Here is a 72,089-nt window from a genome sequence, read left to right as displayed (position 1 = left end):
CTACTGGGCAATTTAAAATTGGGTCAGATTAATGATCATTAAAACTGGAGGAAAAACTGAGCAAGAGGAAGTTAATTCTTTTTTTCTAATTTCTTTTTATTTTTATGTTTTGGTACCAGGGATTGAAACAGGGTGTGAGAGGTGGTTAACCACTGAGCCATATCTGCAGCCCGTTTTCATATTTTATTTAGAGACAGAGTCTCGACAAGTTGCTGAGACTGGCTTTGAACTTGCAATCCTCCAGTCTCAGGCTCCCACACTGCTGGGATTACAGAAGTGCACCACCACACCCGGTCTAGGAGGAAGTCAACCCTATCAAGAAATCAAAATTAGATGGAGTATTCACTTCCTGAGCTTCTTAGCAGTCACGGCAAAATAAAAACACAGCGAAGAGAATTCACATTTCCAGGACCTCTGGGAGAGAAACTTGTCACTAACCCCAGGAGGGAAGTTTTGTCAAGGGAGTCCTAACACACAGTCCTTGAGTAACAGGATGGGTGATTTCAACAGTAGTCCCAGAGATGATGTTACCTGTGCCTCTTCTGTGTCCACCAGCAACAAGGCCTTATTTAAAGCCCCATAGCTCTGTAGCTCTGCTCTAGCAAAAATGCACTGGGTGGGGGCTTACCTAGCACACAGGAGGTTCTGTGTCCAATCCCTGGTACTTGGGGGGGGGGGGGACGGATATGCTTTAAAGAGGAGACTCCATCACCAAAAAACAACTTCCTTGAAAGTGCACACTCCTCTAGGAGAAAATCCAGGTTGGCAAAAGAAGCAGTCCCTCTTTCCTGCTTGTGGCTGACTGCAGGCACCACTCCCTGGACAAAGTTGGTCCCTGGTACATGATACTGCTAGCTCCCTGAACAGTCCTGATGCCTCTGCTCTCTGGCTGGGGTCCCTCAGTAAAGGGGGTCTAGGTGGGACTTGGTAGTAAGCAGCCTCTGGAGATGAACTCCCCTAGTGCTCCATTCTGATGGCTCTCTGAAGGCAGGAAGAGGCCAGCTCTGAGTGTGTGAAACAAAAGAAGTGACCACAGAGTGGAGGCTCAGAGTGACCCAAGGCAAAGGAAGGCAGTTGTCAGAACATGACGTGATGAGAGATCTTGCCCCCTTCACCTCACTGTGCCTCGGTTTCCTCATCTATAACATGGTGGCAACAAGGATCTCATGCAGTCGTTGAGTGAATTAAGAAAATTTTTATGTGAAGTGCTTAGGGCGACGCCTGGCATTCAGTAAAGGCTAACTGTTATTGTTACTTCTGCCCTCGGTGCTCTCTTGTATACATCTCAGACTCCAGTGATGCATCCCTTTGAGGGACTCTGAGTGTGGGGGCAGGTAGGAAATGGTTTCTAAATCTTTTAGTCACTGTGTACCCTCAGCCTAGACCCAAGCAAAGGGATCAAGCGTTAATTTTTGATATGTAGGAGGAGCCCTAAGCATGGGATACAAGTCCCAGCTCTGCCTCTAACGCTCTGCCTCTAACTGATGCCCTTGTCAGTGTGACCTTAGGCAAGTCCTTGCTGTCTTTGACCCTCAGTGTACTCTAAAATGAAGAGGCAAGTCAAAACAACTCCTCGGTTTAACAAAGTATACCTTATAACAAATTCCAAGACATCATAAAATACTGATTTCCTGACTCTGTCAATCAAATCCAATTCTCTGGAAATGAAGACCAAGAATTTGCCCTTTATTGAGTTCCCCAGAGGAATGTGATGTTCAGCCGGTGGTGTGTGCGTGTGTGTGTTGATGATGTTTTTTGCTTGTTTGCTTTGGGTGCTGGGGACTGAACCCAGGGCCTTTGGAAGGCTATGCATGCACTCAACCACTGAACCCTGTTCCATCGGGTTGGAAAGCCACCGATTAGATAGGTTCAAACTCCTAAGATAAATCAATACTTACCCAGCAGAAAGCAGGTTGGAGTGGTCCTGTGTCTTAGTGGTCCCGGGCAGATGGGCACTTGCCTATGAAAGAGCCTGGTCTCTTCCAGGGTTGGATCATCCCCAGTCCTGGGAAGATATGCTTTCTGTCTAATCAGCTGCTCCATCTCAGCAATTTGCCTCTCATTCTGGGGCCTTGGTTTTGGAGCTGTGGAGAAGAGTGGGTCAGAACCCCTTCAGTACAGCCCTCAGGCACCTGAGAGCTGCAGAAAGCCAGATGAGCCTTGGCTTTACTACCTACTGAGAAACGTCTCTTGACTTCGGCCCCTTTCTATTCCCATTGTAACTGCCCTACATGAATTTGTTCATAACTCTTGTTTGGACCACGTAACAGCTTCCTAACGAGATTTCTGGCCTCCAGCCTCTCCTCCCTTCCATCTTCTCTTCACAATATCAAGTGATTCCCCTCACCCCAGCCCTGATTTGGTCACTTCTGCCCATAGATCCTCCATGCCATCCACTAAAACCAAAATTCTCACCCTGTCATTCAAGGCCTTTCAGAGCCTGAACCAACCTACATTTTTGCTTTTGAAGCATATTACATTTCTCTTTCATAATTCCTTCAGGCCAAGAGCCATTCTGGATTCCAGTTAACTGTTGATTTTTTTTTGGACAGATTTTCCAAATTTGAAACCATGGAATTGCCTTCTCCATCACTGCCTAATTTTCATGGCAAAATATCTATAAGAGCTCATGGATACTGAGTGACTCATGGAGCTCAGTTTGGGAAACACTCTCAATGTTCTTCCATCTGGTTGCCAAACAATGGTTTGACTCTCTTCTATGATCTTCCCAGGTCTTAAACTTCAACTCAGAACAGAACAAGCATCCGATGTTGTCACCTTAATCTGGTTTTGTTTTGTTTTTTAAAGCTTTATGGTTATACATAGTACTTGAGTTCATCCCAACAAACTCATATATGATCCCCTCTCCCATTCTCCTTTTTCTACTCCCCTAGACTTCCTTTCACTCATCTGTGAATTTGTACTGGAATAGTTCTTTATGTAATCTTATTCTTCCCTCCCCCTTTCCTTTGTTTTACTCTAGCTTCCCTACATGAGAGAAAACATTTGATCTTTTGCACTCATATATTGCTAGTAGGATTGCAAATTGGTGCAACCACTCTGGAAAACAGTATGGAGATTCCTCAGAAAAATTGGAATGGACCCACCTTTTGACCCAGTTATCCCACTCCTCAGTTTATACCCAAAGGACTTAAAATCAGCATACTACAGAGACACAGTCACATCAATGTTTACAGCAGCTGAATTTACAATAGCTAAGCTATGGAACCAAACTAGGTGCCTTTCAACAGATAAATGGATAAAATGTGGTACATATCAATGGAATATTACTCAGTCATAAAAAAGAATGACTTTATGACTTTTGCCAGTAAATGAATGGATCTGTAAACTATCATGCTAAGTGAAATAAGCCAATCCCAAAAAAGCAAAGATCAAATGATATGAGGATGCTAACACACAATAAGTGGGAAGGGAGAATAGAAGTTTAGTGGATTAGACAAAGGGGAATGAAGGGGAGGGAGGTAGGATGAGAATAGGAAAGATAGTAGAATGAATCAGACAAAACTTTCCTATGTTTATATATAAATATATCACCAGTAAACTCCACACTATACAACCACAACAATGGGATCCTAATTGGAGTAAGTTATACTCCATGTATGTATAATATGTCAAAATACAATTGACTGTCATGTATATCTAAAAAGAACAAATAAAAAATTCAACTTTTGAGTTTCTGAGATTGGTTAATTTCATGTAGCATGGTAGGCTCCATTTCCATCCATTTATTGGCAAATGTCATAATTTCAGTTCTTTTTAATGGCTGAGTAGAACTCCATTGTATGTATGTATATGTATATACCACAATTTCTTAATCCATTCATTTATTGATGGGCCTCTGGGTTGATTCCATAATCTAGCTATTGTGAATTGTGCTGCTATAAACATTGTTGTGACTGTGTTGCTGTAGTATGCTGATTTTAGATCTTTTGGGAAAATATCCAGGAGTGGGATAGCAGGGTCCTCAGTCTGGTTTTGAATACTGACAAGGCTCTATAGAGACCTGAAACCAGAACACTCCTCTGTTCTATTTCCTTTTTGACTTCCTTCCTGAGCTGGTACCATGTTTTTTCCAAGAGCTGAACTACTCAGTGTTTAATTCTGATTTAATTAAATGAGCATAGCTGACCAGTCAGCCATCATTGTTTCCCCAACTTCCAAATAAACAGCCTCCTCTTCTCATTATCAGCTCAAGCAGGTAAATACCTTCCGCTGCTGGGGCTATCCCCATTCCTGCACCTGTGACAGACACTGATGGCTGATCACAGCATTTGCCCCTAAGCCCAAGATGTAATGGTGCAGACTCAGACTCCTTCTCAACACAACTCCCCAGGCAGGCTTTATCCGCTGATCAGAGTTGGCATGCAGCTAGACAGTCCTACTTACCATCAGTGACCTGGCTGATTAAATCGCTAATGTGTTACTAGAAAGGCACTGAGTTTCGATTTCGATTCCCTATGGAACCTTAAACTAGTCTCTGGTTGCATGCTGCCTACTCCAAGCCTTAGGATGGGATCCAGGTTGTGGGTGAGGATCTACTAGAAGTCTAATTTGGCATAAGAACTGAAATAAGAAAAGGCTTCTACTAAGGATAGGCCTAGTGCGTTGTCTACCACCCACTTCTCCCTCCTGCAGAAACCCACAAAAGTGCCAGGTGAGTCGTTGGTGTTTAGTCATAAAGAAGAGCATCTGAGAGGCTACAAACGAATGGCAAATGTCTGTAGAACAAATCTCCAGAGCGGGCAGCAATTGGAGATGCCTTTAATGTCCCAAGCAGCTGCAAGGTTTTCAACTTGACCTGAGCCACTGGAATCATGTGCAATGGAAAGACCCATGTATCTGGTCAGATAACAGACTGCTCCAGTTTGTTCTCTCTCCTCTGACCCCCTCCCTCTCCTCTGAGTTGATCACATTTCCTTGGTGATTTTCATGCTTAGTCAGTAGATCTTAGGGGACAAGTGTGTATTCCATAGGGATCTTGTCCATATAAAACACTCTGTACTAAGTAACATTATCCTCTGCAAGGTCTCTTCCTTTCTCTCGGCCATAAGCTTTTACTCAGTTCCTACTATGTGTGATGTGTTAAGCACAATTAGAGAAGAAATCCCTTGAACTCTATGTAGAGTCGCTGAGGAGGCTGTATATGAAATAAAGATGCCACTGTCCCCGTCATCAGAAAAATGCATTTCAGGTTGTTTCCTCTCCTCTTTAGATCTCAAGAAAGCTGTAACTGAGAGGGAAGTTGAGAGCCTAGCAGCCGAACCGAGAGAGTTCTACAAAATCACAAAGAGCTCCACAGCATGAACACAGACCAGTGCTCAAATCCAGGACATCTGAACACCTCCTGCTCCCTGCTTATTGCCAGGCATTTTCTAATTGTTTTCTGTATATCAACTCCCTAAAGCTTCACAACAATATTCTGAGTTACTCTACTATATTATCATTGAAAATAGGAGAAACAAAAGCACAAAGAGGTTTATCCAAGGACAGACAGCTAGGAAGTAGTAAAACTGGGATTTGGACCAATAAAGTCTCTCTCATTCCAGAGTCCTAAACTGCCTGAAACACATATCTTAAAAAAAAGAAGAAAATGCTGAATCATGAATTAGAATAGGGTGGGATACATAATAACTACATCAACTTTTCCCCTCAAGACATCCTATCAGTACAAACAGGAGGGTTTTAACAGATAGGAGATTGGGAGTGCCTACACACTCCCATACTTTCAAGGAACAACTCAGAAAGACCACCTGGCTCGGCTCTCCGACATCTCCTAGTGTCCCCTGACAGACAGCAGACCAGTGCCCTAGTGCCTGACCCAGAGTACAGTTGTGTTTTGTTTTGTTTTGTGTACCAGGGATTGAACTCAGGGGCACTCGACCACTGAGCCACATCCCTAGCCCTATTTTGTATTTTATTTATAAGCAACTCACTGAGTTGCTTAGCACCTTGTTTTTTCTGAGGCTGGCTTTGAACTTGTGATCCTCCTGGGATGGTGTAGTCACCACTCCCAGCTCCAGTTGTTCTTGAATGCCAGGCATGAAGACAGATCTGCATGGGTTCCTTTATGTACTTACACACTGTATTTCTGACCAGAAAAGCAAGTGATATAACTAGGACATAGTACAGCAATGTCATTGGTCCTAGGGATCGAACTCAGGGCCTTGTGCTTGCAAGGCAAGCACCCTACCAGCTGAGCTATCTCCCCAGCCCTGGTCCTAGAAATCTTAAGTCCTGACTTCTAGAATGGATTCCACCAGATTATGCCTTAATGCAGTTTTTCATCTACAAATATTTATTCATTTCATAAATAATTTTTTGCACCTCCTCCTTGCTGAGCCCTAAAACTGCTAAGTTGAATTCGAGAATTGCACCAAGGAGCTCACTCTTTGCTAGCCATGACAGACAGGTGAAGAGATCTTTTTGCAAGGAGGCACTGTTTCTTCAAAAGGAGAGCCCAACCTGTCTCTCCACCCTGGGAGTCTGAGCAGCAAATGAGATCACACTGGGAAAAGTGCTTTGTAAACAGCAGAAGGTGAGAATGCAGTGTGAGGAGGAGGGGAAGAAGGGAGGGCCTGGAGGGAAGGGAAGGAGGGCAAGGGGAGCTGTTGGCTTTATCGGGAGACTTTGGGTGGACAGCTGTCCAAGCTGTTTTCAATCAGGGTTTGTTAAGCAAGGCCTCTGGACACAAGGAGAGAAGCCTGAAGCTGTGGGCTCACTCTCCCAACAGGCCAAGCCCAAACCTTGCAGTGCTTGCCAAAGTGCTCTGCGCTCTGTCCTGGCAGGAACCTAAAGCTGTGTTTACATTGCTCAACACTAGGTGCTTTAGCAGCCCTCACACCTTAAGGGTCCCAGTTTGAATAGTGACAATTGCCAGGCCTTCCCTCCACCTAGGAAAACCTGATTTCCCATGAAGCCTCTTTTGAGGGTAGCCTGAGAAATGCAGGCCCGAGGAACGCCGGCCGCTGCCGTTCTCTGTGCTGAAGCGCCACCCAGAGGCCACTTCTAGTTCAAACCAATGTGTAGGTTTAATTTCCAAATCTACCTGGAGATAGGTAATGAGAAAGGTTTTTTGTTTGGTTGGTTTGGTTCTTTTGTTCTGGGGATTGAAACTAAGGGTTCAATGTGCCACTAAGGGTTCAGTGTGCCCAGCCCTTTCTATTTGGAGATAAGGTTATGACTAAAAGTGCCAGGCTGGGCTCTGCTTCACCCTCCCTAGTGGCTGGGGTTACAGGCATGAGTCATGCACCAGTCCCCTTAAGAGATGTATTTTAAAAATACAAAAATGCAATAATATGGTCCCTGACCCTTAAGAGGACCCCACCAGTTTCTTCCCTAGCCCATCTGTGGTTTGCTCTGAGATGTTCAAGGGCTTAAATATCTCATCTTCTCAATGGGCACAAGTCCTCCACAGCTTGGGACCAGTGTGAGAATGTGACTATTTCTCACATACCATAAAATCTAGATTTCAAGACACATATGTAGAGAAAACCTTCCAGCTAGCCCAGACCCCCAACCCATTTGTTTTCTTCTCTAATCCCAAAGTCCAGACCTCGGCTAGCTTGGGAAGATAGTCTGCAGTGGACAGGGCCTCCTTTGTCTGAAAGGTTGCTGATTCTGCTTACCTTTCTCCAATCAGCTGTCCTATACTGAGCATGAGCACACATTTGTCCTGTGCCATTTATTGAGAAGTAGCTGGATGGGTCTACAAAGGCACCAGAGATTAATAATTCAAAATGAGCATCAGGTTATTTTAACCTGAAGAAACTCTTAAATTAGATGGCCCCAGGGTCTTCAGAGTTCTAGTCTGATAGGGAGTACCCAGTACCAGGAAAAGTAAAGCAGGCTCCCAAAATGAACAAGATGTTTTTATCTTGTTTTCAAATTCTTTTTTAGGTTTTTCTGTTTATTCCTTTGTCAGGCCAATTATTTAGCTTCCTGCTACTCAACTTATTGAATATTTAAGATTGTAATTGGAAAACAAGATACATGAAATATTCAAGCTTTCATTACAGCATCCTAATTCACGCTGCTGGGGGGCAGCAGCTGTGTGCTGTGTCCAGGGAATGCCCACAGAGGCCTCTTCGCATGCAGCAGCTGCCGGTTCCTCTTCAGGCCAACAGTTCAAACAAGGGATCCCTGTAGAGGAAAACCCTCAGGAAAACTAGAGTGATGCTGGAATCTATTAAAAACCACAGCTGTTCCCCAGGGATAAAGTGCAGTCCAATGACTGGCCCATGGAACCTGAGGAAGTGGTCACCATTTCATTTTACCCATACTCCCAAGTAAGTTAGACTCATAAAACTGAACACTTTCTTTTTTAGAAAAAAAGAAACCTTCTCTCCAATAGAAGTGATTCCACTTGGTGCTCATAGAAATCTTGTGAATGAGTATTATCATTACTGTCTTGCAGAGAAGGAAACCGGTTAAAGTAATTTAGCCATTTGCCTGTACATATGAGTAGCATGATTTGAACTCAGTGTTCTGGTTCCAGAACATTTGCAGTTTTCCCAATGCAGTCATCCCTCTTGGTATGAAACCAACCAAGTACTGAAGAGAATATTCTGAGAAACAATTCAGTTTTCCAAATTGTTACGTGGATTCTTACGCAATCATTGTCACTACACTATAAGGTGGAATTTGTTGGCCTAGGATGCTGCTCCTCATTAAGGAATAATGCTCAGTGTTGGCTGATTCACATAATATACTTTTTAGGAGGTTCAAAACTTCCCAATTAAACAGAAATATTTCTCCTAACTTTTTTCCCTATTTCTTTCATTTAAACTAATCAGGCTTTGTTCTCTATAAAACCCCATGTGAGCATTTGAAACCATTGTTCTCTTGATAAATTTAGTGTTTCCTGGGAGTTAAGAACTACTGTAAAATAACCAGAAGAAACAAAGACTTATTGGGGGCATGGTGAAGATGGTTCGCTGTACCTGGAAGAACACAGTATTTCAGAGCTGATGACAGTGTACACGCACCCTTTGCACATGATGTAAAGACTCAGCACTCAGGCAATTTCCCAAGATCACAGTAATGAATGCAGATGGCCAGAATTCCTCCAAGTGACTCTCAGCTGAGTGCACTTTTTATTTAATCAGTTTCTTGTTCCTAAACAAAATCCAGCTAGGAGTGTCTTAGTGTGTAGCTTGGTAGTAAAGTGCTCACCTAGCATGCACAAGGCCCTAGATTCAATCCCCAGCATCACCACCAAAAAAAAAAAAAAAAAAAAAATTCCAGCTAGGAACCTAATTTCTCCAGGGCTATCCCTGCAATGACTCATTGGGAAACTCTGACATTCTTCATTCCCCAGCCTGGGGAGATGGGAATGTTCCATTTTCTGAGTGCCCATATAGTACCTTATAGCAGACAAAAAATTTATAAAACACTGTTAGGTTTTATGTTTAATACATTATATGCAATAGCTTATGATTCTCTCCACAAGTATATAAGGTAGGCATGATTATTTCCATTTTTTAGATAAAAGAGAATGAAACACAAAACACCTAAGAAACTGGTTTAAGGAAGAGATAAGATCAAAGTCCACCACCGACTTTTTAAAACCATGTGGTAAAAAGAGGGCCTGACTGGCCGCAAGGAGCCAGTTGTCTGCAGGAACTGGCAGCCTTGGCCCAACCATGGGAAAGCTTCCCCACCTCATCCGCCAATGGATGGCAAACTGGGGACTTAGTTGCTTGCTTCTTTTACCCAAACTCCTTTACTGGGAGATGGAGGAATGGGAGGAAGGGGAGGAAGAGTAATGAGGTTTCATGAGGAAAGAAAACAGGTTTATTTTCTTAACCAGAGATATTCCAAAGCCACGCCTTGCCTTCAAAAATTTCCAAAGAAATTCTAGGCTAATTCTTCCACCACTCTCTGTAACCCTTTCACTAACAAGTTTTGCATCATACAGAACTTAAAAGACACAAGAAAGAACTGGAAAGAAAGAGATGAACCAGTCATCTCTTGACAAAAAACCATTCCCGGACTGAGGAAAGTAATGAGCATGGCCAGCTTTTAAGAGCGTCTCCTAAATCAAGGCTGCCCAAAGGTAGAAATATGGACATATTCAACAGGGGAAGATACAGGTAGTTTTCAAACTTCTTACCTCCCTGGGTATTTGTCTTTGCCGTTCAAGGGAACTTCAGGGAATGGTACACATTTGGCAGACAAAACAGGGCAACTCAGGTCTGTCTAGAAAAGGTGAGAAAAAAGCTGAAGTTTCTGGTGGAGCAGGGCCTGGGAGGCAGCTCCTGCCAACATGATGCATTCCTCTTTCCACAGACCGGCAATTTATTATGATTTTATGCTTCTGCAAAAGTCAGAAGTTCTCAACATCACACACTTGAGCTTACCTTATAAGTTCCATTTTAGTAAGAGCATCCGTGTGGTCCCTGAGCCACCCCCAGGTTACAAATATAAAGAACAAGGCCACTGAGGCAGCAGTAATTCACTGTTGGAAGGCAATTGTATTTCTTCTCTGCACTAGTCATTTCTGGCATGGAACATATACTCATGTGCTTTGGGAGTTTGCCCCAAAGAATAAATAATTCAAGCTTGCCTCTATCAGTGCCGACCTGAATCATACAGCTATTGTTTTCAAGAGAGAGGCATTTACATTGGCGTTGATGGGACATTTAGAAAGAGAAAATTAAACCACTTGCTCTTGCATGTAACTCAAGAACAGTCATCATTCCACGTATGGAATTTTACCTATTGACTTAAAAATCTGGTTTCCCCTTGGATGAGAAGAATAAAATAGGAGCTTAAAAGCATTTATTCTTGAAAGCTCCAAGTACCTTGCTTCTTTGTTCCTAGATGCACTTTTTTTATGCCATAAAGACATGTCAGTTTCCTGCTTTCTGGCAAGCATGGCTCAGTACTTGCAGATGCTTTTGTCTAAACTTCTGTGAAACTGAGGATGCATTAGAACCTCAAGCATGCTAGTCAGTGTGTTCCCTGGCTTCATTTCCAGTTTCTCCTCAGGGGTCTGAGAATATTAAATTTCTACAAGGCATTTCAGAATACAAAAAAGCAATGAGAAGGACTGAGGATGTAACTCAGTGGTAGAGTGCTTGTCTAGCATGCACAAAGCCCCAAGTTCAATCACCAGTATGGGGAGACAGGGAGAGAATCAACTGGGATCAGAGAACAGTGCTGCTCAAAGGAAAGAACAGGAGCTTTGAGGCATGTGACTTTAGACAAATCTCATAATCTGACTCAATTTCCTTATTTGCAAAATTCAGAACTGGAAATGTAGCTCAGCGGGTGGGCCCTTGCCTGGCATGTGCGATTGAACCCCCTGGATTGGATCCCTGGGATTGGAAGAAAAAAAATTCTACCAACCTGGCTGTGTTGCTGAGAGACTATTTTCCAAGGCGCCATAATAAAATTTAGTAGGCTGGGTGGCTTAACTAATTTGTTTTCTCATAACTCTGGAAACTGGAAGTCCAAGATCACTCAACAGACTTGGTTTCTTGTAAGAGTTCTCTAATTTGGCTTGCAGATGGCCACCTTCTCTTTTTTTTGGTACTGTGATTGAACACAGAACCCTTTACCACTGAGGTATATCTCCATACCTTTCTGTTTTTTGAAACTGGCCTCAAACTTGTGATCTTTCTACCTCATCCTCCAGTTGCTGGGATTACAGGTCTGCATCTTCTTGTCCAGCTATGCCAACCTCTCCGTGAGTCCACATATGGCCTCTGATCTTCCCACTGTGCTTCCAACACGTCAGTGTCTAATTTCCTCTTCTAAGGAGGACACCAGTTACATCAGATTAAGGCCCATTCTAAAGATTTCATTTTAACTTAATGACCTCTTCTTTAAAGACCTCATCTTAAAATATTACATAGAGGAATGGGGGATAGGGATTCAATGTATGAATTTTGGGGGGACAAAATTCAGCCAATAAAAAAGGCCAAGTGCCACAGAAGGGATTCAAGCTCACTTTTTTCCTTCCTTTGGGACAGGAAAAGAACTTGTGCTCTGAGATCATTTTAACTCCTGGTTCTACAGCTTGCTAATTATGTGATTTGGGGCAAGTTGCTTGACCTGTATCATCATCTGTAAAATGGGGATAAGAATAGATCCCTCAAAGGTGCTGTTGTGATAATGCTGTGAAAAGTACTTAATAGAATCTGAATGGGGTAGGCAGAATATCTTTGCTATCAATTGCCTTATTTCTTCCCAGCAGTGATTGTGATTATGCTTCCTTTTTGCCTTTTTGTCAAAGTGCTTTGACAACTGGCCTTAGTGATGGTCTGGGAACTAAATAGATGGTGACAAATCTGTGAAGAGACTTCAATAAACACTGGCTGAGTAAAACAGCAGAGGTGGCAAATGAAACAGCCCCAACAGAGCCTTACTCAAGCAACAACCCACAAGTCCACATCAGACCTCACAGTGCCAGATCATCTCCTTCCCAGTATGACATTTGTACTTCCCTTAACCTACCTTGGGATACTTTTTTTAAATATAGTTTTTAGTTGTAGATGGACATGATACCTTAATTTTTTAATGTGGTACTAAGGATCAAACCCAGTGTCTCACCATGTTCTGGGCAAGTGCTCTACCACTGAGCCACAACTCCAATCCATGATAAAATTTTTTATAACAAAAGTCACAGGCTGCCCATCCCAGAGCTTACTGACCATAAAGACAGCTATCTGTAAAGCAAATAGCATTCTGCAAAGGCTTCTACTAAAAAGGCTACAGCACCAGGGGAAGCAGCTTAGCTGAAAAGATGTTTCAACTGTTGCTTTTAGTCAGGAAGGCCTCTGAACAGAAACCCAGTTCTCAAATTTCAACCACTCCATACCAGAAGCATTAAAAGAAGCCCCCAGAAATGAGTATGACCAATCCCCATCATGATACCACTGCATTAGTACAGTCCCAGCAGAAGGGGTCTTGCAGACTGCACCCATCACCCACAAATGATCTCCTACTTGTCTGTGATGAAATATAAAAATTAAGAATACGGTTAAAAATCTTAATAGTAGTATATAACAATAATTTTATGTCTTTTGAATCTGTAATAAAAATTTTGTTTGGGACTGGAGCGTAGGTCAGTGGTAAAGCTCTTGCCTAGTGTGTGCAAAGCCCAGAGTTCAGTCCCCAGCACTGGGTGGGGTGGGGAGCTGTTATTTCATTATTTTATTTCATTTTTCTAGGTATTGTACTTTCCAAAACCATTGGCCCAAAGCAATGAGTCCTGCAGCACACACAGCTTGAGCACTGGGTCACAAGCTTCTGATCATCTATGAATGTGAACGAGCATCTTTTGGGTCAGTGGGATGTTGTCACCTAGGCCTCCAAAAAACCCAAAAAAACAAAACAATAAAACCATAACATTTTTTCATTTCACCTTATGAGAAAAAACTAATAGTTGTTTTTCAATCAGAAATTTAGGTAAAAATCAACTTCCAGGTACATTCTAAACTTTTAACATTGAAACTGATCAAAGCCCAGAAGGCTTTATTCATCTCCAGAACTTTTTTTGGTACCAGAGATTGAACCCAGGGGGTTTAACCACTGAGCAACATCCCCAGCGGTCCCCCCACCCTGCCACCCAGTTGTAGAGGGACACAGTACATTTATTTTTGTATGGTGCTGAGGATCGAACCCGGAGCCTCACATGTGCCAGTCGAGCACCCTACAACTTAAGCCATAACCCCAGCCCCCCAAGCCCTTTTTCATATTTTGAGACAGGGTCTCACTGAGTTGCTTGGAACCTTGCCAAGTTGCTGAGGCTGGCTTTGAACTTGTGATCCTCTTGCCTTAGCTTCCTGAGCCACTGGGATTACAGGAAAAATGGACAAGATATGCTGCTCAGACCAGAAAGTATCATAGGGGAAAATCTGCAACTGGGTCAGGAAATCTGGATTCAAATCCTTGCTTTATTGTCTGAAAGTTTTTTGATGTTGGGTATGTGATACCATATTTCACTGTGTAATTGTTGCCACTGCAAAATCACAGCACCCTGTTGTTTCAGTCCATAAATTGATTTAAAACCTTTCATCGCACAGTCGTTGCACAGTATAATTCTGTCCTACAAGCCACTTAAAAAGGTAAACGGGCTGGGGTTGTGGCTCAGTGGAAGAGTGCTAGCCTCACATGTGTGAGACACTGGGTTTGATTCTCAGCACTGCATATATAAATAATAAAATAAAGATCCATCAAAAACTAAAAAACTTTAAAAAATAAAAATAAAGAAGGTAAACAGAGCAGTGCTGTATTTACCAGGGCATATGGATGCGTGTTTGTCTTGAGTACCGTGAGCCTCAAGCCTAGAATTCTCAGCACATGCACACTGTCAGTGTATTTCCAAAAGCTGACCCATGTATCCTGTTGAGAGCGCTGCAGTACGAACAGTAAACACACACCTTATGTGAGTGGCACTGAAGATGGTGCGTCAGATAATGAAGTCATAGATAGTGGCACAGAATCTTCAGACATAGAAGATTTCGTTTTCTATTCATAATTCACAACTGTAGTAAACTTTCTCAAGTATAGTATTTCAAATATAATGTACAAATCAATGTGTTTTTTTCAGATCAGAAAAATGTTCACTAAACTGTAACAAAGAAATCATGTGTGTCACTTTGGACTATTCAATCTTAAGGTATGTTCACAAATATTCTGGGCATCCTAATCCTGCACCAAGGACAGTTTAGTAATAAAGATTTTTAATACCAAAACAAAAATTTTTTAAAAGTTTAATGGTTGCACCCTTTTGCAAAAATAAATTGGCATAAAATCCATGATTATGTAGTGAAATTCAGTAATCTCACTGAGCCAGTTTCTTTAACTACAAAATGCAGATTACAATTATCTACCTGATCTATACCATAAGATTGTATGAAACTCAAATGAGATATTATTTTTGGAAAGTGCCTCATAAAGACTAAAGTGCAAAAGATGTACACAACGGGACTAATATTTTAAGCCCAGTCTTCAATGAGTTGACATTCTGGGGAAATGGTCCCCAGGATGGTATAGTAACAAAGCTACAGAATACTGATGACCCTCAAATATTCTGTTAATCTAAGATTTACCAAATTATAAAATATTGCCTTTAAGTTCTTCCTTGTGCAGAAAGTACTCTTACTTCCTAGTGAACTATTAAGTGCATTGTTTCCAAATCTGCCAGCCACCTAGCACCAACATGGACATCACAAGGGAAAGAGAGGACAGCTCCTGTCCTGCACAGCTAGCAAGTGAAGGGTGTGGCCAGTGGTAGGCTCATAGCTGTATGAGTTGGCAAGAACCAGAGAAGAGCAACCCTTCGCTGTTCTAACTTTTTCAGCTATTTGAAGGCTTGTTCAAAAGGTCACAAATTCAAAAATGAACCATTTCACTCTTATACTTAAGGCAAGTGAAGACAAAAAGATGTAATGTATTTTAGCTTTATTGAAGACATATTACAGTAGACAAACAAGTAGACAAAACACATGCTTTATAAAATATACATTCTTAAGTGTGAGAAAATATAGATACCAGGGAAGAACCACACTGAACAACAACTTGGCTTATACTTACTTTTCTTTAGGTACATCTAATACCAGGGCTGCTCGGACTGACATCCTCTAACAAGGGAAAAAGAGAACAGGGGAAAGTATAGGGTAGAAGTAAGTCTCTAAGGATCAAAAGGCCACATTAAATAGCCAAGAGACATTTCAAGAGCACTTAACCACCTGCTGATCAATTTCTCTTCCAAAACAGTTATAGTTGGTATAAGACCACTTTATTTCTTACATCTGAAAACAGGCACAAACATGTCCAGCTGTTTCTTCACCTATGCCACACCCCTTGGGGATTATTAGGACTCCTAAGAAACAGCACACAACCTTGAAAGATGGGTCTTAAATCTTAACTCGTAAAACCACCTCAGGAGACTGGGGATGTAGCTCAGTAGTAGGGCACTTACCCAAGAAGTACAAAGCCCTGGGTTTGATCCCTGACACCAGAAACACACACACACACACACACACACTACCTTACTTCTCATAAACCCTCCAGTTGATTCTCGGGTTTTCAGATGTTGTTTTAAATGCAATTTGTAACATATCTCTTAATACAGAATGTGTGAAAGGAGGGAGGAAAGAAATCAATCAAGGTTAACTGATATTGTTTAGATTGTACTCCAAACAAAAAGTTAAAGGTAGAAGAGGTAGGAAGGAAAAACCCCTGTCAAGCCGAACTGAGAAAGAGATCATTTAACAGAAAAAATTACTTGCAGGTTGCCAAAAAGGAAAACTTAGCTCAACCTTCTAAGGTCCAGCTGTTTTCACAATTACCTCTATAATATGCATCAATAAGCAAATTTTTTAAATGAAAGATGTTACATAAAATGACAGCACATTTGAGTCTGCAGGTATAGCTCAGTGGCAGAACATGTACTCGGCATGTGTGAGGTTCTGGGTTCAACACTCAGCCCTGGGGGTGGCGGGGAACCAACAGCAAACTTACCTCTGTTGCTCTATTACCCCCTTGGCATTTCTGTGGATATTATAATTATGAAAAAAGGCCACTCCAGGGTAAAATATCAAGTATAAAACTGAACACCATAATTCCAACTCCATTCCAACTGGGAATGGATAAGAAAAAAACAAGTTCTCTCATTTCTATTTATGACACATAAACACTTGAATGTGTACACACACCCATCTCTTAGATATATATGTGTATACACACACACACACACACATAATCTTATATATCTTATCCATTCTCTATTTTGGAATGACTCTTTTCATATTTAGTCAAGTTCAGAATTTTTTAAAAATATTTTTTAGTTGTTGATACACCTTTATTTTATTTATTTATATGTGTTGCTGAGGACTGAACCCAGTGCCTCACATATGCTAGGCAAGCACTCTACCATTGAGCCACAATTCCAGCCCCAAGTTCAGAAATTTTTATCCAATCGTTATCTTTATTCTAATATAGTTGATGAAGGAAAAAAAAAGAATAAAAATTAATCAAAGAGCAAAAGGGAGCATTATAGTGCAACACAGGCTTTAAATTTTTCATTACAGAAATGCCACTTACATTAGATCTCTTCAGAACAAGCCCATTACTTTACATTTTAAGCCATGCTCATAGGTCACATCCTCTTTGTTATCTATGGTCCAAAGTTCTTTCGTTTAAAACAAATTCTGAGCTGGGTATGTGGCTCAGTGGTAGAATGCTTGCCTGGCACATAAAATACCCTGGGTTCAATCTCTAGTACCGTAAAACAAAACAAAACAAAAAATGAACAAACAAAATTGAAGTATTCTCCATTAAAAACAGAAGATTTTGAAGGGTAAATTTTTAAAACTGTCAGATTGTATTTGGAAAGTTCCAATAAAATAAGAGACCTTAAAAGTCATCTTGCTCATATTCCATCTCAAACAGAAATCTAACACTGTTAATAGATAACTACTTAGATTCTCAATGTATCTTTCCCCTGAAAGGCTGACTGTCCACTTGTCAGGTAAATGTGATGTTAGGGAGTTAAGTTATATGGAATTATTAGCAAGTATATGCTGCACCTTCATATAGATGATGCCTGACAACTTTAAGTAAAGGCTTCTACAACATATCCCTTTTCATATGAAAATGGGGAACAGTCTAAACTGCTTAACAGCCTAAAGTTCCTTTTACAACCCCTTAATGGGCAATGTGCAGGCAACATGAAAGTTACCTTACAGAAAAATACACACTTAAAGCATTCTGATGTAGCACTTTTAGGGGCAACTGTACACTGGGCTAGACTCCTGATATTTCCTATTCTAGAAAGTATCTTGCATACAAGGGAAGTATTTAGAAGATTCTGGGAAACAGTTAATGGCTATAAGGCTTGGAGTTCAAGAAAAATGCTATTTCTTCTTCCAGGAAGATCTGAAGAATCAGCCTTAAGTGCCGAGCACGGTGACGCATGCTTGTAATCCCAGTGGCTCAGGAGGCTGAGGCAGGAGGATCACGAGTTCAAAGTCAATCTCAGCAATTTAGCAAGGCACTAAGCAGCTCAGTGAGACTTGTCTCTAAATAAAATATTCAAAAGGGGACTGTGGTTGGGAGTTCAGTGGTAGAATGCTTGCTGAGCACGTGTGAGGCACCAGGTTCAATTCTCAGCAGCACATGTAAATAAATAAAATAAAGGTCCATTGACAACTAAAAAATAAATAAATAAAATAAAGTTGGGTGGGTGCTGGGGATGTGACTCAGTGGTTAAGTGCCCCTAGGTTAAATCCCTGGTACCAAAAAAAAAAAAAAAAAAAAAAAAAAAAAAAAAAAAATCAGCTTAAGAGGGGCATAAATTAAGAACATTTATATATCCCTAAAATGAAGAGGTAACTTGGTAGGGAGACAGACTTCTCTCAGAATCTGTTTGCCTTTTTTTGCAACATCCCTGATTAACTTAGCATCAGGCAGACATTGTACTGCTAGAAAAAAGTACTGATAAGCCACCAATTCTGTACATTAGAGGGTAAAGCACTTGGTCACTGTTTTACTTGGTTAAAAATACATGCACATCTATAATCCCAGCTGATCAGGAGGTTGAGGCAGGAGGATCTCAAGTTCAGAAAAGCCTAAGCAAGACCCTGTCTCAAAGAAATTATATAGCTCAGTGGTAGGGCATGTGCAAAGCTCTGGGCCCAATTCTGTATCAGGAAGAAGGGGAAAAAAAAGTATGAAGTAAATTCTTCCTAGGATTAGAACATATTGTTATTTTAAGACCCAAAGTAGGCTCTTTGCATTTACACAGATTCCGGACTAGTTGTTCTGGCAAGCTCAAAATATCTGCATAGAGGTTTCAACCATTTGAGCTGATATAATGAAGGATAACCTGGCTCCTCAGGGCACCAGACTCTGACGCCACTGGCAGTAGGAACAGCACGGAGGGAGCATGTCTGGGTGAACAGTCTCTAGAGCAGTGACTCACACAGCCTGTTTTCTGCCCTCTCGCACGTAACAGACAACATTCGTGGACACAATCTCTGGCAACCCAGCCTTAACTCCACATTTACCACTCAGGAAAATCTCTGAGTTAGAGTACGGTAACTTTGAATACATCAGAAAGGGAAGTAAGGCACAAACGAGTTACAAATGAGTTGTGGCACACCTCTCAGCTTATCTTGATACCATAGTATGCTGTAATTCTAGCATTCAGACCTGCTGCTCTAGAAAGCAAAGGTTGATTTTTCGACTGAGACAAGATTCTTTAGGGTTACTGATACCATTTAGAAGTAGAATATTTTTCTCCTCATGAGTATTTATTTATGGTGCTAAGGATTAGTTTGTTTATTTATTCTTGGTGCCAGGGACTGAACCCAGGGGCACTCAACTACTGAGCCCCATCCCCAGTCCTTTTCTAATTTTTTATTTTGAGATAAGGTCTCACTAAGTTACCGAGGCTGGCTTTGAATTTAGGATCGTTCTGCCTCAGCCTCCCGAGTCACTGGGATTACAGGTGTGTGCCACTGCAGCTGGCTCCTCATGAGTACTTCTTAGACCATTACTCCTGCTACAGAGGAAATAAATCTGGATCAAGTTAGAGCAAGCAGTATCACTCTTGTTCAACAAATACTTCACACAAGCAACTTTTTATTAAAGTAGCATAATCTTCTTCAGCTCCTAGAGGAACTGTGGATTCATTACAGCTGGAAAAGGCTAGAATGAGCATCTAGTAAAATGCCTCATTTCATAAAGGAGGAAATTGGGCCTAGGAAAGTACAAGGACTCATCCTTGATTACCCAGCTAGTGAAGATTACCCAGGTAGTGAAGATTACCCAGGTAGTGAAGAGCAGAGCCAGAAGTGAAGCAGGTCTCAATTCCTGTCAGTCCGATACAAATGATACCATAACCTCCTAAGAAGAGAGATGCTGACTGAAGGGTTAGTAAAACTGTCATATTTAATTTCCAAGTGAAAACAAACAAACCCTGACAGGTACAAGGGGAAAAAGAAAGGTGTAGCAGTACTAAACAGGTAAAGAAGTGCTGTTGCCCACTGGAGAAAAATTGATTAAATACAAGTATGAAATTCAGCTAAACTTTATGACAAAAAGCTGAGATCTGATGTGAGTTTAGAACCCTGGAAATGCATGACTAAGAAACAGATATTTTTATTTAAGAGAAAAATTATTTAGTCAAGTAATAAATATTAAATTTAGAGGAGAGAATCAAATAGTTATATAAAGAAATCTGAAAGTGCAAAGAAAGAACTTCAGTCCACTACATTTCATTAGACTGTTAAGTTCTTTCTTTACATAAAGCTCTTTGCTATGAAATTTGAAAAAACTTTTTGGCTCACATAGTCACTTATAAAAAACACTCCAAAGCTTTAGAGTATAGGAACTTCTGTATGTTCTTCCTAATAATAAGAGTACTCTTCCCTTAAGATATATGGCATGAGTAAAAGAGAGATTAAAAACAAAACAAACACAAGAGAGAAGCAATCTTTGGTTTCCCTGTAAGTCACTCTGTTGGAAGAAGATAGTCCCCAAACAAGTCTTCTTCTGTTTATAAGGTCGTGACAAGACTGCCAGGCTTTTTATGCTAGAAAGGTAATATCACCTGATGCTTGTAAACAGATGGCAAATGATTAAATGTATGAACCTTCAGCCATGAAGAAAGCAGTTAATTTCACCAAGATTGTATTGAATGTGCATTATCACCTAGTACCCTGCCTCTATACATATACTTCTTAACAAATAAGTTTTTAGAACTTTAAATAGTTTTTAGATCTCACTGAACTAAGTTATACAAAATCTGTGATCTGAGAAGCTGCTGTCAATATAATTAGAGACATTATATATAATTCTGGCATATCAAAAATATTTACATTATAATCAATACACATGGTCAATGAATATAAAAATTATTTATAAATACACATATATTTACAATGAGATCCCTGGGCAATAGGGACAAAAAAAATTTACAAGAATATAAAAACCTTTGACCTAATACCAGCTGGTCAAATCTGGGATTCTTGCTGAAGACCTTGAATGTCAAAGCCCCAGCTACAACTACCTGCTTAAAACCACTGAAGAACCCCAGGCACACTTCCCAGAGGGTTCCAAAGTTAGTTTTGCTCTTGAAAGGTAAAGTAGAACATCAAAGTAATAATGTTTTTTCATGAATGTTCTGAGAATTAAGATAATCCCAGCAAGTTAAGCAGCAATGAGACTCTTCCTGATAGCCAATGCACACCTGGGCACATCTCCATGGAACCACCAGGAAGCATATTTGTCCTGTATATTCCTCTGCCAGTGCTGCATATCTTTTACTTGATATACCCATTTCTGTCAGCTGTTACCCTTCCTTCATGCCTGTGCTACCTTGGTGTGGTCAAATGTAACCATAAACAAAGAGTAAAGCAAACGCTGACTTTGGGGTTTCTTCTGAACTCTGAGGTAGTAAATACAAAATTAACTCGTGTCTGTGCCCAGATTTTATCCTAGAATGGGTTTCATGTGCCCTCACTACCATCTTGAATGTTCCGAGTCCTACTAAATTCAAAAGCATGGTCGTGTAACCTGTGGCAGGGTATGGGGGAAGAAGAGTCTGGATCCCTCTCTACCAGGCCTTCACTTCGATGAAGTTGTGGTGACTCAAGGACTGGTTGTTGCGCAAAGGGCGGATGAGGCAGGCCTAATTCTCTGTTTATGTTCCACAGAGGCCGTTGTAATGGTTCTGAGAATGAAAGACAAGAATTATCAAAGTTCAAAATTAATTTTCTAAAACTTATGTCCTTTTAACCAAATCCCCAAAGAAATAAAGATGCCCAATATTCCTGAGTAAGAACACTGGGAACATACATACTGTAATGAAAGCATACATATTGTAATGGTATACGTATTGTAATGAAAGTTTCATGACACATAATAATTACTGATTTCCTGCTACTGTTACATCTTTAAATGCTTTTGTTTTAAAAATAAATAATCATTAAAAAAAAAAAATCATCGTCTTCCAAATTCTAGAATGTAAGAACCAAACTAATAACAAGCAACAAATAATAACCAAAAGCAACTATGTTAAATGACATTATCTATACTCTGGTTTCAAAAAATGTACCTTTCTCATTTTTACTACAGTAGTGAGCTCTTTTCTCAAAGACTGTTTACTGAAAGTTACACTTTCCCTGGTGCATTTTGAGAAAAGCTAGACTAACATTCTGGAAACCAATACCCACAAATAAAACCCATGTGAAAAGTAAACTAGAGCAAGTTTCTCAGGCTTTAATATGCATATAAGCATATAAATAACCTGGGGATCTTGTTGAACATATGAGCATATTTTATCACTGAGCTACATCTTTTGAGACAGGGTCTTCCTAAGTTGCTGCCTCAAACTTGTGATCTCTTGCCCCAGCCCCCAGAGTAGCTGAGATTATAGGTGTGTGCCACCACACCAAGCCATGATCACATTTCTAATAAGCTCTGAGGTATAATGCTCATGCTGACAGTCCTAGCCCATACTTTGGGTAGCACGAATCTACAGTACCCCTAGATAAAAAAATGGACAATGCACTACAGCACTCTCATCTACTGATTTCCTTACTTACAGATCAGATTAAAAGTTAAGGCAAATGAAAAGTTTAAAAAAAAAAAAAAAAGACATGCTATACTTTTGGTTCTTCTTAAACCTTTGTTGTTGTTGTTGTTTTGTTTTGGGGGGATTTTTTGTTTTTGTTTTTGGTACCGGAGATTGAACTCAGGGGTACTTAACCACTGAACCACATCCCCAGTCCTTTTTTGTATTTTATTCAGAGACAGGATCTCATTGAGTTGCTTAGAGCCTCGCTATGTTGCTGAGACTGGCTTTGAACTTTCAATCCTTCTGCCTCAGCCTCCCAAGTCGCTGGGATTACAGGCATGTGACACTGCACCCGGCTTTAAACCCTCTTTTTGTGACTCTTCTAAGAGAAGGAAAAATTGATTTAGTGCTAGTGCATTTCTTTCCTAGACACTGAATGTAAACATAAGATACTAACTTCAATAATGATACTTTTCTCTGCTCTCTACCCTCTTGAGAAATCTTTAGAATTAGTCTCTTAAAAACAAAAGAGCACATCTTAAGTCTCACCTTAGATCACGACTCTTGCCAGAACCATCCCTGGAAAATACCACTACCTTCTACATAATTTACCTTCTTCTCTAATTCTGTAGTTCTTACCCCCTACCCCATTTCCAATGATCTTCCACCTCAGATTAACAGCAGGTTAACAGGTGATGAAAAGCCAGGATGGTCAGGAAGGTATGCTCAGTAGTACCCTTCACAGTCTAGGACATGCTGTTTTACTGACCAAACTGTTATCAAAGGCCTGACCTACATAGTATAGTATTTCTTTTCCTGGGCCATGAAGGACAGAGGACAGTATTCTAAAACCATCTTCCCAATTATGGCTCTGATCACACCTCATAGGAGAAAGAAACAACTGCAAAGTGATGCTGAGATTAAATACTTGCCTGAGAGAACAGCAATGAAACAAAACATTTTAATGTTTTCTCAGTAAAACACCTTCACCTAATTTTGCCCAAAACATATTCTAAGCATTTCAAATTTCCGATATTTTAAAAAATGGAAGAAAACATTATTAATACCCTATATGAAACTTTTCTAAAGCTTTTTCTGTGTGGCCTTTGAATATTTAACAATCTTATTACCCCACAAAAGTTGTTTTCATCTTCCAGATGAAGATATTGTAACTCAATATGTAAAAACCTCTGGCTCTAGTGCACACCAGTTAACAATGGCCACTTATTCTAATATAACAATTTGCTTCCTGTCAAATGAGTGCTACCTATATGATGGAAGGAAAAATTCATTAGGTAAGTGAAAGCAAAATAAAACAACAAAGACATCCCTTACCATTGCTCAACTGTGTAGAGGGAAGTTTCTTCTCATTTTTTCTATCATGGTTACCAGGAATGGCAGACAGCTCTCTGTCTGCTGATATCAGGCTCTCAAGGGCAGTGGCATCTTGGGAAGGATGTGACAAAAATGTCTCCTTGGGCATCTGGACCATGAGGCTGGATAATGCCTGATCTAGAACATCCTCTTCAGCAATATAGGTGTATGGACAGTATTCTCGGGTCCTCGAGTAGATGTTGGCATTGTCATAACAATCTGAGCAGATCACCCGGGTACCAGTGCCACCTAATAACAGCATAGGACAGAACCCAAACATTTTTCTGTAAGGAATTAGTTTTGCCAATCACCAATTTCCATTCTTGAGCACTTCAACCTTATAAACAAGGTAAAGTTTCAAGATCTTTCTGTGAGTGGACTCATTTAATCCTCACAACATCCCCGTATAGTAGGTACTATTCATTATCCTCACTTCATAGATAAGCTGATTATAGCACAGAGAAGTAAAGTAACTTGGCAACAGAGTGAAATTTAAACCCAGGTACTCTAGCTTCAGAGCCCATACTCTTGAATATTACATTAAATCATCTCTGCCCAGCCTGGATAAATCAAGTTCAAATCAAGGGATCCAAGATAGTACTTGCACTGTGCTAAAAGATACATGCTTGGTCTACGCAAGGTAGAGCAGAAAACAAGGAGTTAGGATGACTTCATTCGTGGGAGACCATGTTACTTTTAAGAGTCAAGAGGTTAGCAATACTAACTGCTAAAAGTATCCCTAGTCTAAGTCCTACCTGACAAGCATGTGGTTGATAGAAGTAAAAGTTAAATAAACTAAAGAGCAGATCTTAAGTAACACGTTCATGATCACAGGCCTAGAAACAGGAAACTAGGAATCAAATCCAGTCTTTCTATTCCTTCATTCATCTCCCATGTTTTGTCACTCCTGGTGGGAGTGAGGGACTGAGAAATAAGGAGGAGTAAGAGGTAGTGTCGAGAAGTCAAGTTCGTTTAATTAGAAAATGTTTTATATCTCTCTGATGTTCTTCATTATGAGAACCACTGTTACACTTTAAACTTCATTAATAATCTACATGTCAGTAGGAGAAACAAACTTCCCTTGGATGTGATCTGAGGTATGCTTATCCCTGAAAAGTCTCTTATTAAGACTTTGGTCAACTTTTATCCTATTTTGCATGAGGCTAAATGTTTTCACTGAGTACTTTAAAATATTGCTTCAGGGCCAAATGTGGTGGCACAGACCTATAATCCCAGTGACTTGGGAGGCTGAGGCAGGAGGATCACAAGTTCGAAGTCAAGCTCAGAACTTAGTGAGGCCCTAAACAACTTAATGAGATCCTGTCTCAAAAATTAAAAAAGGTTGGGGATATAGCTCAGTAGCAAAGCACCCTGGTTTAATCCCAAAAAATAAAAAATAAAATATTACTTCAGGTTAATGGGGAAACTGTACACCGGAAAATAAACTCAACAGGAGAGGTTGAAGTTGTAAGCATAAACAACAAAACATCCTTACCATCATTGCCTTTGTGTATATAACCACTGGCAGGAGGCATAAGCTGCTGGTGACTGCCTGCCTCAGAGTTGCTGTATCCTTCCTGTGGCTCAGACAGTGTTCCTTGGGAGGACAAGTAACTAGGAATGTCTGCAGGCAAATTGAGCTCCTCTGTAAAAGAGACATATGTAACTTTCAAATTAAGTTAGGCAACTGAAGCCAACACTCCAAACACTATTTTGTCAATATGCTCTACTCTGATACAACTGGCCGGGGGGTGGGGAAAAAGGGCACCACTCTTCCCCTGCAAAAAAATTATGATGGAATTATTCCTCATATAGGAAGAAAACTGGACATTTTAATAGAAAAACTTCCTTACACCTATATCAGGTGTAATGTATCATAACTCCTTAGTTTTTGTACTTGACAATAAATCCTGTACTACATTCTTGACTCGAGTATAAATCACAGGTATCATCTGGCTACCACTCACCTGTGTTTGTGATACTATAGTCTTCATTTTTCCTTCTCATGTGGTAAATAACAATGACCCAGATCAAAGAGGTGCCCACAACACAGCAGACTACAACAATGATAACAATGCCAACTGTGGTCCAACCATCATCTTCATGCCCAATGCTACTCTGAGAAGAGTCACAATTGGGGGATGAAATAACATTTAGGTAAATATGGCCTCGTTCTGTCCCAAGGGTATTAGACATAATACAGGTATATTTCCCAGCATCTTCCAGTCCAGCATCTACAATGATGAGAAGCTGGTTAGCGGCAGCAAAGAAGTGTCGCTCTGTCACCAGCAGTGGTCCATCATCTTTAGTCCAATTGAGGCGTGGAGCAGGACTTCCTCCAGCTATGCACTGTAACACAGCTGTTTCACCTCGGGTTACTGTCTTGTCCTCCAGAGGTCTAATAAATGAGGGTGTCTCTAAAAGGAAAACATTTAAAATTATCAAGTTAGACAATTTTATTCTCTAAATTCTACTGAATTTGACTTCTGAGGATATAATGAAATGAGCACTTTCATATATAGATGGGAAGAGTAGAAGTTATTGTTTCAGAAAAACAAAAAGTCTCAAAAAAACCTTAATTTGAGGCTAGGGTGCAATTCAGTGGTAGAATGCTTGCTTAGTATGTATGAGGTCCTGCATTTGACTCCCTGCACAACAAACAAACAACCAATGCTCCAAAAATCTAAATTTCATCTCCATACTTCTATTTTGGGCATGCTATTCCAAGGAACTAAAAAAGTTACATGCAAAGGTATTTATTACAAAATCAGTTGCAATTTAAAAATATAAAGAAATTATCTAAAAATTTAGCAAAAAAATAGAGTCACATGATGCTTTATGAAGACTTTCTTTTAAAGACAGGGTAATTCTTGCAATACAATATTAAATGGAATCACAAAAATGAGTAAAAAATGTCTAGAATATGCTAAAATCTTAGTGACTTAATTTTCTGTAATCTTAAAATTTTAAAATACTTATTTTTCTTATTAAACAAGTAACAAGTCAACAAACTTCTTTTAAAACCCCTGTCTTCTAAGGAAATACAGAACTGGAAAGTAGAATTTGCTTTGGACTTGATTTCCATGAATAAAAGGATTCTTAATAAGAAAAAAGGAAATAAAACAAAAATTCTGGTCAGGGAAATAATTGAGGAAAAAACGTTTTGCCAGAATACAGGATTATAGAGACATAGTAGAGGGAAAATGGAAAATCTAACCAAAAAAAAGTCATATTTTATATTAATGTTTTTAATTAACAAGGGAAAAATAATTAAATTAGGTTCTTTGTAAAACAGTATGTAAAGCATTAGAGAATGTCTAGAATATTTCTAAGACAAAAAGTAGGGCTTTCAGTGTGAACTTACTAAAAGTTAAATACATGACGTAGAAAAATTACAGAGGGAGACAAAATAAAGGAATTTGAATTTTCAATTTATGTGATAACCTTAATTCTGCCCTCAGCATTCTCCCAGATTTCAGTTATCTGACCCACTAATCCTAGGCTGAAATAACTTGAATAAAGTGACAAAATAATAACAAAGGTAAAAATCACAACTGAAATCTCAAAATTATTTTTCTTGCCCATTAAGACCAAAAGTAATTCTTTAAAGCTTCCAATATACTAGGGATACTTGAAGCAGTAAAAGTACCTAAAACTGTTAGTGAGGCATTTGCTGAGAGGCCTCCTGCTATATTTTGCGCCATGCAACTATAGATTCCCATGTCCTCTATTTTCACATTGGCAATGAAGAAGACATCATCTTCAGGCATGACGTGCATGCGTCTTTCTCGAGCTGCAGGAAAGTCAGTACCACCATCTTTCTGCCAGGAAATCTGAGGCGCAGGGTGACCCTCTGCCGCACATTCTAATCTGGCCATGGCACCAGTTCGAATAGTCAGATCCATTGGAGTTTTCAGAAAAGATGGCATCTCTGTTTCAAGAAAGATCATTAAGAAAAAGTAGGCAGAAGGAAACACACACACACACACACCAATCTGATAGGCAAAATATCAATTGTTGAAATGTTCCATTTCTTTGAGAAAACATGCTCTCCAGATTGAAGTCATTGCAACTTTAAAAGCCAACTTTCCTCTCAAAAACTCAAAAGAGTATTTGGAGCACAGTGACAACTAACTTTTCTAGAACGTGTGACCTATCTATGATTGTCCTAACCGAAATAGGGAAATCAGAAGGCCACAAATTTTTCTGAACTCCATATTTCAGAACTTGATATTTAATACTACTCTCACATGTATAAAGTTAAATGGTACTTTCCAAACGAACATCAACACAGTTGTCAAGGGAACTGCATGTTTAATATATATATATAATATATATATATTATATATATATATATATATATATATACACATACACACACACCTTTAAAACTCTCATTAAGAAACACAGAAGACACAAATACATCTTTTGGATGCACAAAATCTAAAATGGTTATTCAATATAACAGGCAATAGATAAAGCTATCTTGGAGAAGTTTTTTACAGCTACAGAAAGAGCATTAATTTCAAAAGATTCTTTGTGATATAGTCAGACAATAATACTGATCACTGGACCCAGAAATAGCCTACACATTCTCAGTTGCAAGGTCCTGTGAACAGCATCAGGAATAAATTTTATGATTTTCAGAACAGAGTTATGGTTTTAAGGAAGAAAACTGAGAATTTCAAAAGAATGTTTTCAAAAGCACAAAAGTACAGGGAAACAGTTTCTCCTAGTACCAAGGAATTATCCCTCAACCAAAGATCAGTTAGGGACAGCAAAGTAGATAGGCTAGCTAATGCAAAAGCCCCACCCACTCTATACATTATCACAACTCCAAAGACAATATCAATAAGAGTCCCAAATGTTAGTAAGTTTAGCATAAATTTCTTGGTCAAGAGATTCCAAAACTGTTCAATTTTTAGAAGGAAAAATCCATCTAAACTAAAAAATAGTCAAGGAGCATAATTCCTTACCATTCACAGTCAGTTTGGCTTTTTGAGAATAATTGGAACCAAAATGATTAGTAACAATACATTGGTATTTTCCTTCATCTGTGAAATTCACATTGAAAAGATGTAAAATACTAGTATATTCCAGGGCTTCTCCAGCTTGCTGCTGATAACGAACAAAATTTTCAATATCCACGTCATACAGGATTTCACTGTCTTTGCGCCACACAGTGGACATGGGTGAATCACTGCTACTCACTGCAGTACATGTTAGAGTCACGTTAACTCCTCTCAGAGCAACTGTGGATTCAGGATGAGTCTTTATCTGTGGCTTGAGAAAATCATCTGAGGGGGGAAAAATGCAGCAGAAGCCATGCCAATTATTTACTTGTGCTTCTTTAGATTCAATTTTAAAACAAATACTGTAAACTGTGAGTTCTAATTTACACAGTGGTATATTAAGGCTGAAAAAGACTATGGAGCTGATGTCCAATTCCTTTGTTTAAAGATGAGGAAAATGAAATACAGAAAAGTCAAGTGGCTTGCTCAAAGTCATTAAGTCACTGGCAGAACCTAGACAGGAACTCTAGTTCCTGACCTAAGGATCTAGGTTTACTATCCCTGACACTTAGAATGTATTTCTTAAACATCACCAGTTAGTAAAAGAAACCTTATATTAGAATTTCAAGACAAGTTCTAATTCTATTACCCCTTTCTTTGTATGTATAAGGTACATATATAATAACTACTATCCTTTCTGTGCCAATATAGAAAATGGCACATTTTCATATAGAAAATATACTTATTCCATTTCATAGAGAGTACTGTTAATAATACAAAATACTTAGAAGTACTCTGTGAATAACTTTGAACATTAAAATAGTGAAAAAATCCAAATATGTCAAATGTACAACTAGACTGGTGTAGGACTGGTTAATCAACTATACAGATTCATAAACAGTAATGCTATTGGGTTGATTCAGAGAAGCTGGCATATGAATTCTTTATTATCTTTACTGAATAATATTTCACTGTTCCATAAAAGTGATAAGTGGGAAAGAAGCATTAAATACAAGAGATATGTCCACATTTAATACTAAAATCAAAAAAGAATTGTGCAGTAATGTATGCAGAATTTAATCTTTATTAGATTCTTTGCTTCCTTCTTTATAATTTATAAAAATGATGGAAGTATTTTGTGGGCCTGAACTCATAAATACCCCAAGTAACTTTAAGTAGATTGTAAAATTAGATCTGGAAAAATGAAAGTACTCAAACGTAACACCAACACTACTGATGCTCAAGACAGATATACTAATATACAGGTTGCACAGTCATCCTCTGTATCCAAAAGCTCTGCATCCAATAATTCAACCAATGGCAGAATGAAAATAACAGGGGAAGTCAGGAGCATTGGTGCACACCTGTAACCCCAGGAACTTGGGAGGTTGAGGAGGGAGGATTTCAAGTTTGAAACAAGCCTTTGTAACTTAGTGAGGCCCTAAGCAACTTAGCAAGATCTTATATCAAAATAAAAAATAAGAAGGGCTGGGGGCATAGCTTAGTGGTAAAATGCTCCTGGGTTCCATCCCCAGGATCAAAAAATAAAAAATAACAGGAAACAATTATGCTTATTTTGAACACATACAGACTTTTGTTCTTATTCCTAAATATTATTCCTTAAATAAAACAGTTTAACAACTATATGGCATTTACATAGCATTAGGTATCACAAATAATATAGAATTAATCAGTATGCAGATACTACATTTATATGCTACTACTCTGCCATTTTGGACGAACATCCAAGGATCTTGGAACCAATCCCCTATGGAAGCTGAGGGATGTTCCATGTAAAGCTAAGAATCATTCCTTCTACTTTAAAGGAAACTTAAATGAAAAGGAAAAATTTCCAAGTTGAAAAAGAACAATACAGATTTATACTAGAATTTATATGTATCAGAATCAAGACACCTTGTCTATGACTATGTCCATTCCCTCAAGAAAAAAAGAAAAAAGAAGAAAAAAAAACCCTGCCCCTTCAGTCTTAAGGTACATAAAAATAAAACACATGAAATCAGTACCTTATTATACATAAAAATTGCTGTACATGTATAATTACAGCATTGATGACACATACACTGCTGGTCACAACATAAACTAGTGTTCTTTTTTTTAGAATACCTGTGGCACTTTTCAAGATCTACAATAAATATTCATGTAAAAGAAAATCCTACTTATTGATTCAGCGGGAATTGCTTGATCACTTAAGCCCAGATTCAAGAACAGCCTGGGCAACACATTGCGACCCATCTCAAAAAATAAAGACTACACAGAGGTGGACTGGGGCATGTAGCTCAATGGTAGAGTGATATACGAGGCCCTAGGTTTGATCCCTAGCACTGGGGGTGGTTAAGACAGAGGGAAAACTGCTTATGAAATATTAAATCAAGAATTTAACCTATGATTATAAAAATATCAAAATGTACACTGAAACAGGTTGGAGAACAACACAGAAAAATGGGAATAGATATGCTAGTAAGAAAGCATTTTTGGTTTTTTTCTTTTTAATTCTGTTGTTAAGACAGTTAAGTATGTAATGCACAAAATTTTAAGACAAAAATACAAACCACAGACAAAATCTTTCAGGTCCACATTCAGGATGCTTTGCCCTGCTAGCCATTCAGGATGTGCACAGCTTACATTCACAGAATGATGAAAGTTATTATCAACCAGCCATTGAAGTAACCACTTCAAATGACAGTCACAGAGCAAACTGCTTGTGTTCAGAATCCTGCAGAAAAGAAAAAAAGTACCCTTTGTTTTACTTTTCAATCTAAATTTCTTCAGTATTAAAACCTTCATGCATTTTTCTTGCCAAAATGTTTAATTTTAATTTAATTCTAAAACTATCATTCTAATATTCAGATTCTCAAGCTCAATTCTTCATATATGTCAATGTTGTGAACAACATCAAAAAGAGGGAAATGGCAAGGGAACCCTTTTAAAGGTTACTAAAAAGCCACTACGACCCAATGAAATATATGATTCTTAAGGGGTGGGGGGATTCTAAAAAAGACATTTTTTGACAATAGTGAAATCTGAGTTTGAACTATTTCTAAACACTAGTGTCATAATGTCTATAGCTTTAAAGTGGTCACACACACAAAACCATTGTGTATATAAATATCCATGTGTGTGATAACAGAGCAAAAGTAAGAACAAGTCCCAGAGCCAAGAAAAAGAGGAAGGGAAACAGATAAATGTGGCAAAAAATTAATAACTGGTGAATCAAAAGTAGAGGGCATTCATTGCCCCTTTTAAACTTTTGAGATTTAAACTTTTGAAAATTTTGAAAACGGGGCAAAAGTTTACTATGTATTTTGGAATAGTGAGAGAACTTTGTTGTAAAGAATATATAATTAGGCTCGGCGGAGGCGGCGGGGGCGGCGGAGAGCGCGCCGAGCCGCGGCCGGGCTGGCCCGCCGGCCGCACATGTCCCGGGGCGGCGCGGGGCTGTAGCCGCCTGCGGCGCCTCCTGTCGGCCAGGGACGGGAGCGCGGAGGAGCCGAGTCGCCACCCGCGGTGCCCATGGAGCGGGTGCGGATGATCAACGTGAAGCGCCTGCTGGAGGCCGCCGAGTTTTTGGAGCACTGGGAGCGAGAGTGTGAACATGGCTACGCCTCATCATTCCCTTCCATGCCGAACCCCCAGCTACAGCATTCAAAGCCCCCACGAAGGTTGAACCGGGCACAGAAACACAGCAACGGGAGCAGCACCACCAGCACTGCCAACAGATCTACACACAATGAGCTGGAAAAGAACCGACGAGCTCATCTGCGCCTGTGTTTAGAACGCTTAAAAGTTCTGATTCCACTAGGACCAGACTGCACCAGGCACACAACACTTGGTTTGCTCAATAAAGCCAAAGCACACATCAAGAAACTTGAAGAAGCTGAAAGGAAAAGCCAGCACCAGCTTGAGAACTTGGAACGAGAACAGAGATTTTGAAAGCAGCGACTGGAACAGCTGCAGGGTCCTCAAGAGATGGAACCAATACGAATGGACAGCATTGGATCAACTATTTCTTCAGATCGTTCTGATTCAGAGCGAGAGGAGATTGAAGTGGATGTTGAAAGCACAGAGTTCTCCCATGGAGAAGTGGACAATATAAGTACCACCAGCATCAGTGACATTGATGACAACAGCAGCTTGCAGAGTATTGGGAGTGATGAGGGTTACTCCAGTGCCAGTGTCAAACTTTCGTTCACTTCCTAGAACCCAGCATGACATAACAGTGCAGGGCAAAATATTCACTGGGCCAATTCAGTACAATCTCTTAAATTGGGTTCATGATGCAGTCTCCTCTTTAAAGCTAAACAAAACTATACTTGAACAAAAGGGTCATAAGACCTGTATTTAAGCAAATACTTAGCAAAAAGTGGGGTAGAGCCTCCCCAGCAGAACAAATATACTCAGAATATTCATATTGGAAAAAAAAAAACACAATTTCTAATGACAACGGAAAACTTGTGTGAAATTATCTTGATTTGATTTAGTTGATTTCAAAGAGGACACTGGAGATTCCATCCTCTTTTTCTAGTTTGCTCATACATTGAGTAGACACATTGAAAGATGGGGGTTATGAACCCTTCCTGAGCTTTATGGCCCTAGAAACAAAATCAAAACCTATAGTAAAGAAAAGATAATCAGGCATTAATCTTGGATAGCTAAGGAGCTATTAAAACTCAAGCCTGGGACAGCTTATCATGAAGCCTGTGGATGATCAATTCTTTAAAACAAAAACGAAACAAACCCAAACTCATTTCACGCTCTACAAAAGGAGAGACTCCCATGAAGCCTTTTGAAAGGGATCATCATGCAGCTCAGCTTTCTGTTGGATTCCATGCTAAACAAGCTAACCTTATCCTGCATTGTTAGCACTAGGGCACCCAGCTGCCATCTCGCCATCCCATGGCCTCGGGGCTGCATGGGGCAGTCCATGCATGACAGCCTCTATCACACAAGGCCTATGAGTATGGATTGGGAAGCCAGAAGGAAAAAGCTCCACGTGCCTGTGTCTGCATGGGTCAGAAGAGTTGTGCACTCAGATTAGCAGGCCAAGGTCAGAGCCACGGCAGCATTTTTATTTGAGATTTTGATAACTGTTTATATGTGTTGAAAACCAAAATGACATCTTTTTAAAGCTTGTCCATAAGTAAACATAGATGTCTTTTATAGTGGAAGAACACATGGGAAAAATCATCTATTTTGATGCAGCATTTGATAATGATAAAACACCTCACACCTCACTCTTTATAGTGCACAAAATGAATGAGGTCTGGGCTAGGTAGAAAAAAGGTCAATGCTGTTTTTGTTTTCTTTTAGAATCATTACCTTTTACCAGCTTTTAACCATCTGATATCCATAGTAGACACACTATCATAGTTAACATAGTTAAGTTCAGCACTTGTCTCATTTTAATGTAAAGATTTGCTTCCATTTTCTACAGGCAGTCCTCTTCACAATCCCACTGTGCAGGTGCCATTGTTGCTCTTATAAATGTTTTCAGAAATGTTATTTTCTTCGAAGTGAAATTTCTAGCCTGCACTTTGATGTCATGTGTTCCCTTTGTCTTTCAAACTCCAAGGTTTTCCTTTGGTCCTCTCTCTCTTACCCTGGGAAGCCTTCCTGGAGACCTTACCCTGGGAAGCCTTCCTGGAGACCTTACCCCAGTTGTTTGGACTTTGTATACTTTAAATAATTTAACTACCCTTAATTACTTAAAAAAAAAAAAAAAAAAAAAAGCTTTATGATTTTCATAACTTATTGCTGATTTTAATGGGTTGTTAATTTCAGTCCTGTAGTTTTATTTTATGTTTAGATAGGGCTGGGCAAGGAAAAAGAAAATAAAGACAACCATATTTAGCAAAAAAAAAAAAAAAGAATATATAATTATTTCCAAATTTCATCTGTACTATGGCAATGTGTACTGCAACTCAGACAAAAAGGCACTAAAATATTATTTGTGATATATAATAGGACGACAACACATATCTGAAAAATCACCATTCTCTTAAATCTCTTAAATCTCTTGACTACTTAGAAAAAAGGAAAGCAAATAATTAAGAATATAACTTGCTTTGTGCGCATGATGAAAATCTTCATCTAAGTTTAAAGTCTGGTATAAAATATCTTTGGTCTGTTCCATAGTAGTCTTTAAGGATACCTCAAAAGTCACTATTTCAAAGGTAATTTTAATCAAACAATTAAATTACCTTTGCATTTAAGAATTCTTAAGTACTTTTCATGCATTCATTCATTTACAGAAAAACATGCGAGTCTATCACTATATGCCAGGCACTGTTCTAGGCTGTGGGCACATACTCCTCATGGAGCTTTTGTATCCAAAGCCAAACAAGCAATAAATAAATGCAAAATACAATGTCAGAAAGCGTTAAGTGCCATGAAGAAAAACAAAACTAGGCAAAGACATGACAGACAGAAGCTACTAGTTTAGATAAAGTGGTAAAGGAAAGTTTTTTGAAGATGGCAGTTGGTCAAAGACCTGAAAGTGGTGAAAGGACAGACTGTGAAAGATCTGACCTAAAGGAATCCCAAACAGAGGAAACTACATGCAAAGCTTAGTTTGCTTTAGCAAAATAAAGGAGGCCAGAGGCTGGCATTGTGGCTCAGTAGTAGAGTGCTTGCCAAGCACGTATGAGGCACTAGGTTCGATTCTCAGCACCACATAAAAATAAATTAAAGATATTGTGTTCATCTACAACTAAAAAAATATTTTTAAAAAAATCAAGGAGGTCAGCAAGGTGTGATGACACACACCCATAGTCCCAGCACTCAGGAAGCTGAGGAAGGAGGATCTCTTGAATCCAGGAGTTTAAGACCAGCCTGGGCAACATAGCAAGACCATAAACCCCTCACATTCCCCCCAAAAAGCAAGGTCATCTAGTACAAAGCAAAGAGAAAGTGACAGGAATGAAGTCAGAGAGCTGGGCAGGGAACAAGTGCCTTATAAACTAATGAAAAGGAGCCAGGCACAGTGGGGCATACCTGTAATCCCAGCTACTCAGGAAGCTGAGGCAGGAGGACCCCAAGTATGAAGCCTGTCCCAGCAACTTAGCAAGAAAGGCCCCAAGCAACTTAGTGAGATCCTGTCTCAAAATAAAAAATGAAAAGGGCTGGGAATGTAGTTCCCAGGGATTCAATCCCAGTATTAAAAAGCAAATAAAGGGCTGGGGAGATAGCTCAGCTGGTAGAGTGCTTGCCTTGCAAGCACAAAGCCCTGAGTTCGATCCTCAGTACCACAAAAAAAAAAAAAAAAAAAAAAAGCAAATAAATATGGTGTGAATCTACATTGTGTACAACCATAGAAATGAAAAGTTGTACCCCATTTGTGTACAATGAATCAAAATGCAGTCTGTAAAAATAACATTTAATGAAAAAAAATTTTAAAAAGCAAATAAATAAATTAATTAACTAACCAACCAACCAATGAAAGAGCTTCGATTTTTTTCCCATCAATGTGACAGGAAGCCACCGAAAAGTTAAGAATAGAGGAGTGACATGGTTTGATTTAGGTTTTCTTAGATATAATATAAATGAACTCATGTGACCTGGGCTCATGTACTAACTCTACGACTAACCTTCAACAACATTTGCCCCAAAATTTCTGTTTTTATTTCTGGAAAATGGAAATAAGAATGTTTACCTCAAAATATAATTTTTAATGAAGCATTTAGCATAGTGCCTGGACACAGACAATATTTAATTCACAGTACTTTCCTTCACTTGTATTTCTTTTGCTTTCCATCCTTCACACACTAACAGACCCTGTGTAAAAAACACCTAATAAGAGTATACTGCATTTTCCCAATAAGTGTTTCAATAAATACATACCAAAATATTAAGTGTTTGTCTTTGAGTAGCAAGGATTCAGGAGTCTTTCTCTCTCAGTTTAAGTGTATTTTTTAATTTTTCCACTATAGTAATAATTTTAATGGAAAACAATTTTCAATTTATATGTAACTCTTTCATCTACCTAAATATAGTCATAAAAAGCAATTCAAGTAATACTAAAGAGCACAAATTTTAATAAATGTTGACCTAAAAAGTATTACAGCCAAGCACAGTGGCGCACACCCGTAATCCCAGCAGCTCAGGAGGGGAGGATCACAGTTCAAAGTCAGCTCAGCAACTTAGCAAGGCCCTAAAAAAATAAAAAGGGCTGGGGATGTGGTTCAGTGGTTAAGTGCCCCTGGGTTCAATTTCCAGTACCAAAAATAATAATTAAAAAAAAAAAACTGTCAGAGAAAAAAATTATTCAATAATATTTATTAAAGTCAATATACTCCGAGTTCAAAGAAAAAAAGAGATGTCTTTCTTTCCTTTGAACAATATAGGTCAATTTTCTCATTCTGTCACCTTCTGTTCACTAAGGACCAGCTGAATCATCTGTTGGGACCTAGTAGTAAAGAATATTTGCCAGGTGGCATGAGCTGTCAGGCATTTAATGAGGGAGATTTCTATGGTAATAAAAGAAAAACAGAGGCTAATGGTTAAACTACAAATTCAATTTGTTTGTTTCTTTTTTGCAGTATTGGGGACTAAACCCAGGAGTACTTTACCACCAAGCCAACAACCAGTCCCTTTTACTTTTTATTTTCAGATAAGGTCTCACTAAGTTGCTGAGGCTGGCTTCAAACTTGAAATCTTCCTCCCTCAACCTCCCAAATCACTGGGATTTACAAGCATGAACCACCACAACTGGCCATGAACTCATTTTTAAGTCCAGAGAATGGTCAGTTAAAAAGACTACTAAATAGTGGTTTCAAAGCACCTTCAGGAGGAGTGAGGACAAGCCATGACAATCTGACAGGTTTCCCTGGATTGCAGGTTGAATGCCCCTGTTAATGTCACCAGCTGTTAAGGTGAACTTTTTAAGTTATTCACAAAGCCAAGGCATGAAGGTAGGCTATACATGATCCACTTGCTGATTTCTCTAAAGTTTCTATTAAGTCACCCAGCTTCATTGTGCAAGGAAGGCTTTGGGGGAAAGGTCTATTTTAGTTATGCCAAGTCAGAAGGAAAAACTGGAACATCAACTTGGAGAGCTGCAGCCAGACATTGGAGGAAATAAGAGGACATGGAAACTTGGAAGGACTAGCAAAATGAATGTGGCAGAATTCACAGGGTATATATACCACAGTTTTCCAATGAAACAAAGATTTCTCCCGACACCCAGATCCCTTCATTCTTGTTTACAAAATAAAATAAGCTATAGTTACCTTTTGAGATCAGGCCTGAATATTTACATAGGTGCAGCAAGAATGGTAACTGACCACAAGGTTTTTTAAATTTGCTTTGTTGGAACTTAAGAAATCTCAGATTAGACTTCGTTTTGTTTTTTGTCATGTTGGAGATCAATCAAACCCAGGGCCTCTCGCACACTAGGCAAACACTTTACCACAAAGCTATACTCTCTTAAGCCCCAGATTAACCTGTTAAAAGACTCTCCAGTCCACAGAGCCCAGTGTGAAACTTGCCACCAGACTTTACCTTTGGTCTATAGATTTGAAGGAATTCTTCTCTTCTTGAGGGTCTCAAAAATATTCTGAAATTTCCAGAACAGCCAAGACCAGACCCTCCTTGTTCATTTATGAGGCCCAAGGACCAGAACCCCATAAGCAAGGTACCATCAGGCTAGTATTTAGTACTAGCCATCAGGCTAGTATTTCCAAGGGGCACTTTAAGGTACCAGTGCTTATAAAGTCAGTTTTGGTTCTTTTATTAAAGCTGTCTGATCATATCTGACTTTATACATCACTGTCAAATGATATTCCAGTCAAAGCCCTGGTAATATAACCAATGTTCTCAATTGTATCCTGTTATAAGGAGAACATATTCCTACTGAACTTATGCAAATAACATATTACTAGGAAAAAAAAAAAAGGAATACTCCCTAAAGTTCTGAATTATCGAGAGATCAAAAAAGGAGAAAAAGTAATTGTTTCCTTGTTGTTCACAAAGATATGCTTTAGCAAACTGTTCTAAGTTACAGATGACTTAAGAGAAAACAAAAAGGAGTGCCTTAAATCTGGAAACAGAACATTAAAGAATCAGCAATGTTACAAAACAAAAACTGTCCTTATCTTTTATGGGTTCCTCCAGTCCCAGGTAATTAATTCTTATTCTACTTGATCTTGGGTTAACAGTTTCATGAAATTCTTTCATTAGAATTCAGTCCAATTACTGGTATAATTATCAGAAGTTATCAGAAACATGTACTTGTCAGCCCTTCCCATGAGCCTCTGAATACAAAGCACTTTTAGATTACAACTCTTTGAAAAAGCTTCCAGGAAAACATCAGAATAAATCAGAAATAGTCTATGAATGATAAAGTAAGACTTAGAATAGTCAAAGATCCAATGAGAATTCATGTGGTAAACTGTTATTTCTGTGGCATACAACATACTAAAATTATGACTGATAATATTATGGCAAGGCAAACATATCACGAATAGTAGAGTACTAACAAATTTCTATGAACTTTATACAACTTCTCAAGTATTTATATTATAAGGATACAAAACATAAAAATAAAACCTACAGAAAGCTTAGCATCACTTCTTATTTGACATTTCCCACATAACTAAACATACCAAATAAACCTAATCATTTTGAAATCTTTTTATAAGGCGAGAGAAAAATGCTTTAAGATTTTCCAGAAGAGTCAGGTGCTATGGTGTACTTTATTAGTCCCAGATACTCAAGAGGCTGAAGCAGAAGGATCACTAGAGCCCAGGAGTTCAAATAGGTCTCAGCAATTTAGCAAGACCCTGTCTCAAAATGGGGGGGGGGGGGGGAGGTGGGGTGGGAGACTGGGATGTAGCTCAGTGGCAAATCACCCTGGGGTTTAATCCCCACTGTAGCATACCAAAAGGGCTGAAGATATATCTCAGTGGTACAATCAGCCCATGCTTAGTGTTGCGGCCCTGGATTCAAACCCCAGCAAGTAGGGAAAAAAATAAAATAAAACAAAGAACAAACCAATAAGGCAAGAAAACATGTCTTTGCTAAAATAAAATTAAAATTTAATTTTTCATAGGCGCACCACTGACACTAAAGCTTTTTAATTTTTTATTTGTCCTAATTAGTTGTACATAGTAGAATGCATAATTTTGATAGATCATACATAAATGGAGTGTAATCCCTCATTTTTCTTATTACATATATTGCAGGATCTCTTTGGTCATGCAGTCATACACGTACATGAGGTAATAATGCCTGTTTCTACTATATTCCTTCCCCCATACCCTTTTCTCCTCCCTTCACTTAAAAATATGGAACACTTCACAAATTTGCAAGTCATCCTTGCACAGGGGCAATGTTAATCTCTGTATTATTCCAATTTAAGTATATGTGCTGCCGAAGCAAGCACTAAAGCTTCTTTTTAAAACATTATAAGGCCAGATGCAGTGGCACATGCCTATAAACCCAGTTACTAAAAGGCTGAGGCAGGATCACAAGTTTGAGGGAAACCTCAGCAACTAAGCAACTAAGCAAGGCTCTGATCAACTGGGCAAGACAATGTCTCACGTTAAAAAAAAAAAAAAAGAGGGAGATTAGCTCAATGGTAAAGTACCCCAGGGTTCAATCCCCAGTACCAGAAAAATAAATAACTAAAATAAAACCTTTATAAGCCAGATGTGGTGGTACAAGCCCGTAATTCCAGAGATCCAGGAGGCTGAGGCAGGAAGATCTCAAATTCAAGGCTAGCCTCAGCAACCTAACAAGACTCAGTCCCAAATTAAAAAAAAAAAAAGATGTAGTAGTTCAGTGGTAGAATATCCCTAGGTTCAATCCCCAAGAATGGGGTGAGGGTGGTAGGATGGAGGAGGGAAAGAGAAAGAGACAGACAGACATATGCACCATTATAATAAATAAATTCATTCAATTTTAGCCAGTTGAACATGAGGTATTCTCTCTCTTATCCCAAATTTCTATATCCATTCAGTTCATGTCCCCTATTTAAAAACTAAGAAAGGATTAGGGATGCAGCTTATTTGTAGAGTACCCTTGAGCTCAATCCCCAGCATTGCAAAAATAAGTAACAATGACCTCCATAGTAGCAAAAAATTATTTTTTCCATCTTCAGATCTTATACATTTCCTTACCATTATTCCTATTTTCACTTGAATATATTATTTAGATCCTGACCCTTCATAATCTTTTTTTAAGTTTTGGTCTTTTATTTATTTACTTATTTTTTTTTTATGTGGTAGTAAGGATCAAACCTAGTGCCTCACACAAGCTAGGCAAGTGCTCTCCACTGAGCTAGAGCCCCAGTCCCAGCCCCATAATCTTTATTTCTTTTCTTTTTTCTTTTTTTTTTTTTTTTTTTGGGTGCTGGGGATCGAACCCAGGGCCTTGTGCTTACAAGGCAAGCACTCTACCGACTGAGCTATCTCCCCAGCCCCTATAATCTTTATTTCTAATGAAAACTAGGAAGTAAAAAAAAAAAAGGTAAACTGCAACACACCAACATTCTATAAATTTAAGATTTATGAATGTATCATGTTATAATTTCTAGAGTCATATGCTTTATCAGAATACAATTTTTCACTGTGGTACATGTCACATTTCTAATAGATCTAAATATACTTGGTTTTTGTTTTAAAGTCAAAAGTAGATAAATTTAGACTTATATTCAGCAACTGATATCTTAGATTAGTAAATGATCTACATATTCAATGAATTACCATTATACTTAGCAGTATAGCTTTAATGTTTTAAGTTACAAATTGGTTTTTCAAACTATTTTTAAGTAGAAATATTTTATAAAACAATTTTTGTTGAAAAGTTCATTTATAAACTTTTATTCCACTTATAACTACTTAATTTACATCTTCTTAACAATTATGCTTCAAGTGTTTGTGAAAATTTCATGAGACATTAAAATAAACTTAGTCCATCACCTTCATTATCTTTTTTGTTGACAAAGGCAAGTATCAAAAATATTATAGGGGGCTGGGGACATAGCTCACCGGTAGAGCCCTTACTTAGCATGTAGAAGGCCCTGGGTTTGATCTCTGCACTGTAAAAACAAATAAATAAATAAATTGAAAAACAAAATTACAGGCTGGGGGCGAAACTCAATATCAGAGTTCATGCTTAGCACACACAAGGCCCTAGGTTCAATTCCCAGCACCAAAAAAAAAAAAAAAAAGCAGTAAGTTGTGTTTCTGACAAAAAATGGATAAAAATCACCTGTTTACCAATTCAGTAGTCCATCTTCTTATCCTTGGTTTTATTTTCCACAATTTTTACCCATAGTCAATAGGATCCAAAAATATTACATGGAAAATTCCAGAAAGAAATAATTCATGAAGTTTAAATTGTGTGCCATTCTGTGTGGCATGATGAAATCCTGTACTGTTCCAACCAGGACATGAATCATCCCTTTGTCAGGTATATCCACACTGTATATGCTATCCACTTATTAGTCACTTAGTGGTCATCTTAGTTATCAGATCAACTGTTATCATAGTACCTCTTGTATTACTTGATAATGTCTCAGAGCACAAGAATAGTGATGCAAAGAAGGCACCAGGTCATAAAACATGGAAGGACAGACATACTTTGGTACTTTGTGGCAATGCTACAAGACATATAGGAAAAAGCATAGTATAGATAGATTTGGTACAATCCTCAGTTTTAAGCATCCACTGTGGATCTTGGAACATATTCCCTGAGAATGAAAGGGAATCTTTATATTTGTGAAGGAGACTTTTAAGATTTTCTTTTGCTTGATACATGATCTGATGGGGGCTAAAGAGATATCTAGGGACTATCTGAATATCTCCAAAGCCCATCTGAGTATAAATAAAATATTTAGTCTATTTTTATTCAGCCATTTTCCTTTTCGGCCTTGGGAGGTTACTTCTGAATCCCTTGAGAGCCCCCAGTGGAGGACAGGGGGCAGAGTTCAAGTGACTGAGAGGCTAGAGTGGAAAGGAAAAGGCCTTAAAGAGGTGAAATGAAGGATACGGGAAGTAAGAACTTGCACGGGAGCATATCAAAGGACTCTAGGGAACTGGAGGGAAGATTAAAGGTGGTTAAGGAGAAAGGAGGAGAAACAATAGCAATGAGAAGTAAGAATCTTAGAGGAAATCTTAGGCTTCCCAAAGAGGCCAATGAAGTTTCAACAAGGAGGTAGACAGAATTAACAGAGTTAGCATAATCAGCAAAGGGTTCTGAGTCAGGTGACACAAAGGTTCACATGGGAGAGACTGAATTCAATAGGGGGAGAACAGAGAGGCCTCTCAGAGCGACAGGAAGGATTTCCGGCCCAGGCAGCCAGGGAATAATCTCCACTCAGGGCCAGAAAGACCTTCCAGCCTTCAAAAGAAGTCTGGCACTCATCCCAGTTTCAGAAAGTATCAGAATCTTAAGAATCAAAATCTCTCCTTACCAGCTTCAATGGACATTTGTCCAGAGCAATGGTTAACCAGTCTAACTCACCATTGGATCCCCGATCAATCAGTCAGGAATGAAAACAAAGGCTTCACAAGGAGTACACTTGGGATCCTGGGTGAGAGGTCTGGGGGTCCAATGATGAAACTGATCCTACCCGAGCCACAGCACAAAACTGTTAAAGAAAAAGTTACTCAGTGATATTTGTTAAAGCATGATAAGGTGGACTTTATTTGAGACCATCTCGATAGGTGTAGAGAATACTGCAGCAGGATTTTTTAAAGTGGGAGAGATGACTAGGCTCAGCTCTACATATAGCATGGGCAACTGGGAATCTTATAGCCAAGAAATAGGTGGGGTTAGTAAATGGAAAATTACTAAGAACTATAGTGGAAGGGTGGAGAACTAGAAGAAGGAGAAGGAGAAGAAGGGGGAAGGGGAATTTTGGTTAAACCAACCTAAAAGAATTTTTGCTGAAGACAGGTCAGGGTAATCAGACATCACCTGGGGAATGATGCAGAACAAAAAACCTGAGAAACCAGATCAGATATCAAGGGCACCGTAGGGTAACAACATATCCGGATAGGTTATTGCTAAACTGGTTTAGCAATTGGTAAAACTTATTTTACAAAAAAAGTACACAGGTAGGCCTATGAGATTGAGGAACCCAACTTTGGTCAATCAAGCAAAGGATCTCTGTCACAACTCCCAAATTATTAAATGAATCTCTGAAGATTAAAACTACAATATTTGCTTTCAGCGACTATCAAAATTATTTCTTAAATTGGGTTCTCATAAAAATGGTCAAGGGGCTGAGGATATAGCTCAGTTGGTAGAGTGCTTGCCTCAAATGCACAACGCCCTGGGTTCAATTCCCAGCACCACAAAGCCACCCTGAACAATTTAGCAAGGCTCTAAGCAACTTAGTGAGACTTTGTCTCGAAGTAAAATATAAAAAGGGTTGGGAATGTGGCTCAGTGGTTGAGTTCCCCTGGGTTCAATCCCCAGTACCAAAAAGAAAAAAATTGTCAAAATTGTCTTGCTGTCATTCAGAACACAGATACAACTTATTTGCAATAAGTTCTGTCCTAACAAGTTACCAAGGCTAGGAAAAATAATTGAAAATATCAAGACACTACCCCCCTCCAAATTTTTTTTTAATCTAACAGAAAATAATTGATGATGATTTAAATTTTTGTTGTTAATATTACCTATTCAACTTTTACTATGTGCCAGGCTCTATGCTCAGCATATTCTCAAAAAACCTCCAAAATTTCCCAATGCATTTAGAAAAAAGAAAAACCCTCCATTCCTCATAGCCTATTAGGTCCCACATGATCTGGCTCCTGCTTACCTCTTAGACTTCATTTCATTTATTTCTCCCTGCCCAGAAACCTCTTCACCCAATATTTACATGGTTTGCTGCTTCATTTCATTAAGATCCATGTTCAAATGCTGAATTTTCACAAGAGTCTCCTCTCACTACTTTAACTAAAATAGCAATCCCTGTCACTCTCTTCACCTCTGACCTGATTTCATTTCTCTTCAGAAAACTTATTACCTGATGAGGTATCTACTGATTTATTATTTATCTTCCTCAGTAAATTCATTGTAATATGATACAAGAATACTTTGCTTTGTTTATGCTTTCAGCATCCAGAATAGTACCTTACACAGTATAAATGAAAACTTTAATAAACAAGTTATCTCATTTTATGTCCATATAACCCTGAGGGAAGTACTATGTCCATTTTGAGAAGAGACACTGGGTCTCAAGCTAAACAATATGCCCACTGTCACAAGCTGTAAAGAACAGAGCAAGATTTAAATCCAGGAAGTTTAGAAACACACATTTCCATTTTATCTCAAATTATCTGTGTTAAGAACCAGTTTTCAAAAGTCCCAGTTCATTCCAGACCAATAATTATATAAACTACAACAAAAGTGTCAAATTATTCCAAGTTTCTAAAAGCTTACTTTGAATTTCTATCATTATCTCATTAAGAATCAGTTCTGGAACCCAGACCATCCTATGAGTAGCTTCCAGACAAGGCAAAATAAATGGCTAGAGTCCAGTGGTTCTGACATCTGGCTGCATATTCAAATCATCAGAAATCATAATTAATACCAATGCCCAGCTAGCCATCCCCATCCCCAGGAAATCTCTAAACCAATAAAAGAAATCATGAATGAAAAAGAACATAAATTTTGCTATTGCAAATAAACTTTTCTACTGAAATTATTTGTTTGAACATTTCAGTAATTTGAACAGAATAGAGACATCCTTTCTGACAATTACATCAAAAGCTTAGTTCACCTCACAAACTAAAGAACAAAATCACATTGATATCTTAATTTTAACCCACACAAGGGATAAGAATTGGGAACATACGCTTCTGATAGACAAAAAAAGAGGATTTAAAAAAACACACACACACACAAACAGTAGGACACATACATAAAGCACAGGGAGTAGTGCTAAGATTTCCTAATTATGAACACTAGCCGCACAAGCAAAAAGAGAAGGTCTCAGTGCCACACACTATGGACTTTGCACTGTTGGGTTATTTTTAAATTACATCTAGACACTAAAATAACTGAATATTAACACTTTCTTTTTTCCTGCCTGATGGTACTCTTTTGGAAACATTTGAGTCACTTTCATTATATTTTAAGCACAAGCAAGGGTACTAATTTGATGATTTTTTAAAATTTATAAAAGAAAAAAGTTACTTACAGTTCTTTCAAGTGAGTCTGAGAAAAAGCATTTTCTTGGATAGACATTATAGCATTGTTGTTCAAATCTCTGAAATGAAGAGATTTCTACAATTAAGTTATATAAACACTTGAACTTTTTTTTGTATTGGGGGCTGAACTCAGGAATGCTTTACCACTAAACTACATCCCCAGTTCTTTATTTTTATTTGAGACAGAGTTTCACTAAATTGCTAAGGCTGGCCTAGAACTTGCAATCCTCCCTGCTTCATCCTCCTGAATCACAGGTATTACAGGTGTACACCACCACACTAGGCTTATAAAAACACTTTAAATGCTTGTGACAACCTCTACTAATAGTGAATATTATTTATATAATGAGTAAATTATGCAAAATACTTACAAATGCTCAAGGGATTCAAGACCAATGAATGCTTTCTTTGTTATTGACTTAATCTGGTTTCCTTGTAAGATTCTGAAATAAAATTATATTAATTAAATATTTACCTTTAAAAGGTGAAAATAAGTTTAATGTGCATTTTGCAATAATTTAACAGCTTTATTGAAGTATAACTGATAAACAAAAAAACTGCACATCGTGTGTAGAATAACAAGCATTTTTAAGAACTTATGAAATTTATTAATCTATTAATAATATAGAAGACTAAGATGTTGGAGTTCAATAAAATACCTCTGAACAACCATCCTGGCAATTAAAAAACTGGTAGTTTTATTATGCTTAAATGGGTTAAATTTTCCATTTCTCACTCTTTAACAAAAGATCATCAGGTCAAAGAAATTGAGCCAAGTATAAACATTTGGAGAAATTCTTCACATGGAAGACCTAAAATCAACATGAGAGACTCTTCTTCCTTTCTTCTAGATGAATTAACTCATAATTTCACATGATTAAACACACTTCCAGTTCAATTATAGTTTCTCAGTGCATTTCTCTTACTTGAATAGAAACTCAAGTTCTATAAGCAAAAGTGTTCATAGGAATGCTTTAACAACAAAAAGTGTCCCATTAACAACAACAACAAACTATTTGATAAATAACAAAGCTCTTTCTTTAATAGAGGGGCCAGAAGGCTCAGACTTTCTGGTCACTCAAAATCCAATCACATTTACAACTGACTCTTAAAAAGACACTTTTGCAGACATACACAAATAGAAATACATACAATTTAGTAAGACTTGTGAGTCCAGCAAAGGCTTCACTAGCATCTTCTATGGCCCATGAAATTTCATTATTTCTTAAGTCTCTAAAAAATTTTCAGGAAAATACAAGTTATGTTAGTCAACATGACCATCACACCACTGGGCAGGATCCCAGCATGACAAGTCAAGGTACACATGCTAATTCTAATCCTTATTTTACCAGTTATTTATAACAAAGACCCAATTCCACTTTAAAGGTCTATCTGTGATAAACGTGCAAGACCTGAATTCTCATAAGCTAAGAATTAAGTTGGGCATCCTGCTAATAACACTAATCTTCCTAACAGTGTCTAACTTGCTAACATATTAAAAATCATGGATAGGATCCTGCCAAAGGAAGGGTTTCAAGATACAAGGGATATGACTTATTAATCTAATTTCAGAGTAATGGGATTTCTGGGTGACCCAAGCCTTCCCCTGGGCCTCTGAACTTAAAATGGCTGACAAAGAATAATATCAATAGAGAGCTTTACAGATCAAGAGCAATTAAGCACACTCTCTGGGAAGCAAGAATGACATATCCATGTGTAGAGAAATCACTATATTTTTTTTAAAGGAAAATTATGGATCTTTTAAAATCTATTGCTCAATTCTCAGCTGGGAAATGCAACTATACCAGATGATGTGCTGATGGAGAAAATACTAGTTTTAAAATATTAATTACTTTTGCTTCCTTAGGCCATTTTATAATAAAAATAGCACAAAGCTTTCTGCTTTGTTAGACATAAAGCTATATGAATAACAATAAGGAGACAGAACCCTCTTCTTGCTTAACCATCTTTACTTAAAATGAAAGACTAACAAAGTTCATTCTATTTTACTAAGGAATAAACACTGAAGCCACCAGAGGCTCAACTCCTGAAGCAGGACTTTATCCTCCTCCACAACAAAGCAATAAGAGAAACCATTAACTGAATTAAGTAAAAAATATATTTTCTCTTGCAAAAGCATTAGGCTAAAAGCCAGTTTCTCAGATCTGATCCTTTGTTTTGCCTTAACTATTTCTGTGTGGCATCAGACAACTACTTACTTCCTTGATTTCTTTCCTAAACTTTAATTATTTAGTGGGGTGCAGTACCCAGGGGTGCTTAACCACTGAGCCACATCCCCAGCCCTTTTTTATATTTTATTTAGAGACAGTGTCTTGCTGAGTTACTTAGGCCCTTGATAAGTTGCTAAGGCTAGCTTTGAACTCGAAATCCTTCTGCCTCAGCTTCCCGAGTCACTGGGATTACAGATGTACACCACTGTGCCCAACCCCTGAACTTTAATTCTAATAGTAATCACCAGCAGTACACTGAATCTGTTTGCCATCCTATGAATTGTCAAATAGCTGCAGCTGCATCTGATGTTAAATTTCTGAATTTGCACTGATCTAGTTTCACCTGATAATGCAGAAAAAAAGGAAATTTTTTTTTACTTTTCAAGGACAAACCTGAAGAAAATTAAAATATACATATATCTTTAATCACTTGCTATATAAACATATTAGATATATATCGATACACACACACACAAACACACACACAAACCTGTGCATGTATATAGATACCTTTACAAAATTATCATGTTTCCTTCTCACTGATGGTTAGGTCTCACAGATGGGAGCCTACTTCGTTTCTGAATTTATCAGTTGTGAAACTGATGATCATAAAGTCACCTATTCAAGTACCATTAAGAATCTATACATTCTGCAGAGTGTGGAGGTGCACACCTATAATTCCAGCTACTTGAGAGGCTGAAGGTGGAGGATCACAAGTTCAAGGCCAGCCTGGGCAATTTAGTGAGACTGTGTCTCGAAGTGCAAAATAAAGATCTGGGGATGTAGCTCAGTGGTAGAGTGTTTGCCTAGCATGTGAGAGGCCCTGGATTCAAACCCCCCGCCCCCAGAAATTTTTTTAATCTATAAATTGTACTAATTATTCTTTGTTTTCTCTTATTTTACTGAATGTTTGAGACTGCTATATTTCATTAAAATATCTCTTCATTCAATAAAATTATATTCCACAAAGGCAAAACATTTAACTTACAGAATCAAAGGATTTTCAGGTTGAAATTGCCTTTAGTAACCACCTAATTCTAAATTCTTTCATATATAAAGGAACAAACGAAAGGATATCCAGGAAAAGTTAAGTATTTTGTTCATCTCATGATAAAACACGAGCTTTTTTTTGTTTGTTTGTTTTGTTTTGTACCGGTACCAGGGTTTGAACTCAGGGGCACTCGACCACCAAGCCACATCCCAGTCCCATTTTGTATTTTATTAAGAGACAGGGTCTCACTGAGTTGCTTAGCACTTCACTGTTGCCTAGGCTGGCTTTGAACTGGGGATCCTCCTGCCTCAGCCTCCTCAGCTGCTGGGATTACAGGCATGCGCCACCACGCCCAGCAGCACATGAGTTTTTATGTCAAACAGACTTGGGTTCTAATCCTGATCCAAACGTTTATCAATTATATGACTTGAAGCAAATTATTTTCATCTCTCAGGCCTTAGCCTCCTAATATGGAAAAGAACAGTTAACATCCTAGTATCTGAAAGTACCTGGTTAATATAGATAATAATTGTTTCTTCTAACCAAAGTCATGCAGCAAACTAGAAACAGAACTGTTCCCACTATACATCCTGCATTTTTTAGAATAAGAACTGATAAACTGTCAAGTCACAGAAACAAGAAAATGACTGCATTCCTGACCTCAGAAACTGGTTCTGCAAGAGAGGATTTACTATTTATGTGATTAACTCAGAAATAAAGTATAAAATAAACTGGCTATGAAAGAAGTTTTATCTATGGGTATAAAGACAAATAAGATTATCTTGTTCTAATGCAAGGACAAAATATTAACATACATAAACAGACCCCTGATTAGTAGTCTGACTTAATTTATTTCAAGTAAAAAAAAAGAATGGATAAACTTACAGTGTCTGAAGATTGGAAAGAAACCTAAATACACCATCAGCAATGTGAGTTACTCTGTTATCCCCTAAATTCAATCTCTCCAGTAAACTCAGGCCCACAAAAGCAGATTCATCCAGGCGGGTCAGCTGGTTATAGGACAAATCACTAAAAACAGGAAACAGGAGGTAAGGAATTAATTGTATTTTGGTGTAACTTACAAATTTCTACTGTATTTGCATGATAAATTTAGAGCTTTCAACAAACCCCTAGGAAAGGATGTTAGATCTCATTATAGGAAATGGAAATGATTTATTTTAACCTATTCTGGTCTCACAGCCTCCAACAAAATACCATCTAACACTTACAGTTCAGATAGTCTTTGGCAGAACTCCCATGCATCAGGGCTGATTCTTTCAATAGCATTCTGGCTCACATAGAGCTGTTGTAACATTCGTAAGCCATACAACCACCCCTTGTTCACTCGTGTAAGGTTATTGTGTTCTAATTCTCTGTAGAATTTAAGAAAAGAGAATATTTCAAAACAAGGCATTTCAAGAGCAAGTACAATTTTAATCTTCATTAAGTCTTCCCCAGAAAGACATATACCTTTGCTCAACCTAAGTAATACAAAAATCTTACTCAATAAATATTTACCTTAAGATTTAGTGCTATGGGCTGGGGCTGTGCTCAGTGGTAGAGCATTTGCCTGCACGTGTAAGGCCCTAGGTTTGATCCTAAGCACCACATAAAAATGACTAAAAATAAAACAATGGTATTGTGTAAATCTACAACTAAAAAAATTTTAAAAAAGAAAACAATGGTATTGTATACATCTACAACTAAAAAAATTTAAAAAAAAAGATTTAGCATTAGAAGGTATTAAGATTGTCTAAAATATCAGATCTACAAAATCAACAAGACAAGTGGTATAGTACTTTTATTCCAGATGAATTCTGATAATTTTCCTCAATCAAAGAATTAGGGAATATAAACTTTTTACACAAGAAGTTTCTAAGAATGATGAGCTAGGCATGGTGGTGCACGCATGTAATCCCAGAAGTTGGGGAGGCTGAGACAGGATGATCTTGAGTTCAAAGCCAGCCTCAGCAAAAGCGAGGCACTAAACAACTCAGTGAGACCCTGTCTGTAAATAAAATACAAAATAGGGCTGGGGATGTGGCTCAGTGGTTGGTTGCCTCTTGAGTTCAATCCCTGGTAACTGCCCACCCCACCCTGCCAAAAATAAAAAATAATGACAAAAATACCAGGTAGCTAACAAAACTTTAAAAGATTTGTATGAAAGTTCAGGGTGCAGTCCAGTGACAGTGTGTGATTAGCATGTGTGAGGCACTGGGTTCGATCACCAACACACACACACACACACACACACACACACACACACACACACAGCTTTAGGTATACTTATTTCAACACAGAACTGAGACATTATTAATTATTGTATAATTAAAGCAACTATCTTAACCATTTGGTACAAAAAAGTCCCAGAAAACTTCCATTCCTTAAAATCCCCTATACTTATTGTTAGTACTTACAGTTCTTCCATATTATTCAAGCCAAAAAATGCTCCATCCTTAAGTTTGCTAATTCCATTCCGCTGCATTTTCAAAGATCTTAAGGAGTCAAGTCCTTGGAATGTAAGACCTTCCACAATTTTAATCCTGTTTCTTTTAAGTTCCCTTAAATAAAAAAAAGTTTGACAGTCAGAAAACTGGTTTGCTGAATTGCTCTAACAATAATCGAAAAGAAAAAAACCACTGTAAGGAAAAATTATCTTCTTACAATCCATCCATTTAGTTACTCACAGGAACTGGAGGTGAGGTAGCTTGAAGATCTTAGGTGGAATCATGCTAATTCGGTTCCGGTTTAATTTTACCACTAATAAGGAACTGGATAAATTATCAAAGCAACCAGCCTCCAAGGTGGTTATCCTATTATTGCTCAAATTCCTAAAATGAGCAAGATAACAGCAAAAGAAAAAAATTCAGTAAAATAAAAATTCTACACTGGAAAGCTGCCCCAAAGACTATGACTGGGTCCAGCTGTATCACTTAACTATATACAAACTTCCCAAATCAATTAAATGCTTGGTTCTGTATCTACAAAATTAGTATGATAGAGCTGAAGTGTAGTCAGTGGCAGAGTACCTGCCTAGAATGTGCAAAGCCCTGGGTTCCACCACCAGCAACACACACACACACACACACACCCCTCTTATTCCTATTTCTACTTCATTCAGGTTGACATGAAGCAATGGATATGAAAAGTTTTGTAAATCAATGGTATATATGCAATCATCATCATCATATAGGGCTAGCTGTTTAGTAGTTTACTTCCTATTTACCTTTTACAAAACTTGATTTAAAAAATCTAGAATTGTATCTCAAAAATTACCCTGGATGCCTACCAATATCTTCTGACCACAGTGCATTCTTTGTCTCTTTGTTGAGGGCAGGGGATGTGATGACACCAACCCCAAACAACCAACCCAAGCTCTGTTTCACATACATCAAAATCATAATAAACCAGGTATAGCAGCATGTCCCTGTAATCCTAGAGACTCCAGAGGCTGAGGCAGGAAGATTACAAGTTCAAGGGTAGCCCTGACCCCTTAGTGAGACCCTGTTGCAAAATTAAAGCAAATTGAAAATCACAATAAACAAGAGACATTTAGGGGAAGACAGGTATCTATGAACAGTAAAAACACACTTTAAAGCAAATCTAATTTAAACTCTCTTTTGCTTACAGGTATTTAAGCTGCATTCGAGGAAAAGAAGATGACTTGATTTCTGATATTATATTGGAGCTGAGGTCTAAACTCTCAAGAGCAGGGTAAAACTGGAGAGCCTCTGCATTTATTTCTGGGATTAAATTATGGACTCTATAAAAAACAAAAATAATACTTAAGTTACTGCCAATGATCCACCCCCATAAAACTATATACTATTCATAATTTAAGTAAAAAGATCTAAAATCTTAATTACTTACAATGAAAGTAGAGTGATATTAGGCGTTGGTTCTCCAAAATATGGGATTTCTGTTAGCTCATTGTAATTCATTTTCCTAAGCAAGGCGAAAGAGATTTCAAAGTTTAACAAGGGAAATGCTACCTTCTGAATTCTAGTTTCTGGCTAATACAAATTCTTTAGTAAAGGTGCCAAATTTGAAAAAGTCTATGACATATAATGAGTTAGACTAAGATAAAAACCTATTTGTTGCTAAATTAAAGATTTTAATAAGAAATTTTTTTTCAGGGCTAGGGATATAGCTCACAAGTAGATCACTTGCACAGTATGTGCAAGACCCCGGGTTCAATGCCCAGCACAGGGGGGAAAAAAAAAGAAACACTTTTTCACTGTTTGATCTAGCAGTATTGGTATCAATATTAGAAAGGCTAGGAAATATTTTTTGCACAGTAAATATGTTTAGTCCCAGCAAAGTTCTTTCAAAAGTTGCATTTATGATAATCAAAACTTAAGGCTATTCAATTTAAGGCTTAGGACCACAGATGAAATTAATTTGTCCACTCACAGATGAAACTTATAACTAATTTTACACATGACATGACATGTAACATCTATTCCCAGCAGCTCTTTCAACAGATTGTCTCAAATGTTTTAGGAACAAATTTAATATGATCATATTTCATTAACCTGGTTTTCAACCACTGAACAACATCAGCAATCTAGAATATAGAAAAGAAACAAGAAGTAAAAAGAAATCAAATGAAGTTATAAAGTCCATGTATAAAACTCATGAACTTCCCAATAAAGTGATTTCAGGCTTTCCTCAATGCCTACTTTTGGCTAACAAACTTATCAAATGTTTGCTCAATTCCACAATTCCATAACAAATTAGAAGCAGTGTATTTCCAAAAAGGGAGAAAACAATGCAGGGAAAACAAAAGCATGAAGAAGTTAGCTCTGCTATGAAAAAAAAAAAAATTATTTATTTATTTTTTTATTTTACTATGCAACCCACTTCAGTGACAGCAGCCTACACAGAGGCCAGGCAATGGTTCAGGGTCACAGTTTGTTCTGGCATGGGATATTACAGCATGAAGAATTTAAAGACAGCCAGGCACAGTGGCGCCTGCCTGAAATCCCAGTGGCTCAGGAGGCTAAGACTGGAGGATCTCAAGTTCAAAGTCAGCCTCACTCGGTGAGACCCTACCTCTAAATAAAATACAAAGTAGGGCTGGGGATGTGGCTCAGTGGTTGAGTGCCCTGAGTTCAATCTCTGGTACCTCCTCCGTCCCCACCTCAAAAAAGAATTTAAAGACAAAAAACAAAGCTAAGGCCAGTCATGGTGGTGTACACCTGCAATCCCAATGACTAGGGAGTCTGAGGCAGGAGGATCATGAGTTCAAGGCCAGCCTCAGCAATTTAGTGGGGTCCTAAGCAACTTAGCAAGAATCTGTCTCAAAATAAAACATAAAAAGGGATAGGGATATGGTTCAGTGGTTAAGTACCCCTGGGTTTTATCCCCAGTACCAAAAAACAAAACAAACAAACAAACAAAAAAAAACACCTAACCCAGAGCTAAGGGTGTCTGAGGGTTATTTAGTTTAGTATTTAGCATAGTGTTTGGCACAGGGGCAAACAGGCCCACATAGCTCAATAGTTGATCTCTGGGAACATCACAATGCAATAACTGACACTAATGTTTTTTAAAATTCCCTAAATTATACATTTTGTTAAAGGAAAAACTTGAGTTAAGAGGAAAATTGAGGCTAGGGTATATGTAGCTCAGTGGTAAAGCACTAGCCTAGCATGCACAAGGCCCTTAGTTCAATCCCTAGCACCAAAAAAAAAAAAAAAAAAAAAAAATTATATCAACCACTATATTCTCAAATAATACCCCAAATACTCATAGAAATCTACTTTTGACATGCTGCTTCCACCTCAGATGATATACTGAAGACATTATAAATACTTCACACAACATAGTTTGACTGCTAAACACTTGGCCAAAAGAAAAAAAATAAAATTTATTCTGAAGAGGAGAAAAATATTGCTTCTGGCTCCGGGAAAGTAGAATAGTATTTCTACACAATTTGCAGCTCAAAATCACCAACTCAATGCCCACAGTTTATGAGATAATAACAAAGTAAAACACAACAGTTTAGGTTTTCTAACAATTTTTAATTAAAAATTTTTCATTCAATATTTTGGAAGCATCACTGGATTAAATATTCCAAATTCAAAATTTTTTTACATCACTTCAAAGAATTTAACATTAATAAAAAATAACTTACACTTCCTGTAAAGTTTGTGATTCCAAGCTGATATTCCAGTCAGATAACCGATTATGGCTCAAATCCCTGAAAGAGGACAAAATATCATCCTTAATCTTTTGAAAAGTAGACTTTAAAAACCAATGGGGGGAATTTATGATTACACAAATGGTATGCCTTGACTCCATGTACAAACAGAGAAACAACATGTATCCCATTTGTTTACAATAAAAAAAAAAAAAGATAGCATTTGAACCCAAGAGTAAAGTCATAATAAAACAAGAGTTATACACACACACAAAAAAAAAAAAAACCAATGGGGGAATATAGCTCAGTGATAGACAGCATTCCGAGCATACATGAGGTACTAGGTTTGATCCCCAGTACCACAAACAGAAAGGTAGAGGCAATGAAACTAAATTCTAAAAGTCCTCTTAAATGTGAATACAGATGAAAATAAATGTTTATGCATAAGAATTTGACTAGATTTCAAAACAGCTTATTACTTTTTAATTTTGTTTTCTTCTTTCAGTAATTAAGAATATATTCAAATGGTTCAATAATCAAAGAGTATAAAAGGGGATACAGTAAAATCTCTACCCTGGGGCCTGGGGTTGTGGCTCAGTGGTAGAGCACTTGCCTAGCACATGTGAGGCACTAGGTTCAATCCCTCAATACTACATAAAAAAATAAGTAAAATAAAGGTATTGTGTCCATCTAAAACTAAAAAATATATTTGAAATTCTTTTAAAAATCTCTAACCCTTATTTCCATCTAACCAATTCCCCTTCCCAATAACAAATGAAAATACTGCACACTATTTCTTACTCAGCCTTCCAGATATTTTATACATATACCAGCAAATTTTTACAAATGGCAGAATTACACATTATTTTGTCTCTTGCTTTTTTTACTTAATGAGTTTCTTCATCCCTTACAGTGTAAGATTATGTAATATCAGCTGTAGATAAATTGAAAAGAAGATTTCACAAGGCCATATAGTAAGCTTCTATATTAAAATTGGAGTTGACCACATCCTTCAAAGGGATGTGGTTTTCCTACAAAGAGCTAGCTAGCTTCAGAAGAGAGAAATTAATCTCACCCCCAATTATGGTAAGGATGATGACAAAGATGACAGTGGAGGCTAATGTTTATTAAGTGCTAGGCAATCTTCTATGCACTTTAAATATATGCGTATATGCACATATATACATATATAAAATTGGCTAACTTCATACAATGGTTCCTTTACAAAACAAATGCTTTTACAACCCTCACTTTCATAACACTGAAAGAGGTAAAGAGAGATCAAAAACTTGTCAATACAAGGTCACAGCTAATAAGTAGGGAAGCAATAAATTCAAAAGTCCATCTCACTTCTAGCAAGCAGTTTATTAGATATGGGAGAGATTTTACTGAAGTTAGTTGTAAGTTTAAATATTTAAATTGGCTTTTAAAATTTCACCTTGATGTTACCTGGCACCTTTACAAGACTGAAGTGGAATCAGGCCACACAAGCTGCCCAAGTGATGTCCTGTATGTTATAATATGGCAAGCAATAGGGACACGAACAATCTGTTTCACTGTGACAACAACATGCAGTTGACAGATGCATGCAGGTTTGAATGATGTCTCTATCACAGCTTAACAATTTATTCTCAGCTAAATTCATGCCTGAGCATCTGGAAAATTCAGGTACTTTCATTCAAGAGCTTAATTTACACCAAGACATAACTAAGGTTATGTTATACTATCACTTTTTCCCAAAAGTTCGAAAGTCTTTAGTGCAAGATATGTCATGATGTATCAACTCAAAGAGACTCATATAAAGGGGTGTGATGGAAAACATGAGATAAAAAAAATATGAAGTCATGTCACATAAAAATGTTATATTCAGGATTGAAGGTATAGCTCAGTGGTAAACCAAGTGCTTATTAGAAAGTGCAAGGCCCTGGGTTCAACTCCCAGAACCAAAAGATAAATAAATCTTATATTTGAATACTTTATCCAACATATACTTGTTACTAAACAACAAACATAATTCCATACAAGTGAAAAGTTGTTGTTTTGTGGCATTTCAACTGCAGCAGAAATTCAACTGTTCTAATTTAAATATTCCATATTCTGCCCCAAGTTGGCCAGTATAACAAATAAAGAGTTAATAACATCTGGATAGCATGCTAGCATGGTGTATCTAATTCTACATATCATAACAAAATTTAGCAGCTTTTCCCCTTAAGAATTTGGGCTTTCATTTTAATCACAACACTGCATATCCATAATGCCTTCCAATCTCTAAATCTTGCTGGCAGCATAACTTTTGACCATACTTTTCCTCAAGAATTCTCCCATGAATGTCACTCATCACTGATATAATCATTTTTAAAGAAAGTCATTATTAAACAAATATAAAGCAATAACAATTAAGCTTGGGCTGGGTTGTGGCTCAGTGGTAGAGTGCTTGCCTAGTACATGTGAGGCACTGGGTTTGATTCTCGACATCACATAAATCAAGGCACTGTGTCCAGCTACAACTAAAAATATTTTTTTAAAATAAAGCTCAATTTATATGGTATAAACAACTTTGTAGTCAGTATTAGTGAAAACTGTCCAGTATCTCTATTTGGGAGAGAGTAGTTTAAACTGTATCTTTGAAGAAATGGTGAGCTTTTCAAGCAAACCCAGATACCTAAAATACTTTCCACCATCTCATACAGGATAATGTTGTTTTAAGGAAACATGCTCTGAAACAGTCTCACAGGTCAGCATCCCATATAATCTTCTGAAACAAATCTTCCTTGAATGAGATTTTAAAATATTAGGGCTCGGGGGACAGCTCAGTGGCAGAGAGCCTGCCTAGCAAGTGTAAGGCCCTCAGTTTTATCACCAGCACTAAAAAACAAAACACACTAAAGGTGAACTGAAATACACTTCCAACATAATAGGATCAACTAGTATATACCAGTATAGCTACTTAAGTTATCAAAATAGCAGGTGTCTAACTAGAATTATATGACTTGATCTGATCACAGTACCTTTTTTTTTTTTTCTTTTGGTGGTGCTTAGGATCAAACCCAGGGCCTCATGCATGCTAGGCAAGTACTCTACAAGTTCCACCCCCATCCCCAGGTATTCTTACAATAAACATTTATTGGACCACGTGCTATGCCCTATGAGTCCTACAAACACTGTCAACATTACGACTTTTTCTCTTTCTGAAAGTAACATTTATAGTTTTCAGAGTCGGGATCATCCCAAAACTGGACAAATTCAACATCAATTTCATTAAAAATGGATAAATTTTAACTGATATCTTAATTTTACTCTGGAATTTAATCATATGACATTTGCTTACAGGAGTACACATTTTTTTTGCATCCACATAACTATTTTATAACAAGTGTAAATAATTAAATTTGTTCTAACAGTATTTCATCTCTAAGAGACCAGTTATTTAACCCTTAGCAAACTATTACAATCAAAGTACTTCAAGGCACTAAAATAAATTCATACATATCATATTGTTAACACACTGAAAATATGTTAAGAATACATCATGAAAAGTATACTGAAAGAAGTCTAAAAAATAAGATTTTTTTAACTTCAATAATGCATAGCAGACATAATCTTGTACCCATAAATGTGCCTTTCTTATTTCCTGTTTTGTTTTTTTGGCACTGGGGGTATTAAACCCAGGGGTACTTTACCACAAAGCTAAGTCCCCAGTCCTTTTCATTTTTTATTTTGAGACAGGGCCTAAGTTGCTGAGGCTGGCCTTGAACCCGAGATGAAAGGAAACTTGCTTTAGTTTCCCAAGTTACTGGATTACAGGTGTGCACCATTGCACCCAGTCTAGTTTTTTTTTTTTTTTTTTTTTTTTTTTTGAGACTGGTTTTCACCATTTTGCCAAGGTTGGTTTTGACATGGGTTCAAGGAATCCTCCCACCTTAGCTGGGACCACAGGTTTGGTCCACCATGCTCAGCTTCTATCTTTTTAAGTAAGTACTTCAAAAAAGGTGAAGATGACTGAAGTTTGAAGATTTCAAATATCAGAGGTAAGACTCTTAGATTAAGAATCTGGGGGCTGGGGTTGTGGCTCAGTGGTGATGCACTTGCCAAGCACGTGTGAGGCACTGGTTTTGAGCCTCAGCACCACTTAAAAATAAATGAAGGCATGGTGTTTGTCTACAACTAAAATATATTTCTTTAAAAAGGGAATTTGTATATTTCTTTTTAATTGGAAACTCAGTATTCTCTAAGTCCAAGCATTATAATTCCATTTAGTTTGCATATGCTAATGATAGTTTGTTGTTTTTTGTTGGGTTTGGTTTTGGTACTAGGGATTAAACCCAGGGCACTTTACCACTTAGCTATATCCACAGCCCTTCAAATTTTTTTGATATAGGGTCTTGCTAAGTTGTTTAAGACCTCACCAAATTGCTGAGGCTGGCCTGAAACTTGGAATCCTGCCCCAGTCTCCAGTCACTGAAATTACAGGCAAGTGCCACCATGCCCAGCTGTTGTTTTTAAAGTGAGAATCCTGAAATAAATATTTTTCAATGTATGTCTCCTTGAAATATCCCAAAAATGTATGTAAGAACTAAGTCAAGAAACTTTATTTTCTACCACTACTAATATCTAAAAATTTATGGAGATTACAATTGAAGAATAAAGGTCTCAGAAAAGGCCTTATCTGGGTGCTGTAAAGTCAGCTCCCACTCATGCTAATCTATAGGGATGCCATACCATGTGGAGCCAGAGGTGTCACTAATATTGTTGTATAGTACCATCAGGATGTAAATTACTTATAGACCATACAGTGCAATCATGACAGGGTTTTTTGTTTTGTTTTACAGTAGTAGGGACTGAACTCAGGAGCACCCTACCTCTTTATATTTTGAGACAGTCTTGCTAAAATTGCCCAGATTGACTAGGAACTTGAGATTCTCCTTGCCTCAGCCTCCAAGTCACTGAGATTACAGGCACTAGCTACTGACTAGCAATCAACAATTTGGAGAGGGGAAATTTAAGAAAACAATTTGGAGTGGAGATGCAGGAGTTTACTTCTACACAAGTGACACATGTAAACTTCTAAGTCATGAATAATCTTTTTTGTTCAAAGAATCTACAGCAGGGCTGGGGATATAGCTCAATTGGTAGAGTGCTTACCTTGTAAGTACAAGGCCCTGGGTTCAATCCCCAGAACCACAAAAAAAAAAAAAAAAAAAAAAAAAAAATCTATAGCAAAGGGGTGGGGTGAGGAACAAAATTTAAAAATTAAAAGGTCAAACTATGAACTTCAACAACAAAACCTCTGGTAAAGGAACCCTTGGCAAAAGTTAAAACATTATATCTAATGTTACATATATGACAATGCCTTACTTATTCAGCATAATTTTCCCTTTCTTTTATGAATGGAAATCCCCATCTCATTAGAATGTAACTTTAAATAAAATTTAAAAATTGTTATTTTTTTTTGTTTTAATTAGTTATACATGACAGTAGAATGTACTCTGATACATCATATATAATGGAGTATAATTTCTCATTCTTCTGTTTATTCATGTAGAATCCCACCAATCATACAGGTATACAAGTACACAGGGTAATAATGTCTGATTCATTGCACTATCCTTCCTATCCTCATACTCCCTCCCCTCCCTTCAATCTCCTCTAATCTAAAGAAACTCTGTTCTTCCCTAGTCCCCTGCCCATTGTGAATTAGCATCTACATATCAGAGAAATCATTCAGCTTTTGGTTTTTTGGAATTGGCTTATTTCACTTGGCATGATATTCTCCAACTCCATCCATTTACCTGCAAATGCCACAATTTCATTCTTCTTTAAGGGTGAGAAATATTCCAACATATATAAATAACCACATTTTTTTTAATCCATTCATTTGTTGAAGGGCACCTATGTGGGTTCCATAGTTTAGCTATTGTGAATTGGGCTACATCAATGAAATAAATATCTTTATAAAATCACTATAAAATGCTGATTTTAAGTCTTCTGTATAAACTGAGAAGTGGGATAGTTGAGTCAAATGGTGGTTCCATTCCAAGTTTTCTAAGGAATCACCATATCACTTTCCATAATGGTTGCACGAATTTGCATTACTACCAGCAACCCGATATGTGTGTACCTTTCTCCCCACTTTTAACACAGGCCAGGTGCAATGGGACACACATGTAACCCCAGCAATTCTGGAGGCTGACACAGGAGGATCCCAAGTTCAAGGCCAGCCTCAAGAACTTTGTGATGCCCTAGCAACTTAGCAAGGCCCTATCTCTAAATAAAAAATAAAAAGGGCTAGGGATGTGGCTCAGTGATAAAATGTCCCTGAATTCAATATAGGGACCAAAAATATATACATATATATTACATATGTTTATATATATTTATATAAAAATTCATATAAAATCACTTACATAAAACTATATAGATATTAAAATATGTATATATGTATGTTACTACTAATTCTCAGGGTTACTACATAATCAATTATCATGGTGTGATTTATCATGCTGATGATCCAAGTGTTCATGGGGTTCAATGAACTAAACACTAGAATTTCTTTTTTTTTTTATTGTAAACAAATGGGATACATGTTGTTTCTCTGTTTGTACATGGCGTAAAGGCATACCATTTGTGTAATCATAAATTTACATAGGGTAATGTTGTTTGATTCATTCTGTTATTTTTTCCCTTCCCCCCACCCCTCCCACTCCTCTTTTCCCTCTATACAGTCCTTCCTTCCTCCATTCTTGCCCCCCTTCCTAACCCTAACTCTAACCCTAACACTAATCCATCCCACCCCCCGTTATGTGTCATCATCCACTTATTAGCAATATCATTTGTCCTTTGTAAACACAAGAATTTCTAAAAACTCTTTCTAGGTTTGCTTTTCCTTTATTTTTTTTTGGCGGGAGGGGGCAGGGGGAGTTGAGGTTGGCACTAGGTATTTAACTCAGGGATACTTGACCACTGAGTCACATCCCCAGTCCTATTTTGTATTTTATTTACAGAGACAGGGTCTCACCGAGTTGCTTAGCAGTCACGCTTTTGCTGAAGCTGACTTTGAACTTGCTATTCTCCTGCCTCAGCCTCCCAAGCCACTGGGATTACAGGCATGCACCACCACACCCAGCCCTTTACCATTTTTAATGTAACAGCCTTATACCAAAAGTTCTCACTTCTTGGAACTGTCAACCATTCTGTCTGTAATGGCTTATTTATCTTTTTTCTTTTTTTTAATTTGTTGCTTTCTAATGGTCAGGCTAGGAAACCCAACACCTCTGAGCATTGTCTGAATTAGAAGTAAAAGAGATCTGAGTGAGAATCCTTTGGAATAATTTTTTCTTTATGGTTCAACTAGAGATAGCTGGAGACACTGGATAAATATCTTCAGGATAAATAAATCTTGAAGAGTACATGAGGCATAACACTACTCCAAATTAAACATCCTATCTTTCATTTGTACTATTTACAATACATTTTGCAATATTTTTTAAATAAATCCAAAAAACTGAAGGTAGAAGTTAAGAATATTTGAAAAGATTTTTATTTTTTAAACAGACATATTTTATTTTTTCTAATTCACCAAATTCACCAATTCAACAACCAAAGAGAAAATTCTACATGAACTTTTTTTCTAATGTACTAGGGACTGAACACGGGACCTCACATATATTTGGTAAGTGCTCTACCACGAAGCTATAACCCCAGGTCTCTACATAATCATTTAAGAACAACCTTTGCACACCTAGTTCTGGGACCCTCGACAAGTCCTGAACCTCAGCATCTCTGAGCTTCAGTCTTTTACACAATAAAATAAGAATATCAATACCAACTTTATTAGATTTCTCTAAAAGTTAAAAGATTATAAATGAAAGGCTAAGTACACAGGTCACATGACCCAGCAATATCTCTTTCTCTGAGTATTCATCTATTGGAAATGTAGGTAAAATTCACTTCCCAAGGTAATTAATTAATTGGATCTATTCCCCTACATTATCTTATTAAACCACTAATCTAAGTATTGATTCTGAATTCATCATAAAGATGCCAATAATAATATAGCCCACCAAAGATTTGGTTGACTTATTCAGGTATATACCTGTATCACAAGATTTAATGTTTCAGAATTACCCAGTGATACCACTTGTATGTAAGAATCTACATACAAATTCACATAATTATGAAAAGATGTCTATCAAGAATTTATTGTACAGAATGAATCAAAAACTATTACCCTAGGTAAACGTATGATTACAAAAACGGTATGCCTCTACTTCATGTACAGAGAAACAAGATGTATCCTATTTGTTTACAATAAAAATGAATTTAAAAAAAAGAAAATATTTCGATTCTGTAATTTCTTTGTTTTAATTAAAATAAATTTTCAGTGAATTGCATATAAAAAAAGGAATTTATTGTACTAGCAAAACCATAAAGGAAACCTATATGCTTATGTAGATCAGTCAGACTGCTTACAAAAATTCCATATACAATCAAATTGTCCACAGCCAGTAAAAATAATACATGTACAAATACAAAATAATACAAAGTACACAGTATGGTTTCTTTTTTTTTTTTTTTTTTTAAGAAAAGGAAAAGGTGTGCTTAACCACAGGGTCTCACTGAGTTGCTGAGGATGCCTTTGAATTTGCAATCCTCCTGCCTCAGTCCCCCAAATCACTGAGATTATAGGCATGTGCTATTGCACCTGGCCAGCCAGGATCTCCCTAAACTGCAGAGGCTGGGCTCTAACACATGAACCTCCTGCCTTAGCCTTCCCAATTGCTGGGGTTACAGGTGTACACCACCATGCCTGACTAGACAGTATTACTTTATTTAAAAATAAGCGTTAAAGAAAGTATTATAAATATTGAATAAAGGGGGCATGTTGTATTTTAATCTACCTTCTCACAGGATGTGCCAGGAAAATAGGATTTTTTGTTGCTATTGGTACTAGGGATTAAACCTAGGAGCACTCTACTACTGAACTACATCCCAGCCCTTTATATGTTTTTTAATTTAGAGACAGGGTCTTGCCAAGTTGCTGAGGGTCTTGCTAAATTGCTGAGGCTGGCCTCAAGTTTGAAATCTTCCCATATTAGCCTACCCAGTCACTGGGATTATAGGCAGACATGAACACACGGCTGTACCAGACAAATCTTAATTTTACTTTTCTGAGATTAGAATTCTTCCTATGGGACAGGGATGTGGCTCAGTGGTAGAGTGCTTGTCCAGCATGGCATCAGTCCCTGGGTTCAATCACCCATCCTACAGTTAAAAGAAAAAAGAAACATTCCTACCAAATGTTTTCAGAATAACGCCATAAATTGACCAAACAAGGCTAATTATGACAAAGAAAAACAATACCTACATGCTCTCTTGTTTTCCTCATCTCTAATATATCTCAGAACGACAACAGAAAATACGAACACTCCAGACTTGTTTTCCAGACTGATTTATGTTCCACTTTGGGGAACCCAATGTCTGGCCCTCAAATTTCAAGTTAACAGAGCTGAATCTATAGTGAACCATAGCATATTACTCCAATCCATGTTTTCAATATCTCTCTTCCCTTCCCATTTATTTTTTATTATGTTTGTTTTTACAGACTGCATTTTGATTCACTGTACACAAATGGAATATATCTTTTTGTTTCTATGGTTGTGCACAATTCCCTTCCCATTTACAATAGTTCAAAAATAGTGGAATAAATGTACTTGCTTATATATGAAAATATACAGAAAGCTATGACATTTTCCATTATCATTAGTAAGCATTTTCTGATTATCAACTGAGTTTGCACCTTTGTATCACTATTTTATAATTAAGTTATAAAGGTTTTAGAAGTGGAAGGATATTAAAACAATCATCTTATCACTTACAATGCTGATGGAGAAGGTATAATTACAAAGCCAAGCATCAGCTGAGTTTCTCATTATTAAAGTAATCCATCACTCCTTAATGCCCACAGTCTAACCTGGCAATATGTCCAATATCTCCTTAAGCAAGCAACATTTATGGTAAGCTCTTCCTGCTGCAATCTGCCATGAGTTTTATTATATAAGCAAATCATCACAATTAATTTGAAACAGATTAGTAAAAAAACAAAATGTGTAAAAGAAACCTGAAATTAAGAAGCATTTAGTTACAAACCTAAAGTGACATTAGTGACAGTTCACTATTATTATTCTATTTACAGTTTAAATTTAAATCACCACTAGTTATTCTGGCAGTTGTTACAAATTACTCTCAATTTTTTTTTTTTTTTTTTAGGAAAAGCTGGGAAAGAGCAATAAAAGCAGAGGTAAAGAACACAACATATCTAAAAAAACTGTTTTACAAGATAAAGCTTACATTAACTATTCCATTCGTCTGGATTTATCTCAAACATGAAATGAATCATTTGGATGGGCTGTAATAACTTAAATTGCTGTTATTTGCATCAACTGAGCTCCTAATATCTTTCATGACTGGAATAAAACAGAACAAATTAATTATGTCATTTACTTTGGCATAAAAAATATAAGAATGTATTCAATGGACTTTTTCAAAAATATTTTTGCTAAGGTCTTAATAAGATGTGATCTTTTCTCCACTGGTGAAATGCCAGTTTTTCATTAAGCTAGAAGATATTTAAACAGTGAAGTATATAGCTGGATACATTGGCACACCTGTAATCCTAGCTACTCAGGAGACTGAGGTGGGAAGACTATAGGCCAACCCAGGCAACTTAGTGAGAGCCTGTTTCAAAATTAAAAACTAAACGGGCTGGGGATGAGCTGGGTGGGCACAGTGGCAAACACCTATAATTCCAGCTACTCAGAAGGCTGAGGCAGGGGGCTGGAATTGTGGTTCGTGGTAGAGTGCTTGCCTACCATGTGAGGCACTGGGTTTGATTCTCAGCACCACATACAAATAAATGAATAAAATAAAGGTCTATCAACATCTAAAAAATATTAAAAAAAAAAAAAAAAAAGGATGAGGCAAGAAGATCAAAGTTCAAGGACATCTGGGACAATTTAGCAAGAACCCGTCTCAAAAATAAAATAAAAAAGGCTCAGGATATAGTTCAGAGGTAGAGCACACCTGACGATCTCCAGTATCTCTCTCTCTCTCTCTCTCTCTCTCTCTCTCTCTCTCTCTCTCTCTCTCTCACACACACACACACACACACACACACACACACACAAGACTATCCAGAGTTCTTCAATGGAAGTTAATGTCCTCTGTAAGCTAAAGAACTAACCTGTTCACACTATTCTAAAGGAACAAATGCAATAACTTTTAAATAGTTATAAGAGGTTAAAAACTATAGGTAACTAAATACATGTGTAATTCAATAAAGTTGATTTGGTTCCCAAATACTGATCTATGATGAAGTTTTCAGCAGTCTATACTGAAAACAAAGACAAGATTTCAAATTTTCATAAGGCTAAAAATGGCTGGAAGTGGTAGCACATGCCTGTAATCCCAGTGGATCAGGAGGCTGAGAGAAAGATTGAGGGTTCAAAGCCAGCCTCAGCAATTTAGTGAGGCCTTAAGCAACTCAGTGAGACCCTGTCTCTAACTAAGTACAAAAAAGAGCTGGGGATGTGGCTCAGTGATTATGTGCCCATGGGTTTAATCCCCAGTACTCAAAAAAAGAAAGAAAGAAAGAAAAAAAAAAAGCTAAATTTATTTAATAGAATGGTCTTTAATTCTACTACGTACATCTAACTACTTGGCACTATTGTCACGTGACCATGATGACAAACAACTGCAAGAGAGGGGTTCTAACACCCTTACCTAGCAAAACAAGAAGTTAACTATTTGGTCCTACAATGCTTGTGTTCATGTGTGCAATCAGAACAATGTGCTACAGAGTTCTGCACCCACCTAGAGAATCAAGTTATGAATAACAAAATAATACTTTGCAGAGTTTCTCATACAAAAAAGCAGACAGTATCAATATAAGTTTTTTTGTTTTGTTTTGTTTTGTTTTTGTGGTGCTGGATCTCCCAGACCTCAATATAAGTTTTGAAAAAAATAGTATTGGATCCAGGTGTAAACTCCATGGTAGAACATTTGCTGAGTTCACATAAGGCCCTGGATTAGAATTCCAGCATCTCAAACCAAAACCAAAACCAAACAAAACAGAATTAACAAATTTTGTCCACAATCATTTTGTGCATTTGAGTGTGAATCACCAATATATTTAGAACGTTGCAAGTATTTTATTTATTTTAGAGTGTTAGGTATGAAATTCAGGGCCTCAAATATGCTAGGGAAGTGCTATACCACTGAGCTGTATTCACAGCCCACTGCATGTTTTAAAAATTCTAACTTACATGAAGAAACCCAGGTGCACTTGGTGGTTTTAAAGTTAATGGCAACTGTTGAAGAATGTTTCATTTCTATTTAAAATAACACCATCAGCCAGGTGTGGTGGTACAGGCCTGTAATCCCAGCAACTCAGGAGGTTGAGACAGGAGGATGACAGGTTCAAGACCAGCCTCAGCAATTTAGTGAGGCTCTAAGTAACTTAGCAAGACCCTGTCTCAAAATAAAAAAAAAAAAAAAAAGGAAAAAGGGCTTGGGATGTAGCTTAGTGGTAAAGTACCCCTGAGTTCAACTGCCAGTCCAAAAACTAAAATAAAATAAAATAGCACAATTATGTCTTTTAATATTCTAAGAGTGCTTTAACTAATGTAAGACTTCCAATCCAATTATATATCTGTAACAGAATTGCTCTCCAAAGCATTTCACTTCAACTGAAAATGTCAATTTCATTATAGGACATTTAAAATTTCTGAATGCAACTTGGCTTTATGCAATCTGTCTTGATTAAACAAAAATCAAACTTAGTCATAAAATCTTACATTATTTATTATTAAATTATTATTTAATTATAATTTAATTATTTAATTATTGTTTAACTACCAATGTAGGCACTTAAAAAGTTAGCCACATTTATTCAATTACAGCTACACGAAGTCATGTTGTTTTTAAACTTATGCCAGATTGACTGTCATAATCAGGTGGCTATTCCAAGAATTTCTTAGAAAAAAGGCACTTGCTACAAAACAAAGACTACCCTACACACTGGCATGAGTTCCTTAATTTGAGTCAACACATCCAGAATTAATTACAGGTGTTACTATAATAAAACAAAAGAAATCATATTATTGCTGGTGCAGTGGTGCACACCAGTAATCCCAGAGGCTAGGGAGGCTGAGGCAAGAGGATCTATCAAAAGTTCAAAGCCAGCCTCAGCAATTTAGCAAGACCCTAAGCAACTTAGACCCTGCCTAAAATAAAAAATAAAAAGGGCTGAGGATGTGGATCAGTGGTTAAACACACCTGGGTTCAATCACTGGTATTAAAAAAAAAAAAAAGGAAAGATACCATATTATTATATCGCAATTCTTTTTACACTGGGTCAATTTTCTCAATAAATATGATTTAGGTTTTTTCCCTATCTATGCTAATCTATTTGCAAATATATAAATACTTCTTAACCTCTGCAACAGACCTATTTGTATTCTATTTCCAATGAAAATCCAAAAAAGCTCCCACAATTTAATTGCACCCCTAAAAATTATTTTTAATGATGGCCTTTTTTTTTTTTTTTTTTTAGATGACTCTTCTATTAGAAGTCTGTCAATTAATAATCGTGTTGCTCAGTTAGTGGCAGGGAAATAACTGCATGTTGGTGGTTAAGAATCCTCATAATTAGTTATTTTATACCTAACTTTTGTTCCCAATGCCACTATGCTGACTCAGATTAGTGACCTTTCCAAATGCCACTATGTAATACAGGTCTGTCAGAATTAAAATTCAGCAGTGGAGATTCCAGAATCATTCATTCAACCATTGTGCTTGTTTCTCATATATAAACAAAGAAGTTTCATTCCTGGGTTCTACACCACAAGGAAACACAATGAAAACAAATCATCACATGATTTTTGGGGAAAAATGTACTCCTTCCCTTCTTTACAGTGATTCCTAAATCAGCTCATGAACGCTGCTTATAAAAATATTCTAGGTTAATCCTGGATCTCCTGGTACATGATGAAGTTTCAACACTGTCAAGTACCAAAACTACAACATGAAATTAAGCAATATATGTGAATTAGGGGAAGACAATTCATTTGTCTCAAGTGAACCTATTCATAAAATCACGTGCCTAAGGACCACTCAAGCTGAGTGATGCTGCAGCCCAAGAGGGATCCTCACTCAACCCCCGCCCCGCCCCAATCGTTCCTCGTCCCTGGTAATGCCTAGAAACCTTGAGTATTTGACATTACATATCCCTGCCTCACCTCCACCCTAACCAGAAAATCAGACTCCCTGGCCCCTAGAATCTCGACCCCAGTCTTCATTCAAGTTTCCAAAAACCTTAATACCGGCGTTTTCAGGCTCCCACAACCCAAAACCAAGTTCACAACAACGGAATGCAGTTTCTTTCAGAACTTAGGCTGGTGACCACGCCCTCCTATCAGCGGTGAGGGGAGCGCCCTTCTCTTGGTCCCTCTGCTTAGCCACTACTCACAGGCTGGCGATGTCGGGGGGCAGCGGGCCCGACAGCGCCCTCCAGCTCGGCGTGGGCAGCTTTCTGCGACTGCAGTCCAGCAAAGGGATGCGGCAGGAGCAGGGTGCGGGGCAGGGGCCCGCCCAGGCGACCGGCAGCAGGAGGACGGCCTGGGCGAGGAAGAGGAGCCGGGAAAGGGGTCCCGACCGACACCCCAGGAGCTGCTCCTCCCAGACGCCTAGGGGCGCCGGCGCCATCTTCCCCCCGACCGGGACCCAACCGAGAAGAACAGCCTGGCAGAAAAGGCGGCTCAGCGGAAGCGTTTGGCGGCTGCGCGACCACCTGAAGCCCCGGCTGTCGCCTGTACCCTCTAAAAGCAGGCGACAGACAGCTGCGGCACGACAGCAAAGGCAGCAGCTGGAGACATACGGCTAAGGCCCCCTATGGACACCGCTTGCCCGCCCCGCCCCGCGACGCAACGTCTTCACGCACAGGACCCAGCCTATCGGTGCAAAAAGATGAAGTTGCGTCGGGGCGAAACCGGGACCGCCCAGCTCCTTTAGAAGGATGTTAAGGTGTCCTGGTCTGCAGTGCCCTTCCGCAGGGCACTCCGCCGTCCCTCCGCTGGAGGGCGCAGTGGTTCCTTAAAAGGAAACCGTGGGGCAAAGCCACCACCGGAGTCCAAAGTCCTCACTCCAGCTACTGTAGTAGTAGGAAAGGATCTTTCTTCTTCTCCTTCGCCTTCTTCCTCTTCTTCCTTTTTTGGCACTGGGTATTGAACCCTGGGGTGTTTTGCCTCTGAAATACAGAGCCCTTTTTATTTTTTGTTTTGAGACAGGGGCTCGCCAACTGCTGAGGCTGGCCTCGACTTGAGATCCTCCTGTCTCCCGAGTCGCAAGGATTACAGGCCTGATGGTTTTTGTTTTTGTCTTCTTCTCTAGACCCCAAGAAAGGGGAATAGCAGAAGGGCTGCTTTCCGAGCCGCAGACGCGAGTGGCCGCGAGAGCTTCCATTCTAGCTTCGGCCGGGTCCACCACCAGAACCGAGCCAAGGCCTCTTCTGCCCCCTGCTGCTTGTCTGCCGCGCGTGCTGTCCTGCGAGTGGGACGCAATTGGCCCTCTTCAAACGCCAAGCTTGAAATCACTGTCTTTGAGGGTCTATAGGTTCCTGAAGACAGGGATTCCGTTTATTCATATGGGCTTTTCCAGCTTCTGTTGTAGCTGGGAGTTCAATAAATGCTGAACTCCAAGTACCTGCATGTCTCTAAGGAAATACTCTTCTTTCTTCACTTTGGGGGGGGGGGGGGGTTCTCCGTATACACTTTCAGAAAAATAAATAGGACAGGTAGATAGAGGGTATTTATCAGTCAACAATGTGAAGGCTGTAAGGAAATTTTTTATTTATCCCAAAACACAGGCTGTAGATAAATTACTGACAACAGTGAATTCTTGCTACCTTATGACTACTCTCCAACGTTATGAATAAAACTTCAATAATACTTCTCAAAGAGCACTTGCACCTTTTGCCTCGATCGGTCCTTCAATGGCTGTAACACTGAGTTTTTGTTGATAAGGAAACAAGCCCAGAGTGGTTAAGAAGTTACCCAAAGGCAGGGTTGGTAATAGCACAGATTTTCCGGGTTGTAAATTAAAAACCTGAGAAAGCACGCAGCGCGGTAATACATACCTGTTATCCCAGCCATTCTGGGTGCTGAGGCAGAAAGAGAAGAGTTCCAGACCAGACTAGGAAGTTGGCAAGACACTGTCAAAATAAAAAAATAAAGCCGGTTGCCGTGGTACACACCTGTAATCCCAGTGGCCCGGGAGCCTGAGGCACAAGGATTCCAAATTTAAGGCAAGTCTCAGCAGTTTAGCAAGACCCTGTCTCAAAATAGAAAGTAAAAGGGGCTGAGAATGTAGCTTAGTGGTACATTGTCCCTGAATTCAATCCCCAGGACCAAATACATAAATAAATTTCTAGAAAACAGTGGTAGAGCGCTTGCCTAGCACGTGTGAGGCACTGGATTCCATTCTCGGCACCACATAAAATAAAGGTATTGTGTCCATCTACAACTAAAAAAAATTAAATAAAAGATAAT

At 38.1% G+C, this 72,089-nt stretch overlaps 1 protein-coding gene and 1 pseudogene across 3 annotated transcripts; one reads left to right on the top strand and one right to left on the bottom strand.

Annotated features, from left to right (window-relative positions):
• Positions 1–20,875: 20,875 nt before the first annotated feature.
• LRIG2 (leucine rich repeats and immunoglobulin like domains 2) lies at positions 20,876–70,507 on the bottom strand. 2 transcript variants are annotated; one of them, XM_079135225.1, is made up of 18 exons: positions 70,484–70,507; positions 55,483–55,548; positions 53,214–53,288; positions 52,972–53,106; positions 52,031–52,174; positions 51,761–51,904; positions 50,573–50,716; positions 50,229–50,372; positions 47,274–47,354; positions 46,493–46,564; positions 46,112–46,180; positions 31,512–31,675; positions 28,906–29,226; positions 27,579–27,860; positions 25,897–26,346; positions 25,425–25,574; positions 23,891–24,178; positions 20,876–21,709 (listed from the first exon to the last, which is right to left on the bottom strand). In XM_079135225.1, exons 3-18 carry the CDS (start codon positions 53,282–53,284, stop codon positions 21,486–21,488), a joined length of 2,883 nt encoding a protein of 960 aa, XP_078991351.1. In that variant the 5' UTR covers positions 53,285–53,288; positions 55,483–55,548; positions 70,484–70,507; the 3' UTR covers positions 20,876–21,485. The 2 variants fall into 2 exon arrangements, with proteins under 2 accessions (XP_078991351.1, XP_078991350.1); XM_079135224.1 differs by lacking the exon at positions 70,484–70,507 and adding an exon at positions 70,013–70,469.
• LOC306658675 (max-interacting protein 1-like) lies at positions 32,338–34,581 on the top strand (annotated as a pseudogene). The gene has a single exon. The product of its transcript is annotated as a max-interacting protein 1-like (transcript).
• Positions 70,508–72,089: the final 1,582 nt, after the last annotated feature.

This window comes from Sciurus vulgaris (genome assembly GCF_902686455.1).
Source record: "Sciurus vulgaris genome assembly, chromosome: 1".
Classification (NCBI taxonomy): domain Eukaryota; kingdom Metazoa; phylum Chordata; class Mammalia; order Rodentia; family Sciuridae; genus Sciurus; species Sciurus vulgaris.
The sequence above is the reverse complement of the archived record's forward strand: the minus strand, read 5'-3'. Positions and strand labels throughout refer to the sequence as shown.

Coding starts and splice junctions, on each gene's coding strand:
- LRIG2 (XM_079135224.1), bottom strand. CDS start 70,248: ATGGCGCCGGCGCCCCTAGGCGTCTGGGAGGAGCAGCTCCTGGGGTGT. Junction 52,175..52,971: donor CGAATGCAGCTTAAATACCT/GTAAGCAAAAGA, acceptor TGCTCATTTTAG/GAATTTGAGCAATAATAGGA. Junction 50,717..51,760: donor TTGAATAATATGGAAGAACT/GTAAGTACTAAC, acceptor TAAATTCTACAG/AGAATTAGAACACAATAACC.